Consider the following 71053-nt stretch of genomic DNA (forward strand, 5'->3'; position numbering starts at 1 on the left):
GACACCAATTAGCCAACCAACCAACCAAATACATTTCTGTGTCGCTTCCTTAGGTGCTGGCCTGCAGGTGCTCTTCCCTCAGCTTCTCTGGGAAAGCCAGACATCCTCCATCCGTTGTCTTTCTAAACTGGGACCCCTCCTCGTGTGGCCGTCACACCAGGCACCTTGTGCTCTTGGTTCCGAATCTGTTGCGGTTGGTCTGGTGGTGCTGTGTATTCGGATGCTAACTAGCTAACACTGGCCCCCAAGATCTCCTTGCACTCCAGATGAGTACATTATCACATATTCTCCGATTGGCTAAAATAAAGTTGCTGACAGCCAATTCCTGGGCAGAATGAAAAAAAGTAGGCGGAGCTTCAGTTCCGGGATGGCTCGGGGGTCTCAGGGAGGAACCACCAGGCCAGGAGGAAGAAGTGAGAGCAGGAAGAAGATGGAGAAAGAGGGCGTGGTTTTGATTGAGGGCTGGTTTTGATGCAGCAAGATCCAGCCCAGACAGGACGACATATTGGCATGCAACTTGGGGAATGCGGCTGGGAACTCGCCAGACTAGCTTAAAAATTAATTTAAATCGTACTTGTCCAGTTATTGTACTAAAGCTGTTGGAATAAATCTATAGAAGCCAAGCAGTGGTGGTGCACGCCTTTAATCCCAGCACTTGAGGCAGAGGCAGGCGGACCTCTGTGAGTTCCAGGCCACCCTGGTCTACAAAGTGAGTCTAGGACAGCCAGGGCTACACAAAGACACCTTGTCTTGAAAAAATAAAAAAAAAAAAAAAAACCCAAAAAAACAAAAAAAGAAGAAGAAGAAAAAAAAAGGGGGAGGAGGAAGAAGAGGACAAGAAAGGAGAAGAAGAGAAAGAAAGAAAGAGTGCCAGGAGATGGTGGCGCACACCTTTAGTACCAGCACTTGGGAGGCAGAAGAAGGCAGATCTCTGTGATTTCAAGGTCAGCCTGGTCTACAGAGTAAGTTCCAGGATAGCCAAGTGAAACACTATCTCAAAAAAACTTGGGAGCTGAAGAGATGGCTCAGTGGTTAAGAGCACTGACTGTTCTTCCAGAAGTCCTGAGTTCAATTCCCAGCACCTCATGGTAGCTTACAACCATCTGTAATGTGATCTAATGCTGTCTTCTGGCCTGCAGGTATACATGCAGAGAGAGCACTCACATACATAAAATAAGTCTTTTTTTTTTTTTTTTCCAAAAAAATCCTCAAAAACTTCAAAAAGAGGGTGAAAGTGTTTGCTGCCAAGCCTGAAGACCTGAGTTCAATCCCTGGACCCATCTGATGGAGGGCGAGAACTGACCTCATCTGTTGTCTTCTGAGCTCCACACTTGAATTCGTTACATGAGCGCGCGCGCGCGCGCGCGCGTGCACACACACATGCATACACACACATGTATGCATGTGCGCACACACTCCCAGCTGTCACCACATGACTGTGAACCTTCCCTCATGAACTGGAACTCACCCTCTGCTCCCTGCAGCCCAGACTTGGAGCGGAGAACTGAACCTCACAAATGCTCCCACTTAAAAGTGAGGCGATGGCACCTGCTTTAGTGTTCCTGTGACACTAGAAACCCTGCAGTTTGGGCAGCGACACATGCCAACGGTGGAAGTCAATCTTATTATCCTAAGGAAGCAGACTCAAAGACAGTGAAGAAAGCTGTCAGCTGATGATAGGGAGACCCAAGGCTCAGCTCTTCGGTCCCTTCCCCTCCTACCTCCCTGCCTTGGGCTATCTCTGTTCCTGTCTCCTAAGTGTTTGCCTCTATTTATTTATTTATTTTGATTTTTCAAGACAAGGTTTCTCTGTGTAGCCTTGCCTGTCCTAGACTCGCTTTGTAGACCAGGCTGGCCTCGAACTCACAGCAATCTGCCTGCCTCTTTAATCGCGAGCTCTGGGATTAAAGGCGTGCGCCACCACACTAAGTGTCAAAGTTCCTCTCCAAGCTTCTTCCTCTTCTTCCTCCTCCTCATCTTCTTCTTCCTCGTCTTCTTTTTGCCTGGCTCTCACTATGTAGCTAACCTAGAACTTGATATGTAGATTAGGCTGGCCTTGAGCTCACAGAGTTCTGCCGGTCTCTGCCTCCAGTGTCGTGATTAAAGAGGCTGCACCTTTGCTGTGCCATGGTGGCACACAGCTTTAACCCCAGCACTCCAAAGGCAGAGGCAGTCAGCTCTCTTGAGTTACAGGACAGTCAAGGCCACACAGAGAAATCCTGTCTCAAAAACAAAACAAGCGAACACAGAAAGATGTGCTCCAATGCACCCAAGCTTACTTCTTGCTTGTTTTTGAGCCAAGGTGTTACTATGTACCCCAGGCTGGCCTACAATCCCATATGCATGCACCCTGTAATTAGCAGGGATCTTCCTGCTTCTGCACTGAGTGTAGGTGTGGGCACCTGGCTGGGTGCCCTTCCATGTGGTAGGGCTCAGCGTTGGTTTGTAACTGCTCCTCATCTTTTTGTTGCACAGGCTTTCAGTTTCCTCCTGATTGAACCCGAGCTGGTTGCATTGCCTTGTTTGTCTCATTCAGCTGCGTTACCGACCCCTCTCATTCTTTTAGACACTCGCGTTCAGTTCTCTCCTTGCTAGTTCCAACTTGTGTCTTATTGAACTGGTCAAAAGTCAGACTCTTGCCTTTTCCCTACCAAAGTCCCAGCACTTGGTGTCAGCTAAGGTAAAAACACCATAGTTAGGAAGAACACAGGTCACACATCTCATGCTTTTGGCCTGAGGTCCCAGCAGCACTCCTGGAAAAGGCTCTCTTTGAAACAGGGAGGGGACAGCCTCTTGAGAAACAGCAGAGGTCCTGGGATTTCCAGGGGGAGATGAAACAAGAATGACATCCTGGCCGGGCGTGGTGGCGCACGCCTTTAATCCCAGAGCTCGCAATTAAAGAGGCAGGCAGATTGCTGTGAGTTCGAGGCCAGCCTGGTCTACAAAGCGAGTCCAGGACAGCCAAGGTTACACAGAGAAACCCTGTCTCGAAAAAAACAAACAAACAAACCAAAAAAAAAAAAACCTACAAAAAAACAAAAAAAAGAAAGACAGCCTGCAGCCAGGAGAGGGTCAGGCTGTCCCTCAAGGAGAACACCTCCAATCATTTGTACCAACAGCATTGTAACCCTGTCCCTCCCCGGAAGTTCCTCCCAGAGTCCCAGCCCCCCCCCCCCCCCCTCCCTCGCCCCAGCTTCCTTTTCCAGGCCACTCAGAGTCCTGCAGCAGCCCACAAGGTTAGACCTTGATTTTTGGCCACAGTTCAGACTCTGCTGAAAAGAAAACCTACCGAGATCCCTGAAGTTCTTGTGCTCCTGGGCAGTGGGCCACCTCGTGTCTCCCAGGCATTTCCTGCTGGCAGTGGCAGTGCGGCCTCAGGCATTGTCCTGTGAAGAAGGAAGGGCCTTGCCCGGGGCCTCCAGCCGGAGCTTTCCTTTTGGTGGGGGCTCAGTGCCGTGGCACTCGCTTTCCTGATAGCCTCTCACAAAAGTAAGGCCAGAGAGAGGAAGGGCTGTGGCTTGCAAACAGCCCTCTGCGAACAGTCAGGGCAAACCCAAAACACTCCGCACTAGTCTGTTCCCAGCTTGAGAGAAACCGGCCACTGGAAGCAATACACTTCCAGTGTTTCTACGTTGTCATTTTTCAGAGACAAGGACTTGAATTTGTGATCTTCCTGCCTCGATCTCCCGAGTGCTGGCATTGTAGAGTTGAGCCACTGAAGAACCAGCCTGGCTCCACCTTGGGCTTAAAAGCCATCTTATAGTAGAGGCAAATTAGGCATGTCCCTATTTATGATTAAACCTCTGTTTCTCAAGGTTGGGCTATGCCCTACTCGTAACTTTTACTACAGATTCTTCTGTCCCGTCTGTTCCAGGAAACAGCGATCACGTTTGTTTGTTTGTTTTTGTACGTGTCAGAAAGTTGTTTCTAACCATTTTGCACCCCTTCCGTTGCTTCAAACGGTTATATGACCACCTGTGACTACCTTGCTATACCCACCTTGCAGTCATGTTTTTGTTTCAGGGAAGACTAACTTGTTATGCTTAACGTTCTGCTCCCATAACTCCGTTTTGCCCCTAACTCCACCATTTGGAAACCCCCTACCCCTGAGCTATAAAAAGCCTTGTCTTCCTCACATCCAGTTCTGACCTCTTGAAGCCCGCCTTAGGGGTGAATGAAAACACTTGCTTTAATTAGTTTGGCCATAATGACATGGGTTCATGGTCTTTATCCTCCCATCTTTGAGATTAATACCACTACACTAGGCTTTCTGGTATAATTCTACTTTTAAAGATGGCTCCCGAGTTCGTCAGGCAATTTGCTATATCCTTTTATGTTTTCTCTCTTGTAGTAGGTGTAAACATGTTTTCGTTTTGATCCCCAATGTGGGAGGTGAAACAGATTCGTGTGAGGGCATGTAATGCTTTTCCCCTAGAGAGGGAACTGCCTCATGCTGGGGCATGGTCTTTGCCGGTTGCATCCTTTATGGACTGTGGGAGAGTATAAATAGTCCAAACAACAAAGATCAATTCTTTTTGCATAACTTCACATCGCTTGGCTGTTCATTGCGTCACTTTGAGACACTATTAGAATTATTCTGGCCTGCAGGTATACATGTATACATAATAATAAATAAATAAATCTTAAGAAAAGAAAACACAGCCGGGCGGCAGTGGCGCACGCCTTTAATCCCAGCACTCGGGAGGCAGAGGCAGGTGGATCGCTGTAAGTTCGAGGCCAGTCTGGTCTACAAAGTTAGTCCAGGACAGCCAAAGCTACACAGAGAAACCTTGTCTCGAAAAACCAAAAAAAAAAAAAAAAAAAAAAAAAAAAAAAACAACACTATATTTTTAAAAAAAAGAAAGAAAGAAAGAAAGAAAAAGAAAAATGCTTTCCAGAAACAATGTTCCAAGACATTTCTCTTGCCAATTCCTGTGGCTTCAACTTTTCAACTATTGTTTGGCTCTGGTTCTTTCTGAGAAGGCTTCAACAGAGCTACCTGTGTCCTGGAAAGAATGACAGTGTTCATACTTGACATGACTAGGGAAGAGCCAGCACGGCGACGCATGCCTGTAATCCCAAGCACCCAGGAGTTCAACTTGGGAGGATCATGAAGTGGGGGCCAGGCTGGGCTGCAGATGCTGCCTTAACAAAAATAGGAGCGAAATGTAAAGGAGGGAACGTGGTGAAGACAAGAGGCTGCGTGAGATTAGGAAAAGAAGGAAGGCAAAGGATATATTCCAGTCTCGCAGCATTCCCGAGTTGCCTTCTGGGACTGTAAGAAGTGACTCAAAAATGAATCGACCACTGTATCCCTGGCACAGGAGCGGGGCTAATACACAGAGCACCTCATACGATCTGCTTACACAGGCACAGGCTACAGTCAGAAAAGAGAGGAGACACTCAGAGCCATACTTTCACACACACACACACACACACACACACACACACACACACACACACACACACACACGGCCAGCCACCAGCAGTGAACACTATTAACAAAAGGAAAAGCTGGGCAGTGGTGGTGCACGCCTTTAATCCCAGCACTCAGGAGGCAGAGGCAGGTGGATCTATTCAAGTTTGAAGCCAGCTTGTTTTACAAATCGAGTCCAGGACAGACAGAGCTACACAGAGAAATTCTGTCTCGGACGCCCCCTACACACACACACACACACACACACACACACACACCTGCCAGCACCACCACCAAAACCAAAACAAACAAACACAAAAGGAAATGAAGATTTGCAAATATTTTCAGTTTAGTGCCCAGCCCACCCAGGCCACCTCAATTAAACAAAAATGCTAAACACCTGGGTGGATCTTCCCGCACTCAGAACCAGGCACTACTTCAGATCCAAGATTATCAGGGAGGGGAGGTCCCCGCTCATCAGAGACACCTGGTGGGCCACACGTCTGAACTATCCAGGCTCTACGACACAGTTTCAGGCCACGTGAAACGAACATGATGAAACTGGGGAGGTGGGCCAGGTGTGGTGGCGCACGCCTTTAATCCCAGCACTTGGGAGGCAGAGGCAGGTGGATCACTGTGAGTTCAAGGCCAGCCTGGTCTACAAAGTGAGTCTAGGACAGCCAGGGCTACACAGAGAAACCCTGTGTAACCAAAAAAAAAAAAAAAAAAAAAAAAAGAAAAGAAACTGGGGAGGTGTAGAGGTGTAGATACCATCCTTTTATTTCCTAGAGTCCTGCAGACGAGAAAAGAATGAAAGTTCAATTCCCTGTGTATCTTCTAATGCTGAATGGATGCCTGCCTCCTCACAGCTTTGCTGCTGATTGCACATGCCCACACAAAGGCAGACTATTTCCTTCAAGTCAGGGATGAGGACAATACTGGCTGTAGTGAATTCAATGCAAATGTCCCCCCTTAGGCTCATATCTTTGACTGCTTGGTCCCGAGTTGGTGGGAACTGTTTGGGAGCTATTAGGAGATGCAGCATTGCTGGAAGAGGCATATCACTGGGGGTGGGCTTGGAGGTCTCAAAAGCTTGTGCCATTCCCAGGATGCTCTCTGCCTCCTGTTTGCTGATAAAGAGGCACGCTTTCATCTGTTGCTGCGGCCATGCCTTTGCGCCGCCATCATGGACTCTCACCCTCTGAAACCATAAGCCTAATTAAATGTCTTCTTTTGTAAGTTGCCTTGGCTTGCTGTTTTGTCACAGTAATAGAAAAGTAGCTTAGACACTGGCTGATAAGTAGCCAGTGCCATATGTGGCTACTTTTACTGAATATATATATATATTCATACATATACATTCATATATATATGTACACATGCATGCATACACACACATACACACATCAGTTCCTCAGCCTCGCTAGTTGTGCTTCAAGTGCTGAATAGTCTCTCTGACTAGCAGCCTTGGCCAGCCCAGGTCATAGAGCATTTCCATTACAGCAGGAGCTTGAGTGGACAGCGCTATATCTCAATACCTATGACATGGCAAACCTGAGCCTGACCATGCACAAGGCAATAGAGCAGCAGCTTTCCACCTGTGGGTCAAGACCCCTTTCACAGGGCTCACATAGCAGACATCTGGTGCATCAGATATTTATATTGTGACTCATAACAGTAACAAAATGACAGTTTTGTTTGTTTGGGTTTTTTCCTTTCCTTTTTTTTTTTTTTTTTTGAGACAGGGCTGTCTTGGACTCACTTTGTAGACCAGGCTGGTCTTGAACTCACAGAGATCTGCCTGCCTCTGCCTCCCGAGTACTGGGATTAAAGGCGTGTGCCACCATGCCCAGCTCAAAATTACAGTTTTGAAGTAGCAAAAAAAAAAAAAAAAAAAAAAATTATGGTTGGGGGGTCACTACAACATGAGGGACTATATTAAAGGTCACAGGACTGGGATGGGTAAGAACTGCTGCTCTAGTGCAATGAGAACCAAAGGTCCAGTCATCACAGGCAATGTGGACGACTCCCATATTCACGGTGTTGAATTACAGAATCCAGACTCCCGAGAGTATATACTGTCGACCCTTTCTCTCTACAGTACAAAGGCAGGGGAAGGGTCAGACCTTGGTAAGTAGCTGCAAAGGAAGCACAAAGTGGAACCTGGGGAGAGGGTCAGTCTCAGCACTGTGAGCAGGGTGCTGTTTATCTCGGCACTGTGGCTTGCGAATTTTTTGTGGACACAGTACACTTCAGTAAAACATTAAAAATTTAGTTGGCCGGGCCTGGTGGTACGTGACTTTACTGCTAGCACTTGGGAGGCAGAGGCAAGCAAATCTCTGAGTTCCAGGACAGTCATAGAGAAACTCTGTAATGTTGTTTGTTCGTTTTTTGGGTTTTGGTTTTTTGAGAAGACAGGGTTTCTCTGTGTAGCCTTGGCTGTCCTGGACTCGCTTTATAGACCAGGCTGGCCTCGAACTCACAGTGATCCACCTGCCTCTGCCTTCCGAGTGCTGGGATTAAAGGCGTGCACCACCATGCCTGGCTAAGTGTTTTGGGATTTTTTTGTTGTTGTTGTTTGGTTGGTTGGTTTTGTTGTTGTTGTTTTAAGGTTTTTCAAGACAGGGTTTCTCTGCATAGCCTGGGCTATCCTAGACTCCTTTTGTACACCAGGCTGGCCTCAAATTCACAGTGACCCTCCTGCCTCTACCTCCCAAGTGCCGGGACTAAAGGTGTGCACCACCATGCCTGAGTAAACTCTTCCATTCTTAACTGGATATAACATGCTGAACACAACACATGCAAGTGGATATTGAGTGAATTTTTTTGAATGATTTACTTCACTTCTAAACCCCCCAAAAGAGGGAAACCTGATAAAGCAATGTATCCCTTAGTAGATATCTGGCTTGTTGACAATTTTCCCAGTTTATTCTCCCTCCCCCAAGGGGGGGGGGAATCATGTGTAACTAGTGGCTTCTTGGGAAGAACCTTAACTTTCTTTTAATTTCCTGAGAGTAAACAGATGACAGATGGATAGCGGATGACCATCCATAAAATGTTGGAACGTGATAACGATAACAACTGATCCGTAGAGCTATTTTATAAACCTCCACATGGACGGGCATCAGAGCATCCATTAAAAGTTAATGACACATTCAGCACAGAATCAAAGGTCAATGTGGGAATTCCCCTCTCAGGGTGCCCTAGTTCAGGCTCCTCAGACTCCAAGCAAAAAGGGCTTAAGCTCAGTTTCTCTACTGTTGGAGATAAGTACAAAAAGTAGAGGGGGTGGAGGAGGGTGATGGGAAAGGAGAAAAGCCTCAAAGGGTGACTAATGAGATGAACTCGCTCTGTAGACCAGGCTGGCCTTGAACTCACAGAGATCTGCCTGCCCATGCATCCCAAATGCTGGGACTAAAGGCATGCGCCACCACCGCCTGGCTCACTAGCAGGCTTTGAAGAACATGTAGAATGAACCCACTGTGTGACAGGGAAGCTGAGGTACCAGCCCTTAACCTTACCAACTTCCGTTTAGATGAAGTGCCCAGAACAGAAAACCCACATACAACGTAGATGGACTAGACTAATGGTTGCTTAAGGCAGGGAGGAGGGACCTGGGATGAGTAGCATCTTAGTCAGGGTTTCTCTTCTTTCTTTTTTAAGATTTATTTATGTATTATGTATACAGTGTTCTGCCTGCATGTACACTTGCATGACAGAAGAGGGCACCAGATCTTATTATAGATGGTTGTGAGCCACCATGTGGTTGCTGGGAATTGAACTCATGACCTTTGGAAGAGCAGATGGTGCTCTTAACTTCTGAGCCATCTCTCCAGTCCCTTAGTTAGGGTTTCTATTGCTGTCATAAAACACCAAAGCAACTTGAGAAGAAAAGATTTATTTCACTTACACTTCTGCATCCCATCCCATCATCAAAAGAAGTCAGGGCAGGAACCTGGAGGCAGGAACTGAAGCCTTGGAGGAGTGCTTCTTTTGTTTTCTTGTTTTTAGAGACAGGGTTTCTCTATGTTATCTTGGCCATCCTGGACTCACTTCGTAGACCAGGCTAGCCTCGAGCTCACAGCGATTTGCCTGCCTCTGCCTCCCGAGAAGAGTGCTTCTTATGTCTTGCTCAGCCTGCTATTTTTTTTTTTTTTTTCTTTTTCCCCCTTTTAAATAGCATCCAGGCCCACAGGCCAAGGGTGGCACTGAACCCAGTAACCCGGTTCCAAGAAAATGTACCACAGACTTGCCTAATCTGGTGGGGGCATTTTCTTAGTTGAGGTACTCTCTCCCAAAATGACTCTACTTGGTTGGTCAAGCTGACATAAAACTAACCCACCCAAGTAGGAGGAGAAAATGCTCTAAAACTCACTATAATCACACAACTCCAAATGCTGAACTCATGGGTTGTTTTGCCAGCCAACTGCATGGTGTAGAAGCCATGCTGTCATGGGCTTTGCCCATCAGTGTCAGTTTCTGTCCATCTTTCATCAGATGGCTTAGGCTTCTCCTGTCGGGCCTTGTTCCCTTTCTAAACAACAGACGGCTCTGGTGGCTTATGCGTGGGATCCCAGTACTCAGGAGGCCGAGGCAGGAGAATTGCTATGAATTTGAGGCCAACCAGGGTCTCTACACAGTGAGCACCAAGCCCGGCTAGAGAGTGGGACTGCCTCAAGTGGCATGTCCCTTCCTGCAGATGGACAGACACCACAGCTTTGGTGTGGACTGCATGGTTTAAGTCTACTTCAGCTTTGACGGGGATCAGAATCCATCACCCCAGCCTTCTGAGTGCTGGGATTGATTGCAGACACCTGATTTTCATTTACTTCTGAGTAGCTGAGATAGATACCTTGAGCTTCTGACCGTCCTGCCTCCATGTTCCGAGCGTGGATTACTATGCCCAGCTCTTCACTATTAAATGAAGAAGACCAGACGCTCCATCGCTCACTTATATAACACTTAATTTTCATACCTAGAATTTCTTCAGGATTTGGGGGCCCCGTGTGATCTGGCTATAGCCGGACTAGTGCTCGCTCCTGGTTATGGGGCCCTCTGAGTTTGGTTTCTTTATGGACTTCTTCCCTGCTACAAGGTGGCTGATTGATAAATATTTGCTTCTCGCTGGGTGTGGTGACTCACACCTGTCAAGCCAGGCCTTGGGAGACTGAGGTGAGGTTGCCTGAGTGTGAGGTATGTCCAGGGCACGTGACAGGGGCAGTGAGGGAGTGAAGAAATGACAGATACATCATAGACATACAGAAAAAGTGGGAGTTGGGTGGATGGAGAAACCACAGCACCCTGGAAGTACATCCAGGCAGCCTACTTCAAGGAACCGGCTTCAGCTGGCTGGGAGGAGTGGTCACTGTAAGGGAGCAGTCTTCAGACTATGAACTGTTCGGAGGGAGAAAGCTACTGCGGACATTTTCTACATCACTGTCCACCACACACAGACCAGAAGGGAAGCCTTTGCCGTTTCTTCAGGGCTTAGGAAAGGCTTTGAGGTCCTTGACATGGCTGTGTCCATCTAAACAGAATGCATGTCGCTCACTCTGGGCTTCCTCAGCTCCCTGGAGATGACCGAGTGGTGGTTTGAATGAGAAAAGCCCCCACGGGCTCATATATATAAATGCTAAGTCCCCAGTGGGTAGAACTGTTTAAGGAGGATCAGGTGTGGCCTTGTTAGAAGAAGCTGGCCACTGCAGGTGGGCTTGGAGGCTTCTAAAGCCCGCACCATTCCCAGTTCGCTCTCTCTGCCTGTGTGATCATCAGCTTAATGCGAGCTCTCAGCTTCAATTCCAGGGCCATGCCTGCGTGTGATGCTCACCCACTCACTCTCTCTTCCTTCTCTAAGCTGCCTTGCTCATGCTGTCTCTTCAAAGTAACCCAGACAATTTGTCTCCAAAAACCCAATTGTTTCCCCATAAAATAACATTTTTTCCTGGGTATGGTATTGTCGTTTTTGTTTGTTTGTTTGTTTTGTTTTTTGAGACAGTCTTGCTTTTTTGCCCTGGCTGCTAGCTCAGGCTGGCCTCAAACTCACAGCATTCCTGTGCCCCAGCCTCCCAAGTGTTTCATGGGTTGGTATTACTCTGCTTGATTAATATAAGCCATATGCTGCCTAAAGAGAGCACTGTGCGCTGACTCTTGTCTTTTTGTGAATATCAGATGGTTAAGCCAGCAATAGAGGGCGTCCTACAGGCTCATCACTGTAGTGGACTTTTGATTTAAATCTCATTACTAAGGTTAATATGGTCAGTTAAGGACAGCCTTAACTCATGAACTCATGGCCGAGAGAGGTGATAATGAATCCTAGTTTACAAAGCTAGGTGTTATGCTGGAATGCATATTTTTCTGTAGATGTTTCCCCTAAACATCTGTAACATTATCAAAAGCCCGTGCCTGAAATAAAGCCTAGCTGCTGGCCCACCTCCATTTTCATTCCTGAGTCTGTTCGGGTGGGAGCAGAAGCTTTCCCTATGGGGTGATGTCACTGTCGAAGGCAGTGCTCTCCAGTTCACTTTTTTCTTTTTTCTTTTTTTTTGGTAATTAGCGTGCATGCACGCCTCGCCTGTGTGCATGGGGTGGTTGGAGATCCTCTCACCTTTATACAGATTCTAGAGATCAAACTAAGGTTTGTGTGACAATACCTTCACTTGCTGAGCAGTGTTACCAGCCTAGCCCAGGAACTTCTACAAAACCACCCGTGCTGGCCCTCTGCCACACCTGGGATATGTTAGATATGTATCTGGAAAATTAATTCAAGTCCTAGTCATATTTTATTTTTAGTATCTTTCTCTTCATCTTTAAAACTGATGTGTATGGGTGTCTTGCCTGCATGTATGTCTGTGCACCACTTGTATGCCTGGTGTCCATCAAGGCCAGAAGAGATCATAGGATCCCCTAAAACTGGAGTTATAGATGGTTGTGGCTGCTATGCGGGTGCTGGGAATCACACCTAGGTCCTCTGGAAAGGCAACCAGTGCTCCTAACCCTGAGCTATCTCTTCAGGCATCCCTCCCTAGTCATATTTTGGCAAATTAAAATTATTCTAACAAAGTGTACGAATGGCAGCTTACCTAGTTAAGGCAATAAAATATCATTAGTCACAAATTTACTTTAATAACTTTTCAATAACTTAGAGTCAATATGCAGTTGTTGAATGTTTACACATAAATCCATCATCCTCCTGCAGGGGCACTACAGTGGGTGCTCCCAAAAGACTGTCTTGACGTCAAGACTTCTGGGTAAACTGTGCTCCACAGGAGCAAGGTCCACTGCAGCATGCCAGTGTCTGGAGAGCGCCACAGGCCCCAGCGGCTTTAGTTCTTGTCCACCTGCACAGCGCAGCTGCCATTGCTATCGAGCAAGTTCACATATCCAGGTGCTTGTAGAGCCTCCGACTCTTCTCTTTTTTATTTCTGTTGCCATGTTTTTTCCAGGGCTTCCCGGCCACATTCTCAGAGCTCCCAGCAGCCACAGTCACCAGGCCACTGCCAGGCTTGTACCCCATCACAGCCTGGACCCCTTTGGTCAGTGCTCTGACATTCTCCTGGAGAGGATACAGGAGACATGAGCAGGGCAAATCACTCAGCACCCGGCACTCCTCTGGCTCCTGTCGTGCCTCCCCCCCACAGGCTTCTCAGCACTCTCTCGTAGGTGTGTGGAGCCAGATGTGGTGATGCACATCTGTAGTCTCAGCACTAGGGAAGCTAAGGTCAGCTTGAGGCATAAAGCAAGACCCAAAAGTGGGGGTGGGGGGGGGGGTGGGAGCTGAGTTAGATCAGCTGTTACAGGGGACTCGCATTCAATTCCCAGCACCATGTGTGGCTCAGTCATCAGCTGTGAGTGTGTACACTACACAGGTGTCAGGGCCCATGAAGGCCAGAAGAAGGCATTAGATCCCTATACCTCAAGCCACCAGAGACTATGAACCCTGTGGTGTGGGGGCTGGGAGTCGAACTCAGGTCCTCTGGAAGATAAGTGAGTGCTTTTAACCACCAAGCCACCTCTCCAGTCTACTAGATGCTTAAAGTAGTAACTATTTTGATTTTCAAATGTATTGGATAAGAAGTTAAATACAGACTTTAAAAAACTCACCTGATGGAAAAAAATTTTGTCGACCACATTTTCAATCTGTTTGGCCTTTTGGGTTCTGCCTGGCTGTAGTCTCACTTCTTCACCTTTTGTTTTGTTCTCTAGAAGTTGCTGGTGTTGGTGCTGGAACGAAACGGGGTCTCTTCCAGGAGGAGAGTGGCAGTACAAAAGTTTACCCTACGGAGACAAGAGGAGCGCAGTGTAACTGTGTTATCTCAGGAGGGCAAAGGTCATTGAAAACCTGGCAGAAGCAGCTTTCTGGTGAGCTAGTTTCGGTCTGCAGTAACTTCACGGTCCTGGCTTTACACACCAGCCCCTCTAAGGACCCCGGAGTTTACCATGACTCTGCCCTCTGCTCCGGGGCCTTCTTTCACTTGCACGTCATTTCTCCTAAGTGTCCTCAGTGTTCTTACAGGACACAGTAACCCTGGGAATGCTAGGTTACAGTCTGAAATCAAGACTGTTTCCCAGGGCTGGGGCTGCAGCTCAGCAGTAGAGGACCTATCCCGCTTGTGTAAAGAAAGGCCCACAGGCCAATCCCTGGCACCACTAAAAACAATGTACCCCACCCGGCTATCAGCCCACCTCAGCGGAGAAGCGTCTCTGTCACAGGCTGCTGTTAGCTGAGCACAGTGGAGGAGAGAAAGCGTAGGCAAAGGCGGTCAGGGGCAGGACTTACCTTGACGTAGTCCTTTAGGATGTAACGTGCGGATCGAGGTTGGTCAGGTTGTCCGTGTGCTGTCATGAATCCTCGCATGCCTGTGAGAGGAACCAAGGGTGGGAAAGCTCCATCAGTAGTCAGCATCACAGGAATACTGAAGTGATATGAATTTGGTCCTCCCCCCAGACCCACAAAAAATTAATTACCTCTCGTCCTAGAACATATTTTATCATCAACATTTGCTAATGCAGAATAGACTGTGCAGCTTTATCTGATTCTTTTTGTTTGTTTTTTGAAACAGGGTTTTTCTGGGTAGCCTTGGCTGGCCTGGACTCTCTTTGTAGACCAGGCTGGCCTAGAACTCACAGAGACCCACCTGTCTCTGCCTCCTGAGTGCTGGGACTACAGGTGTGCGCCACCAGTCCATAGCTTTATCTAATATTTAACCACCACCTAGTACTATGACAGGCACTCTGAGCTCTCACTGGTAGTTATTTCTTCTAGCCCTTGATTTTAAGCATTTACTCATGGAGGCCAACAGCAGAAGAGTATTTTCTGCAAAACCAAAGGCAATAGTGAACATGCCCCAATGTAATAACTGCACCTGCTGCGGCTTCCCAAACATACCAACAAGACTGCTGTGATCCTCACTTAGTCAGCAGTGGGAGAGCACAGCTGTTTGGGCAGAAACGCTGGGTTCAAACCTCAGCCCCTGTCCCTTTGTTGTTATATGTGGCTAGTTTCTGTGTAATCCTCCCTACCACCCTTTCCATCTATGCTGACCTTCTCAATTTACAGGAAAATATTTAGAATCCTAATTCCCATCACACAAAAATAAAGTTGGATATATTAAAACCCCTAAATGTTGGCCAAAGATGGCTCAGTTGTTACAAGCATGAGCTGCTCTTGTAGAGGACCCAAGGTCAGGTCTCAGCCCCATGTCCAGTGGCTCAAAGCTGTCTTTGATTCCAGCTCCCAGGAATCCAGCCCCCTCCTGACCTCAGAGGGCAGGGGTTCATGTGTACAACCCCCACAGAAACATGCATACCCCCCCCCACAATTTAAAATAAAATCTTCCCCCCCCCCAAACAGGCTCTCTCTGTGTAGCCTTGGCTGTCCTGGACTCACTTTGTAGACCAGGCTGGCCTCGAACTCACAGCGATCTGCCTGCCTCGGCCTCCTGAGTGCTGGGATCAAAATAAAATCTTAAAAAGCAAAACAAATCCAAGTTTTCAAGTGAATGATACACAGGTACACTCTGACAACAAGGAACTGTCCCCACCCATCTGATCTGCCCTCCCCACCGCACACATAGAACATCAAGTTTAGGTTAGCTCCAAAGGAAAAATAGTACAGTGTAAGTGGTAACTATTATAATGCCCAAGAAACCAATATAAGCACAGAGTAAGGGTGGGTGGCAGGGAGGGTTACACAGAAACTAGCCACACACAACAACAAAAGCTTTACAAGGGGGTTGGACAGAGAGGACTCACTGGTCAAGAGCACTGGCTGCTCTTCCAGAGGACCTGGGTTCGATTCCCAGCACCCACATGGCAGCTCACAACTATCTGACTCCAGTTCCAGGGGATTTGACACTTTCACACAGACACACATGCAGGCAAAACACCAATGCACATAAAAAGAAATAAATCTTTTTTTTTTTTTTTGGTTTTTCGAGACAGGGTTTCTCTGTGTAGCCTTGGCCATCCTGGACGATCTGCCTGCCTCTGCCTCCCAAGTGCTGGGATTAAAGACGTGCGCCACCACACCCGGCTAAAAGAAATAAATCTTAAAAAAAAAAAAAAAAAAAAAAAAAAAGGCTTTATAGCTGGGCACAGAGGCCCGCACCTGTAATCGCAGCACTCAGGGAGGCAGAGGCAGGTAAATTTCTGTAAGTTTAAGGCCAGCCTGTTCTACAAAGTGAATTTAGGACAGCCAAGGCTATACAGGGGAAACCTTGTTTCAAAAAACCCCAAACAAACAAAAGACTCTTTGCTAATTAAAACAGAGACAATGCATAGGAAAACAAAACAAAACAAACCACCACCAGCAAAAATGTGATTTCTAAAAGCAATATAAAAGGCCAACAAACTGGAGGAAAATGTTCCAACTCCTCCAGCATGTAAAGATATTCCTAAGCAGGGCTGGAGAGACAGTTAAGAGCATTGTCTCCTCTTCCAGAGAACTAGAGTTCAATGCCCAGCACCCACATAGCGGCTCACAGCTATCTGCAATTCCTGTCCCAGCCTTCTGAGGCAAAGCACACACATGATAGGCAGACACACATGTAGGCAAAACAGTCATTCCCAGAAAACACAAGACAAAGCAGCTGAGTTTTACAGCATTCACCTTAAGTCTCGGCACTCGGGGCAAAAGCAAGTGATCTGTGAGTTCCAGGCTGAGGCTGGCCAGGGCTACACAGGGAGACCACCTCAAGCCAACACCCAGTGGCACTGGAGAAACGGCTCAGTAGTAAAGACCATGTCCTGCTATTGCAGAGACTCAGGATCTAAGTTTGATTCCCAGCCCCCATGCTGAGCAGTTCTCAACCATAGGTAACTGCAGTCTAAGGGGGACCTGGTACCTCTGACTGTCATGGGCACACAACCACACACATACATAACTTAAATAATACATCCTAAAGCTCCTCCTGGATTTGATGCTTGTGATTTACAGTGAGAGACAACTTACACCCATAAGCCGTCAGCAGCTCTTCTGAGGTGGGAGGTCGGTAGGGGTCTTCATCTTCTCTAGGCTTTATAATGTTAATACCATAGGTAGCTTCCAAAACTCGCCGTGGGGATATGCTGGCAAACGTACAGTCGTTAAGGAATCCTCTGGTGAGCTGTCTCCCATGCTGCCACAGCACGTAAAACATGTTACTTGACTGCTCTGACACACGTCCCCTAAGCACAGTGCACTCATTCATTTCAATTTTCTTACACACACAACCAGTGATCACCTTAAATGTATCCTTTAAAACAATAAGCCAGGCCAGGCATGGTGGCACACACCTGAAATCCCAGCACTCAGGAGGCAGAAGGATTTCTGTGAGTTTGAGGCCAGCCTGGTCTACAGAGTGAGTTCTAGGACAGCTAGGCAAGGCTACATAGAGAAACCCTGAAAAACTAACCCCCCCCCAACAAAAAACAAAATAACAACAAACAAACTGAACAACCCAAAACAAAAGAGAACCAAAAAAACCCAAACCAGATGGCTTATGCCTGTAATTTAGCACTAGGAAGGCTGAGAGGTGTCTGAGTTTAAGGCCAGTCTGGGCAACACAGTGAGTTCTGGGCTAGCCTGAGAAACATAGTGAGACCCAGTCTTTAAACATACATAAAACAATCATTAAAATATTATCTCTGGGGCTAGAAAGATGGTCCAGTGGTTAAGAACACTTGCTACTCTTGCAGAGGACTGGGGTTCAATTCCCAGCACCTACAAAGGAGCTTACAACTCTCTGTAAGTCTAGTTCAGGGACCCAACACTCTCTTCTGACCTTCAAGGATACGAGGCATGCAAGTAGTCCATAGACAGACATGCAGGCAAACACACAGACATGAAAAAAAAAAAAAAAAAAATATATATATATATATATATAAAATCTCTGATGCAGACCTTACCAATGTTACTTTAAGGGACAGTATTTATAAACAAGCTTTAACCCTGAGAGACTCCCAATGGAGATGTAGGCTCCTTCCTAATGCCTACAATGATACTGTCAGAAGGGAGTATGCAGCCCCCAACCACTGCAGCCTCACACACACTAGCAACCAGAAACAGAAAGGATATCAGTGACACGGGTGGGATGTGATCTCTCATCTGGTCAATCGGGAGGATCCCATTGCAGATCATCTCCGCTTTGGTGGACACGAAGGATGGCATCACCAGGCCCGGGCAGTCACACAGGCAGAGGCCAGGCTCCACGTACAGGGTCTGAAAGACACACAGCAGGTTATGACGCGCACAGAGCAAGTGGGAGGGAAGAGCAGTGCTTAGTGCCGTGGCAAAGAACTGGGACATACCTGGAAGTGCTTCGTGTGGCCTGGAGTGGCAGACACGGACACTTTCTTGTTGCCCATGATGGTGTTGATGGTTGAGCTCTTACCAACATTAGGGTAGCCCACCTAGGAGAGAATCAGAAGTCAGCTGCGTGGGAGAGATGCTGAGGGGGCGAGGGGCGCTGCATGTCTGTTCATTTCATGTTTCTTGGCTTCATATACTCAGACACATCTCTGACACGTGGTGCAGCCATGGGAATCTACTACAGATCTGGCTGTTGTCCCCACAGCAAACCTCAGGCCCTGGTGCCCAGCACGCTCCCTGATGAGGAACTTCACTGTCTCCACTGCATCTTCAATAAGCGGGTGACGCCAAAGCACCAAACACTAACGATGACTTGCGAGCACCTAAAACTGTGTGCTTTTAGTCAGGCCAGCAGAATGAGGTGGGTGACGGCAGAACAGCAAGGTAAGCTACTCTCCAGACACCCAGAGTTAAGAATTCAGAAAGTGAGGGAGGCTGTAAGACACAGGTAGAGCAACCAGGTTTTTTGATACACATGAAAATGAATTTGAGAGAATATAGCCTTAAATGTCATAGAAATTAAGAATTTTTCCATGTTCATTCCAGTCAGTCGAGTCTGGAATTAGGAATTACACTATACCCAGAGAGACCTTTAGCTAGTACACTACAACAAAGTGCCATTTTACTACAGCATTTTTAAAGAAATTATTTTTATTATGTGTATGGGGGTTATGCCTTCATTTCTGTGTTGCAAGACTGCGATTCTCCCTAATGGCACCCGAAACAGTGTAAGCTGGCAAGGGCCACAGGATGTCAACAGAACACCTCACTGAAGTCTGGCGACAACAGCAAAAACTTTCTTATTATCATCTCTCTGTAACTGATGGTGACAAAGATCTGAACTGAAGGAAACTGTAGAATACACTTAATATAAACATGTAAGGAGACAATATAAACCCTGAGGTGTCTCCTTCAAGCTGAAGCCTGCCCCTCACACACCCATGCCATGATGCCAGAAGCCTGACTGGGTCCATGTGTAGTTCTGGAAGGACAGAGAATCTTACCAGCCCAACAGTCACTTGTCCATCTTTCACCCTCTTTCCAGTGTGCAGCTTCTTCAAGAGCTCCAGGAATTCCTGCTTCGACACCAGGTGGCTACAATTGTTCACTTGCTCATTTTCTGTTTTTTTTCTGTTCTGAGTCTCAGGATTTGTGGTACAGTGTTCCTTGCAGTCCTGGTCACAGTCCTCCTCCTCAGGGGTGCTGTCTTCTTCCGAACACGTCTGCCAATCTTCCTCCTCCTCCTCCTGCTGGCAGTCCTCATACTCACTGTCACCTTCGTCACTTTCAGACCCCTCACTGAGAGAGAGCAAATCTCTGTGTGCAATTTCATCGTCACCCAAACTGGAGTGTTCAGACTCAGACTCAGGACTGTTTACTTGGTCCTGATAAAGTAACAGAGATCACAAAATGTCAGGCCTGTGCAACTGCACTTTACACACACACACACACACACACACACGGGCAGCACTCCAGCAGAGTGTCCCAAGGAAGGCAACAGAGGCAGACCTTCACTTCTGCTGCTGCTTGTGCTAAGGCTGAGCCCGGGGGCTTTTGCATATGAAGCAAGCACTCCACCACTGCCAACCTTGCCTTGCTTTTATAATTGCTGAGATAAGTCCAAAAGTACCACTGACTCCTGTGTGTGAAAGTTAGGGGATGCAAAAGCTCACTCTAGATTGGCTGTTATCATTACTATTATTATGATTATCCACTACCACAACAACAACAACACACCACCACAAGGGTCTCAGGATGAAGACCAGGCTGGCCTTGAACTCAGAGACTTGCCTGCCTCTGCCTTGCAACTCAAGGGAGCTCCTTCCGATGGGATTAAAGGCGTGCACCAAACCACCCAGCTGGCCTAGACAAGCACTTACTTGGGTCGCCATGCTTGAAGGCCAACACTTTACTCTCTGAGCTATCTTTCCAGCTCTAGAAACTTGGCTCTTGCTACATGTGCCCTAGCAGACAACATGTGGGATAAATGATGTGCTCACTTAGACTCCATTAATTTTAGTGGTAGAGCCAACAGAAACAGAGGAGAGCCCCAAAATGGTGTCTGTGAGATATCTTAAGGCAAAAAGTGAACAATTTGTACAGGAAGGAACCAAGAAGACAAAGAACAAATCCTCAGATCAAATAGTAGGGGACTAACTTAGCTTCACTGTGGTGAAGACCTTTCTGAATTTAGAGATTAAGTAAGAACGAGCTGCTTGGGTGGGAGAGATGGCTCACCGGCACTGGCTGTTCTTCCAAAGGTCCTGAGTTCAATTGCCAGCAACCAGATGGTGGCTCACAACCATCTGTAATAGGATTTGATGCCCTCTTCTGATGTGCATGAAGACAGCTTACTCATACACATTAAAATAAATAAATAAATCTTAAAAAAAAAATAAAAACAAACAAACAAAAAAACCGAGCTGCCTGGTGGTGAGGCCCTTGTCATTGCTGGAGATAGAACTTACGCATGCTCGGCAAACCCTGTACCCATGTTACACCCTCAGCTCTCATGAGACAGTGGAGAGAAAACGTGGCCACCTGACAGGGAACCAGAGGAAGGGAATTTCTTCTTTCAGTTGGAGCTCATAGCGCAGTAAATAACGAGCCCATCCAGGAGAAGGTGTTATAGTCACAGAACCCATCTTTTTTTTTTTAGTTTTTTTGAGACCAGGCTTGCCTTGAACTCACAGAGATCTGCCTCCCAAGTGCTGGAATTAAAGGCATGCGTCACCAAGTCCAGCTGAACTTATATATTTATTTATTTATTTTTTTTTGAGACAGTGTCTTTCTTTGTAGCCACGGCTGTCATGGAACTCTTTATATAGACCTGGAACTCAGAGAGGCCCTCCTGCCTCTGCTGGGATTAAAGGTGTTTTCCAAGCTGGGCACGAAGGTGCACACCTGTAATCCCAGCACTTAGGGAGGCAGAGGCAAGTGGATCTCTGTGAGTTTGAGGCCAGCCTGGTCTACAAAGTGAGTACAGGACAGCCAAGGCTACACAGAGAAGCAATGTCTCAAAAAAATGAAAAAAAAAAAAAAGCCGTTCTCCACCACGCCCAGCCTGCACAGCACCTACACCTACACTCACACCCATCAGAAAGCTAAAAGATGACTGGCACAGATGAGAGGGAGATATATTCCTTCCAAGTGTCTTCTAGATATCAAATATCCCACGACTAAATTTTTAACAGACTTGAATTGTTTTAGTAAAATTTGGGTTAAAGATAAAAGATATGGCATAATTTTTTTTGGGGGGGGGGGCACAGGGTTTCTTCCTGTAGACTTGGCTATTCTGGATTCACTTTGTAGACCAGGCTGGCCCTGAACTCACGAGATCCATCCGCCTGCCTCTGCCTCCTGAGTGCAAGGATCACAGGTTTGCGCCACTGTACCCGGCTAATATATCTTAATTCAAGTAAACCCAAAAAAGACACTATATCCTTCAGCTGTACCCCGTGTACTGCAAAATCATTCAGTGGTACTCTGTGAAGTTTCTCATAACCTTATGAAAGGCCCTACACAACTTTCTAAAGTTTAAAAAAGTTAAGGTCCCAGATGTGACACTGGACATGTCAGATTATATAAAATCACAAAGTATCTGCATGGTGGGATTAAAGATTCTAAATATTTTCTATAGGCTATCCTGCAATCACAGCACTGGGGGGAGGAGAAGCACCAAACACAAGTAATTCTTTTTTCTTTTTGAGACAGGGTTTCTCTGTGAAGTCCTGACCTCGATTTGTAGACCAGATCCACCTGCCTCTGCCTACAAAAGTAATTCTTACAAATTGCCAATATAAACAAAGCACATTAACCAGAACTCAAAGTAACCCTGAAACCCACTTTGAGGAAGGAGGCCCCCAGCGCACTTACCTTCGAATCACCATTTAGGTGAACAGTTTCTGCCAAAGCTGACCAGAAAATAACCTTCACACCTTCTTTTTCAAAGTGCGTGGCCCAGGCCAAACGCTGCTCAGCTGTCAACAAGTCTGCCTTGTTTATCAGAATCACGTTCTCCTTGGCAGCATCTATTTCTTTCACGTAGCATTCCTATAAAGACAAAGGCATTTCTAGTCTGATCACACAAATGTCGTTATCTATACTGCAGATTCCCAAGAAAAGCTTTTATTACCTTCTCATTTTAAATAACTTTTTTTGTTTTGTTTTGACTTTTCTGTGTAGACCTGGCTGTCCTAGAACTCACTCTATAGGTCAGGCTGGTCTCAAGCTCAGAGATCTGAGGTTGAAATTAAAGGCATGCACCACCACTACCACCAGGCGTAGGTCAAAGAAGGACTCTGAGGAGCAAATTCTCTCCGTCCACCTTTACATGGGTCCATGGGTCACACTCAGGTCAAAGCAGGCCCTTAAACGTCACTCCCTCCCAAGTGATCCTCTCTGTGAGCTCAGGAAAGAACTGTTTCCATGAGGAGTTTTGTTACTTGTGAGTTCAGAGAAAGAACTATGCTCTTCAAATGGAAATATGTACATCACATATATTTGGTGTTCGTGTTCAACTCGATTCCATCATATTAAGTAATCCTACACTACTGTTTTTTATTAGCTTAGTTTGTTTGAATAGTAGCATATGTGTAATACGGTGGGAGAGAGAACTTAGGGAGATGGATTGAACAGTGACAGGAATATACTAAATAAGAGCAATTGCCATTCTGACTCCATTCTGAGTTTTGTCTCCTGAAAACAAGAGACCAGCAAATGACTAGCAATAAAGTGCCTTCTAAGCCAGCAGCTAGAACACGGCATGCAGATGTCTGTGCTTCCTGCAGATGGAAACAACTGCTGGAGCAAAACTCTTGTCTGAACAGTGGCAGTATATAAGCTCCTGATCTCACAAAGGCAGGGCAGTCCAAGCCACACGCTAGAGAAGGCAGAAGGCTTGCCTCGTCACTGCTGAGGAAGGCTGCCCTTTCTAGACTGTTCCAAGGATCCAAGTCAAACTTTACTTACCAAATCCTCACATCTAAACAGGAGCGGGTTTCGAGCATCTACTATCTGGACCACAATATCACTGGGGGAAAAAAGTGAGACAATCCAGTTACTGTAAAGAAACCATTGACTGGCACGGTAGTTGGCACAAAAACTCCCAGCTGGTGAGAGTCCGCAGAGTAAGTGTCTGTGGAGTGCTCGCTCAGCCACAAGCGGGAAGTCTGCATCCCACATCCGTCCCTCAGGGTGCAGGGAACCCTGAGCAACACTGAAAAGCCAGGAGCTGAGGACCAGAGTGAAGCAGTGTCTTCTAGACACAGCAGGGCCAACGCACTCGTGAACTCCGCAGCCGTGGCCGCCCGCACAAGAGCCAAAAAGGGTCAGGTCTGTCAGCATTCCAGGCTGGGGTGGGAAAGTGCCGACACCTGAAGGCTTCCAGAGTTTCAGTTTTCCTTATGGTGTGGCCCCTGGTTCATCAACCACCCTGCTCCAGTGGAGGTCCCCACACCCCTGAGTATACAGGAAGCACAAATTGGACTCAGTGGGTTATAAAAAAAAAAAGACAGATGTATGCAATTCTCCAATTAGAAAAACATTAAAAAAGGAACCACTGCCACGTATTAATGGTAATAAGAAGAAATACTTTCTATACATTAAGCAGTTGACAGACCAATTCCTTAAGACATAATTATTCTCAGGTTTTATAGTATATATTACAGTTATATAATCCGCCTGCAGCTAATAAGTGATGAACTCAGAAAGGGTACTCACGCAGTCTGGAGCAGAGGCCCTGCACTCCAACATTTCCCCCTACCCGACCCCCAAATTCAGTTTAGAGGGCACAGATGACTTTTCATTGCTAAACCTTCCATGATGACTTTTGTTAGCTTCTGGTCAGAGAAGAGCACCCTATCTACCCCAAGGTGGAGTTTACTAAATATCCAGTCTTCGATATGAATTCATATTAAGGCCCCCATACTAACTATTTGTTAAGAGCTCCCATTATAAAAGCTTTTAAACCCAGGCTGCTGAAGAGGAGAGCTTATACCTAGCCAACAACCACCCACAAGTTCAGAGACGTGTTTAAACAATAAAAACATAACTAAGCGTGAGCTTACAGTGCCACAGACAAGCATGAATGCCAACTTGGATGTCTGTCACATGTACTATGGGACAGTCAGACAGCTTTCTGCAGCTGACAGCAAATGCCTCCAATCCAGCAAAATGTGGAGGAAACACACAGGCCTGCATGATATTGAACACCGTGGCATTTCCCTGCTCTCAGAGGCCTCCTCCCTTCCCTCAGCCTCTGTGGCTAGGGAGATGGTGAGGGCCCTGTGGCTACCATTGGAAAGAGATACCCTGCAGTCAACATCACTAAGAGCGCTCCCTCTAAACGTTAATTTGGTCAGCCAACTTTGTTTTTTGAGACAAGGTCTCTCTGTGTAGGCACCGAACTCACTATGCTGGTTTTTCTGTGTAGCCTTGGCTGTCCTGGAACTCTCTTTGTAGACCAGAGTGGCCTCAAACTCACAGAGATCCACCTGCCTCTACCTCCCTGAGTGCTGGGATTAAAGGTGTGCAGCACCACGCCCAGCTTTTTTTGTTTTAAACTTTTCTAAACTAGTTCCATTATTCCCTTCGTCGGGGCAATACTCACTTTCAAACCATTAAGGTAAAAACTGCAAAAGCTAGCAGCATAAGCCACAGCAAGGCAAATGAGCACTAGCTCTGTCTGCAGACACAGGGAAGGGACGAACAGTTTGGAATCAGCAGGAAGGGGCACCCTAGGCCAGCCGCGTAGAGTTAGGTAACAGAAACAGTGCCAACGCCTGACTTGAGCGCAATGTTCTTTGCCTCGCGCCTCAGCACTTCCCTGCAATTCCTCCGTGCTATATATAAAATCTTTTTGATAACTGCTGTTGAAATTAAAGAGACAGATGGCTTACTCAGCCAGTTAGCAAACAGAAGACATCTGCCACAGGGAAGACATCAATACACTATTTCCTATTAAAAATGAGGCAGTAGTCATTTCACTAATATTTCTGGATAACTCAGCTGCTTTTGTGTGATACAAACCATACTGTGTGATTGAAACACATTGTTACAATACAGAATGTCTTGGCAAGATGACTCAGGCAGTAAAGGTGCTTGCTGCCAAGTCTGATACCCCGAGTTTGACTCTGGAACCCACATGGTGAAGTACAGAACTAATTCTCCTAAGTTATTCTCTGACTTCTACAGTGGCAGTCCGTGTCCATCCCCACCATGTGTATGCTCATAAATAATTAAATATAATTTAGAATTTTTAAAGGAAATATAGTAGCAGCTCAGCAAGTAGTACTGTACTCCAACTGAGCCTACAATTTCCAGCCTGTACAGGCTCACTTTGGGGAACCCAGATGCTAATTTAGGGGCATTAAAAAGTAAATACAGTGCAACTCTGTCAGTCCTGGAAGACTGAACATGTATGGTTATTTTTGGCCCCTCTTAACAGTCTATAAGAGAAAAGTGACCTTCAGTAAAGAGCAAGAATGACAGCCACCAGACATGCCCCTGAGGGAGAACAAAGGCTGCTTATGGCCCAGGGGCCCATGTTCCATGTCTGTCTGAACAGTGAGTTCCCAGCTTGGCTTCGCCGTTCCAACTCAGCTACCCAACAGCATCCCTCCAGGCCAGCAGCAGAGGGCTGAGGCTCACTATGGGTAAGATGAGCCTGGGAGTTTCCAACTGAACTCAGGCACGGGACAAGATGGGGAAGGGAGGTGCTGTATGTAAGAGGAAGGAGAAACTGGTCTGCAAGGATGCTGGGCTCCTTCCTGTCACACACCCTGGAAATTCTGCCTTTCCCCCCCAATTTGTTGCGGCACATGTTTCGAGGTATTTTCTGAATTTCACTGCTATCTGTCATAACAGTTCCCCCTTTGCCTCTGATTTTATTACAGTCTTCTCTGTCATTCGGCTTGGCAAAAAATTTGTCCATCTTTACCATTTCCAGAGAATCAACTATTTCATTGATTTTTTTTTTCCTGTTTCCATTTTATTAATTTTGGCCTTGTTCTTATTTCCATTATTTCTATCTACTGATTTGGGGTTTAATTTACTCTTTAAAAAAAAAATGTTTTAGAGGAGTTTATTAACTGAGCATGGGGTAGGGGAGGGGAGAGGAGGAAAAAGGGAAGGGGTACCCGAGAAGGGGGGGGAGTAAATAGAGAGATGAAGTGGGGGGAGGAGGAAGTAGAGAGGGGGAGAGAGAGGAGGGAAGTGGAGGGGTAGAGAGCTAGTTCACTCTTTTTTTCCTAAAGCTATGCGGTATATATATATTTTTTCTAAGTGTTTTAGACATCTGTATTTATATAAACCACATGTATTCCTGGTGCCCATGGAGATTAGAAGAGGGTGACAGATTCCCTGGAACTAGAGTTATATAGATGGCTGTGTGCCGACATGTGGGTGGTGCTGGGAATTGAACCTGGGTCCTCTGCAAGAGCAATTAGTGCTCCTAACCACTGAGGCATCTCTCTAGTCCCCAACTTTGTGGGGGTTTTTTGTTTGTTTTTTTCTTCGTCTTCTGAGGCAGGGCGTGAAGGTGCTATGTGGCTAGGGATGAGCCTAAATCCTTCTGGAAAGGTTTTAAGGCTGTGCATGTTGGTATGGGTCTTTACTATCAGGGCTTGGGAGACTGAGGCAGGCAGATTTCTGTGACTTCAAGTCCAGCCTGGTCTACAGAATTCAGTTCTAGGCCATCTAGGGCTACAGAGAGACACCCTCTCTCAAAACAAGTAGGGAAAAATTAAGACTTTTATGTTATGTATTTTGTGTGTGCTTATGTATGTGTGCATGCCACAGCACACAAGTGCCAAGAGGATAGGCAGGCACCACCATGTAGGGCGGTGCGAATGAGAACAGCCCCATAGACTCATATATTTGAATGCTTGGTTATCTGAGTGCCATCTGAGTAGCACTACTAGTGAGGAATTAGGACGTGTGGCCTTGTTGACAGAAATGCCACTTGAGGTGGACTTTGGGTTTTCAAAGCCCAAGCCAGACCCAATGTCTCCCTCTGCTGCCCGTGGGACCAGACGTAGAGCAAGCAGCAATCTCTCTAACACCATGTCTGCCTGTGTGCTGCCATGTTCCCCACCATGACGCTGGAGTTTTCCTAGTGGTAAACCTCTCTGTAGGGAAACTGGGCAGGGATCAGCTGTGTTTGTTTGGAATACTCCAAGATCCTTGTATCTTTGTCTTCCTTCCTTGCCTCCCTCCCTCCCTCTGATTTTTCAAGGCAGGGTTTCTCTGTGTAGCCCTGGCTGTCCCAGAACTCATAAAGATCCACCTGCCTCTGCCTTCTGAGTGCTGAGATTAAAGGTGTGTGCCACCACACCTGGCAAGTTTTTCATTTTTTATTTAATTCTGCTCTCTGAAATTTTCACCTGTGCACATAATGCACCGTGATCACTCTCTCTCCCTCTCTCAGCTCCAGCCCAGCCCTATGCACACTTCCCCCTTCTTACTAGTTACTCCTCCTGCCACATTCAGACTCTGGTTTAGTCTTATGATCTGCTATAGTTAGTCAGGGCCACTCTCTGTCTCGCTGTGTAACTTAGTCCCCCTCCCACTGATCCAGCAGCTAGAGCGTACACATGTCAGCATCAGGTCCAGTGACAACACTGCAGTGACCTCATTAAACAAAGAAAACATTACTCACCTTCTCTCAATGACCCTCCAGAGCTGGCGCCAAAAGTCCAAATTTCGTTCAAAGGGAGTCAATATCAACTTTTGTTCCTCTTCTAGCCTGGTTTTTAGAACGAGAAGGTTACATCTCTGCCTGATCATAATAGTTTTAAAGAATTATGAATACTCACCTTCATTACATTTAAAAAGATACATACACAAATACTGTAAGTTATTATCATTGCTTATGGTACTGGGGATTATACCTAAGGTTTTGTGCAGGCCAAACAAGTGTTCTATTGCTCAACTACATTCCAGCCCTCTTTTCACTTTTTGTATAGCGCAGCAAGGGCTTGAGAACTGCCATCTTCCTGTCTCAGCCTTCTGAGAAGCTGTGATTATAGGCCAGCACCATCAGGCTGGCTCTGTCCAATTTATTTTAATATACCTATTGTTGAGTTGATATAAGAATAAAACTTGAGCTGGGCGTGGTGGCGCACGCCTTTAATCCCAGCACTCGGGAAGCAGAGGCAGGAGGATTGCTGTGGGTTCCAGGCCAGCCTGGTCTACAAAGTGAGTCCAGGACAGCCAAGGCTACACAGAGAAACTTTGTCTCAAAAAACAAAACAACAACAAAAAAAGAATAAAACTTAGTCACATTTATTATAGCCCACCAAAGTCACATTTTATCCTTAAGCCCTAGGAGGTTCTCTCACAACTCTTACTCGAAGCATGCTCAGTGGAGCACCTCTGGGCCACAGGACGGAACTAGGATAGAAAAGACTGGGCACTGCCTGTTCTTGCAGAGCACCCACATGGCAGCTTACAAGCACTTGGAACTCCAGTTCCAGGGGATCTGATGCCCTTTTCTGACCTCTGCTGGCACTGTGTAACATAGTGCACGCACACACGCTTAGGCAAACACACACACACACACACACACACACACACACACACACACACACACACGTGAAATAAATAGGAAGAAAAATGGAACAGAAAACTCACTAAGCGCCTTTGTGCACAGCTGCAGGCAGCAATGCTGTCTGTATACACCATAATGCACTTGGAAATACTACCCGCCTTCCCTCCACTTGCATTTTACTTATTTTGTGTGGATGTTTAGAGACAGTGGAATATTTGCAGGAGCTAGTCTCTCCTATCATTTGAGTCCTAAAAACTCAACTCAGATCAAGCTCAGCAGCAGGTGCTTCTACCAGCTGAGCTTTCTTGCTAGCCCCGGTATTTCCTTTTTAATGGAATCAAAACCTTAAGAGGCAAATGGCAGTGCAAGCAGAGATGGCCAAACCCACGGCTTCCAGGCAAGCCTTAAAGTCCAATACTCACCGGACAAGCTGGCGTCTCCATGTTAGGAAGTTATCCTTCTCTGCCTGTTTCAGGTCTTCTGGGCTAGTTTTTTTGTCCCATTTTGGTCTGAAACAATCATAGAGAGGAAGAAATTTGTTACATAAGCTACCAAAATAAGAAAGTCTGAATATAAATGGCAGCTAAGAAGGCAGCAGGAAAATTATGAATAGCTAAGAATATAGTCAGTGGTTATGTCTGCTTTAAATTTTTGGTTTTTCAAGACAAGGTTTCTCTGTGTAGCCTTGGCTGTACTGGACTCACTTTGTAGACCAGCCTGGCCTCGAACTCTGCTTCTCGAGTGCTGGGATTACAGATGTGCGCCACCATGCCTGGCCCTAAATTTTTAAAAATGAATTTAGTATTTTAAGCGTATGACTGTTTTTGACGGCATTTGTGTGCACTGTGGGCATGCCTGGTGCCTGTGGAGGCTGGAAGAGGGCATCAGATGCCCCAGAAATGGAATTACAGACAGCTGTGAGCTGCCACAGGTGCTGGGCACTGAATACAGTTCTTTGGAAGAGCGGCCAGTGTGCTTAGGCACTCTTAATCCAGCCTGGTTCTATCGTCTAATGATCTTAAATCCTTGCTCAACTTACCTCCTTGGTATACACAAGAACTGCTTGTTTTCTTCATGGAGTTTCTTAATTCTCTGGCTCTCCTCAGAAGACAGCAGTCCAGTTCTAGCCTCAGGGAGCACAAACTTAATATTAAGCTTCTCTGTTCACAGAAAAGAAAAGCACTATTAGTTAAGATGCAATTTAGAGGCTGAGGGTGTGCCTTAGCTGCTACAGGGCCTGCCTGGTGAGCATAAGTACAAGCTCCATCCCTAGGGTTTAGTGGTACACACCTGTCACCCCAGCACTTGGGAGTGGAGACAGGAGGATCACAGGAGTTCAGGAATTCAAATAGGGTTTGAGTCTGAGATACATAAAATTCTGACTCAAAACCCTAAAAAGGTATAACTTAAAGTAGTCAATGTTGATCATTTTGACAAGCCTGAATATCAAGTACTTCCTAAAACAGAATTTAAGCCTTGGGTTAATTTTTAAATCAACTTTTCTATGGAGGTAACTGCAAGACAGATCTTCACTATCTCACTAAAATTCCCAAAACACTAGGACTCCTTCCGGCGCTATGTCACAAAGTTCTATATGATAACTATACTTCATGGAAACAGAAGCAGAGGCAAGGATTTAGTACAAGATGTGTTCTATTTAGAGCCACTCAATTACTATAGTTATAATTTATACAAGAAATGTATTAATGGTCACCATTAGTGGCTATATCAAAATCAGCACCCCTGAGTGGCCGTCTCCTGTCCTATTACCTGGGCGTCACCGAATCTTCTGTCAGACAGAAGCCATTAGGAGCGTCACCTTTTGTGGCCTGCTGTTTTTTTTACAGACTGCTTTCAAAACATATAAAAGAATATTTTAAGTAAATAAAATGTATCTTTTAACATGATTCTATGAGTAGCCAGCACAAGGTCTGGGAGTAACTGGTGCTCAATAAAGGCATTTTGAACAAATGAATGAATGACTTGCTAAGCAGCATGGCATTTATAAGTCAGAGAAAGACTTTATTGTGCCACCTGTCAGGTACCCTTCCTAAGTGCTTAGAGCACAGGCACACACAGCAGTGACTGAACACAAGGTGCCTGGCAGCAGCAAGGATGTGTTGAAATTGCTATGATAAGGCACAATCTGAAGGGGTCCTGTTCTGTGTTTGAGCCAGGGTCTTGCCGTGTAACCGTGGTTGGCCTGGAATTCATACAGAGCCATCTGCTTCTGCCTCTGGAGTGCTGGGACTAAAGGCATGTGCCATCATCCCTGGCATCTGAGGTGCTCTTTAGAGATGAGTTTAAAAATTAAAGACAACAGTGTGGACCTTCTTTTATACCCACACTGCTCTTGGACTGATGACAGCCTACTTGTACGAGGTGACAAGGATGGACATGTAACCAGTGTCACAGGCACTAGGTCACAGACAACTTACCAGCTACGAACTCGGTCCCTGCAAGCTCTGCCGTTGCGAGGAAGTCCTCGAGGGAGCTCTGTTCTGTCACTGACTGAAGATTAAGACGACCCCAGTCATAGCCGTCATTGAGTTCACTCGTGTGCAACTATGAATAAAACACAGCGGGAAGAGTAAGGCAGAGCTCTGCTGCTCCTGGTCTATGCTCCCAAGGTGGCCTGACTCCTGTAGAATGTAGACTACCAACAACTAACTAACCCTAGCTAGGCTGGGGCACAGCTCAGCAGAATACTCGCCCAGAGCCGGCAATGCAAACCCCAAGACCAAATATTTAAACGAGCACGTGCTTTGCTCTGCAAGGGCACTTCCCTATCGTCATTTAATTTCATTTTCAGACTCCTCTGAAGTGAATTTTATTGAATCCTCACTTTACTGTATAAGAAACTGAGGTTTGGGCTGGAGAGATGGCTCAGAGGTTAAGAGCACCGGCTGCTCTTCCAAAGGTCCTGAGTTCAATTCCCAGCAACCACATGGTGGCTCACAAGCATCTATAATGAGATCTAGTGCCCTCTTCAGGAGTGCAGACATACACGCAAGCAAAACACTGTTTAGTTTATAAATAAATAAGAAACTGAGGTTTAAAGAGGTTAAAATAATTTGCTTGTAGTTGCAAACTAAGCAGAGAGGTAGAACTAGAGCCCAGGCTGTCCCGACTCTGCCAGCCAGTTAAGCAAACAATTTTTCATAAGGACCTATGAGAAGGAATGTTTTAAAGTCAGGCATGGTATGCCTGCTGTGATCACAGGAACAGGGGGCATGGGGGCTACAGGGCTAAGGGATACCCTGAACTGTGTACAGATCTGCTCCCATTTCCCCTTAGCTTTCCCTGCCCAAAATCCCAAGGGCCAGAAGACTGTCTTGCCTGGGATGATCATTAAAAAAAAAGAGCTAGTGCCCGGCAGTGGTGGCCCACGCCTTTAATCCCAGCATTTGGGAGGCAGAGGCAGGCCGATCTCTTGTGAGTTTGAGGCCAGCCTGGTCTATAAAACAAATCAGGAAAGTCTAGACCAAACAGAGAAATCCCTGTGGAGAGAGAAAGAGAGGGGGTGGGGGGGGGGAGAGAGAGAAAGGAACTAGCTGCAAATCCTGGTAAGCTGATTTTCTCATACAATCTAGAGTTTGAGATAAACCATCCTAAGTTCTATGCTTACTATAGATACAAACACTGTTTTTAAAAACAAAAGGTCAAGAAGCTTAAAATTAGTAAAAATCGGCATTCAGATTAATCAAATGTCCAGACCAGAATACCAGAAGCATGTGTTCCCCTCAGACTACCCAGTTGGGAAATGGGATGGTGCGGCAGACAAGCCGTCAAATATCAGCACCAGGTTCAGTGTCATCGCAAGATCTTAAGGAGAACCCAGGATGGTCTCAAATACTCTTGAGAAAGTAACAACTAGAATAAGCACAAAGCAAACCATTTCATTCACTTTTTCAGTTGCCATGTTGGGCTTTTCATTCATTCTTCTTACTGAGCTGGCCTCAAACGCACAGATATGCTTACCTCTGCCTACTGCGTGCTATGATAAAAGTAATTTCTATACTTCCTTTTTAAAAAAGGTTCCTACTATGTCCCCTAAGCTTCTAGAGACAGTGTTAACTAACTCTTTAAGCTAAAACCCGAGGGGCCAGCACTCAAGCCAGAGGCTAGAGGTTGAGGCCAGCCTGGTCTACAAGGAGAATCCAGGACAGCCAGAACTACAGGAGAAACCCAGTTTCGGAAAAAAACAAAACAAACAAACAAACAAAAACAAACCAAAAGGGGGAGCAGGCGGTGGCGGATGGCCTTTAATCCCAGCACTCCAGACGGAGGCAGAGGCAGGCTGATCTCTGAGTTCAAGGCCAGCCTGGTCTACAGAGCGAGTTTCAGGATAGCCAAGGCTACACAGGGAATTCCTGTCTCGAAAAACAAACAAACAAACAAACACCCAAGGGGGTAACACAAGGGAAAGCAGGGATCGGGAGTTATTTGTTTTTCTGATGGATCCACTTCTAGAAGATCGATTCTCTGGATAATTAAAGTCGGAAAGCTGAAAGAGCCAATTGTAGTGGCCAGGACGAAGGCCGCCCTGGGCCAACCTTGGCTGCATACAGAGACTCTGTTTCAAAATTTTTAGATAACAAGTTTATTTTCTTTTGAGAAATTTCCAAGAGCACCCATTGGCTTCTAGAGCAAAGATCAAACACAGACAACCCTTCCGACATGAAGGTCCCACTTCATCCCACAGTTAGTCCCGTTTTAAAGCCTCTCTCTCTCTCTGTGTGTGTGTGCCCTGAGCCTTGCTGGGGCCCGCTTCGAAATCCTGTCCAGACAAGACTTTAGGCTCTAACTTTTGTAGCATGGCGGCCCTCAGAACGAGACGCAAAGAATACGGATGCGGTACGGATTTACTCACCCAGGAATCAGTGTGACGGTTGCTGCGGCTTCGCTGAGTCTGATGGCGGAGAAGCACCCGGCCCAGAGACCCACCACCCGGCGCTCTCCTCCGGCCCATGGCCGCACGCTGACGACTCGAGCCTCCTCCACTCAATGTGAGACTTCCGCCTTCCCTGCTTTTTATAGCAGGAAGTGAGTGACGTAATGGACGAGCCCAAGTCGTGCACGCCCGAGGTATAGCCGGGGAAACGGAATGATTTATTTCAGAATGACTTTGGTAGATTTCTAGTTTGACAATATTATAGATAGGAAATGTAAAAATTGTCCTGGCCGTCATTACGTCTGTTCCCATGACTGTTTCAATTTTGATAGACGGGCCGGCTTAATAGAATGGTACATTCCAGATCTGTACGCCAGTGTTTCAAATCCGGCAGGAAATTGGGACAACTAGAAAAATATGACCGCCCATGTTCACAGAACTAACTCCACCTTCCCCTCTGCTTTCGTCAGGAGGAGGAGGAGGGGACTCGGGTGAAGGTTGCTTCGTTGGCTCTAGGTGGCAGGATGTTCCTGATGCTGGTCTTCGGTTTTTGTATTCCTAGTACTCCCTAGTTGCGAAGCGGGGAGAAAAATTCCCTTACGGGTGAGAATCTGGAATCTTCTTGAACTTGAAAGATGAAAATGAAAGGCATCACCATTCTGCTTTATGTAAAGTGGGGGGAGGGGGCGGGCGGGTAAAAGCTTACCCATCCCAGTGAGCATTGTATCAACATTTTCTTTCTTTTCTTTTCTTTCTTTTTTTTTTTTTTTTTTGGTTTTTCGAGACAAGGCTTCTTTGTGTAGTCTTGGCTGTCCTGGACTAACTTTGTAGACCGGGCTGGCCTCGAACTTACTGTGATCCGCCTGCCTCTGCCTCCCGAGTGCTGGGATTAAAGGCGTGCGCCACCACCGCCCGGCTTCAACATTTTCTTATAATTAAAATTAAAGCGAAAATAGTGAGCTGGCTCCATTAATAGGTATTTAGTGGCTCCCTCCAACCGTCAGCTTTACTTGCAATGTGTATACAAAAAGTCAGTTTAAGCCTGGTGTGGTGAGAATGGCAGATCTCCACTCACCAAGGTCCAGGACAGGCATGGCTACACAGTGAAACCTGTCTAAAAGAAAAAAAAAAAAAAAGAAAAAAAAATCAGTTTTAATCATGCATGTACTTAACAACTTTTGTTTTGTTTTTCGAGACAGGGTTTCTCTGTGTAGCCTTGGCTGTCCTTTGTAGACCAGGCTGGCCTTGAACTCATAGTGATCCACCAGCCTCTGCCTCCCAAGTGCTGGGATTAAAGGCGTGTGCTACCACGCTCGGCTGAACAACATTCTCATTACTGGGGAGACCACTGAAATACACTGCTCAGACACTGTTTGCACCAGCTATAGATCAAAGTTATGCAGTGTCAGGAATCAAAATCAAGTCTTGTTACTCTTCTAAACATTACTGAGAAGACGGGGGGGGGGGGGGGGGGGGGGGGGGGGGGGGGCCGGGTTGACATGTATTTAGAATTAATACAAAAAAAAGTCATACGATCAAAATAACTCACCATGTTAGCTTGTTTGATTAGTCTATGTATAACATTAAAATATTGTAGCTATGTGACACACTATACATACACACACACACAGTTTTTACTTGTCAGTTAAAATAATAAGAAAAATCAGTAAACCACCTAGTCTAGTATTTTTCCACATTTAATGTGCACAGAAATCTCTTAGGAATATTGTAGATGAACGGTAATTCAGAACATGGCTGTTCTGGCAAGAGATCACATCCAAAGACCTGGGTCTGTGTGATCCAGCTGGCAAAAGATCACATCCAAAGATCTTCTAGGTCTGTGTGATCTGGCTGGAATACAATCATGCCTTTAATCCAGGAGACAGAGGCAAGAGGATCTGAGTTGAAGGCCAGCCTGGTACAGAGCAAGTATCAGGTAAAGAAAAGCTTAGGCCCAGACATAGTGATACATGCCTTAATCCCAAATGAAGGAAAGTTAGTTCATAGAAGGAAGCACCCATGTTTGAAAACGATGTCTAATTGAGGGGCAGAGACAGTGACAAATCATAGAAGATTTGACAGACAGAATAGGATACACACAGCTCTCAGGAGAAGAGAGGAAATGGATACTACTTAAGAGGCAATTTTACAAAGAGAGGAGGCAGTTTTGCCAGGACAGTAATAGAGAGATGGGTTGCAGAGAGAGAACTCGGGTGAAGATGGAACAAGCCAGAAAACGATTAGTGTTACAGGATCTTTGATCCCACTGTGATCCCTGAGATTGTGAAGTCTAAAAACTTTTCTTTGATCCCACTGTGATCCCTGAGATTGAGCTGTAAATTCCTGTTTTCAGTGGTTGAGCCCAAGACACCTTTAATCCAAGAACTTTCTGTTTATTGTAAACAGGTGCTTAAAGTGTAGTTCAGCCAGCCTTACACACACCTTTAATCCAAGAGCTATCTGTACCCAGGATTTAATAAGTTAACCCTAGGTCAAGAGGAGGAGTGAAAAATCAGTTGCCAGGGATTGAAAAGTAATAGGGACTTTGACTTGAGGGGTATTTAAGACAGTGTGTAGAAGCAGAAGGGCTCTTTGGCACGTTAGCTCTTTAGACTGGGATTTTAGCTTAGCTCTCTAGCTCTTCACCTGAGTTCTCTCTCTGCAACCCATCTCTCTATTACTGTCCTGGCAAAACTGCCTCCTCTCTTTGTAAAATTGCCTCTTAAGTGGCTTCCATTTCCTCTTTTCTCCTGAGAGTTGTGTGTATCCTATTCTGTCAAATCTTCTATGGTTTGTCACTGTCTCTGCCCCTCAATTAGACATCGTTTTCAAACATGGGCGCTTCCTTCTACAAACTAACTTTACCTCAGCTCCTTGGCCTTTTGGCTTTTTGGGCCTTGGCCTAGCAAGCATTTGGCCTTGGGCTTTTGGCCTTTACCTCCTGGGATATCAGTTGAGCTAGTGAGCCTTTGGGGCCTTCTCCATTGGAATGTGAGCTGAGTAAGAAGGTCAACTGGGTGCTTTCTCTCTCTCTCTCTGAGGTAGCAGGTTTCTCACCACAACATCTGGCTCCTGAGTCTTTACTGGTAAAGTAGAACAATCTGGAATTTTTTTCATTAAAACAGCAGATTAGAGCAGTTGCTGAGTTAGTTTGAGGCCAAGCAGAGCAATTCCGAGCCGAGAGAGAAGTCAGATTAAATTAGGAGAAGAGTTCGAGCCAGAACGAGGCCTACCTTAGATTGTATGGAGGCTAGAAGCTTCCAAGAGTAGACCTAGGTTAGCAGAAGAAAGCAGTAAGCCTCCCAGACAACAATTGAAACAGGAGAATAAAAGTTACTTTTACAGAATTTCTTTAATGGATTAACTGATTCATAAGATCTGGGTAGGGGGTCTCTCTTTCTGAAAAGTTTCCAGGTAACAAGGATGTGAAAGGCTCATGGGCCATGCTTTAAGTAGTTGGTTCTTTCCTGGTGCAGATGCAGACGCTGCAGTGAACTAGCCAGGGGTCAGTCAGAGCAAGAATCGGAACCACACCCCTACTCGTTTCTGGTTCTTTATCATATCCTTTTTGCGTGCTGCCCCTCCACTAGTCTCTTGCTTAATCAGGGTGAACTTTGGGAAGCTCCCAAAGGATTGCTGACAAAGTCAGTAGTGGTTGAAAAGTTTTGGAAAGGCTGTGCTCACAGACCAGAGAAGGAATGCTCGAGAACACAGTTTCTCCTTTTCCCAACTTGGAAGCATGACTATGAAATTTCTGAACACAACCTCCATTAGATGGATGGGGAGCAGACACACAGAATTAGAGAGAGCTTCCAGCATTGGTTTTTTTTTTGTTTGTTTTTGTTTTTTTAAGATTTATTTATTACTATGTATACAGTGCTCTGCCTACATATACACCTACAGACCAGAAGAGGGCACCAGATCTCATTATAGATGGTTGTGAGCCACCATGTGGTTCCTGGGAATTGAGCTCAGGACCTCTGGTAGAGTAGTAAGTGCTCTTAACCACTGAGCCATCTCTCCAACCCCCACTTCCAGAGTTGTTACAGAGAACCCTAACTCAGGGAAACTTAAAGGACTATGTATTTTAATGAAGGCAATGATAATAGACAGTGTAGAGAAAAAAACCAGCAATCTCGTTCCTAGAGTTCAACCAAGAACTCAAGGTTTTATCTTAGTTTCCTTTGCCAGAGCTTTTGAAAAAGCAAACATTCTCGGTTTCTTGTTTGTTTTAAGACAGACTCATACTTTTTTCTAAGACAGGGTTTCTCTGTATAGTTCTGGCTGTCCTGGAACTCACCCCATAGACCAGGCTGGCCTCATACTCAGAGAGATTCATCCACCTGCCTAAACCTCCTGAGTGCTGGGACAGAAGACATGAGTCACGACCGCCCTGCCCAAAGTGAAATTTTAATCAAGATAGTTTGAGGAGTATCAAAAGAGCACCCATGTCATAATATTAATTAGCAGCAACTATCCCAAGCTAACGAGTAAATAAAGCACGGCCTGTTTTAAGATTTTTCCCCACCAGGCGGTGGTGGCGCACGCCTTTAATCCCAGCACTTGGCAAGGAGAGGCAGGCGGATCACTGTGAGTTCCAGGCCAGCCTGGTTTACAAAGTGAGTCCAGGACAGTCAAGGCTACACAAGAAACCCTGTGTGTTGGGGGGGGGGGAGATTTTCCCCAATACAGTACTCAAAGAAGTGGGTCTCAGGTTTTGTTTGTTTGTTTAGTTTGGTTTGGGTTGGGTTTTTTTTTTTTTTTTTTTTCCTTTCTGTTTTTCAAGACAGAGTTTCTCTTGTAGTCTTGGCTGTCCTGGACTTGCTTTATAGATCTGGCTTTCCTTGCACTCACAGAGATCTGCCTGACTCTGCCTCCCAAGTGCTAGGATTAAAGGTATGCACCACCACACTTGGCTGAGTCACAGTTTTTTTATCTGGTTAATAAAAATAAAAACGATTATCATGCCCCCCCCCTTTTCTTTTTCCCGAGACAGGGTTTTTCTGTGTTGCCCTAGCTGTCCTGGACTCACTTTGTAGACCAGGCTAGCCTTGAACTCAGGCCACTTGCCTCTGCCTCCCCAACTGCTGTAACTAAAGGTGTGTGCCTGGCTCATCAATGCCTTTAATCTGGTGCACGCCTTTTAATCCCAGTATTCTGGAGGCCAAGAAAGGCCATCTCAGTGAGTTCGAGGCCAGCCTGCATAGAGAACCCCAGGCCAATTAGGGCTACATCATAACACCCTGTTTCAAACCAAACCGAATGATCATCATAATTTCTCATCTCACAAATGTAACAAATAAAGTAATTCTGCAAGATCATTGCCCAGTAGTTTGTGGAGATACCAGTTTGGCACAGCTGAATACACCACCTACCCTCTCCGACATACACCGGAACTGAGTAATCTACGTGAGAACCCAGCTAGATAATTGTTCAGGGAGAGAGAAGGGCAAAGAGGCAAGCAATTGAGGATGCTGATGAGGCAAGAGCATAGGAGCTGGATTCAAAAGGGTGAAGTGTAAGTGATGACAGTAGTGATGATGGTGGTGATGAAGGACTAAGTATGGTTCTGGGTGCTGCAGGAAGGAGGGGCTGGCAGTGGTGAATCAGCCAGGTCCCTGCCTTCTGACTGCAGGAGCCATTCCACCCATACGCTGTAGGGAATAACGCGGCCCAGGCAAGCTCCCACCATTGCTTTGTCATGGCATCGGAAATGCTCGCCTACCAGACTTCCATCTGAAGGCTTGTGAGATCCTTCCAATTCCCAGAGCTAAGCCCTTCCATGGAAACCGGCGTTTCCTCAGAAGCTGATTTCTGCCTGGGGAAGGCTGCGTTGACTTGGGCCTTGGAAGCCTGTATCTGCCTTGCTCCTCCTCATTCGTGGCATTGCGTAATAGGTGATTTACCTTGTCTGCACAGATGTAGTCACAAGCCCACACACAGGACCAAATTTTGGAATAGTTTTCAGGAATCCAGCTCCACACCGCTGAGTTCCAGGGTCTCTCTCACCTCTGTTGGGGGGGGGGGAAGAGGAAAAGTAGATTGGCTTCTATTTTGGCATTATCACCCCTTTTGAAAAAAAAGAAAAAGAAAGAAAGTGTCAGCGACTGACATTCTCTCGAGGTAAGCTTCTGTCTCTCACTTTCCACACACTTTACTCGGGGACAGCAGAGCAGTTTGCATAAGCCTGAGAGTTGTGAAAATTAAAGTCATTGGGTCACCTTTGTGAAGTGTCAATGAATCAGTAGGGGAACTCCCTCCTATTGTCTGTTGTTCTCAGCTTATCTTTGTTGGAAGTGGGTGGGACCTCGCATGCCTGTGAGTTTAAATAATTTTGCAGACATTTATTGGTGGTTATTATAAATGATTGTTTCATTGCAAATAAACGTTGGTTGTCTGAGTAAGTTGTATATGCAGGAAAAAGTTTCAAGGGACTTTTGTTTTAATTATATCTGCTATACTATATATAGGCTATAGTACATATAGCATATATAATATTCTATGTGATACACACACACACACACACACACACACACACACACATATATATATACCTATGCATTTAAAAATAACTTAAAACATTTATGGGTTGCGTGTGCACATGTGTGGCCATGGCACTCCTATAAAGAGTGGAGGACAACTTTGTGGGGTAGGTTTTTCCTTTTCCCTTTTACAAAGGTTCTGAGGATGGAACTCAGGTCACCAGGTTTGTGCAGCAAGTGACTTTACCCTTGAGCCATCTTGCTGGTCCCTACATCTATAGATTAAAAAAAAAAATCAGCTCTTATGTGTGATGGATCTATGGTCTTATCACAAATGACCTTAAAATTAATTTCCCCCGAGCTGGGTGGTGGTGGTGCATGCCTTTAATCCCAGCACTCGGGAGGCAGAGGCAGGTGGATCTCTGTGAGTTCGAGGCCAGCCTGGTCTACAAAGTGAGTCCAGGACAGCCAAGGCTACACAGAGAAACCCTGTCTCAAAAAAAAGGTGTGCGCCACCACACCCAGCTCAGAATTTTTCATTTTGTTTATTTTGTTGGCAGCGCTGACAAGAAGTATGTTTCCTTTCTGCTGGCTTCTTTCTAGTAGCCCTGGCTTTGTGCCTGGCCTTTACCATTCCAAGCAAACAGCCCCAGGAAAGAAGAGGCTCCCCAGAAAGGGACATGGGGATGTAGAGCAAGAAGGTACCTCTGGAGTTTGCGGACAGCTGCCTGTAGTCCTCAGTTGTTCCGCTATTACTGCTTACATTTCCAGCCGTGGCCTCTTGTGCTGGGTAATTTTTATGTCATTTTGACACACACTAGAGTCATTCAAGAGGAGGGAACTTCAATTGAAAAAAATCCCAGCGCTTGGGAGGCAGAGGCAGGCGGATCACTGTAAGTTCGAGGCCAGCCTGGTCTACAAAAGTGAGTCCAGGACAGCCAGGACTGTTACACAGAGAAACCCTGTCTCAAAAAACCTAAAAAAGAAAAAAAAGAAAAAAAAAAAGAAAGAAAGGAAAGGAAAAAATGCCTCCAAACTGGGCATAGTGGCGCATGTAGAGGCAGGCAGTCTCTGGGAGATTGAGGCCAGCCTAGTCTACAAAGCAAGTCTAGGACAGCCAAGGCGACACAGAGAAACCTTGTCTTGAAAAACAGAGAGAGAGAGAGAGAGAGAGAGAGAGAGAGAGAGAGAGAGAGAAGAGGCTAAAGTTATGAAGATGACATTCACAGGCAGTGGCGATTAGGGCTATGGGATCTCTCTCGCTTTCCTGTGATTATATCTCCAAAAACATTTTTTCCAGGTAAGATCATGAGCACAGGTGCTGCGGATGGGACTTGCCTGAGATGGCCAAAGTCGGTGCTTTCTTGTGTTTAAGTTGAGCCAGAGTTTGCCTACTGGGGACCTTGAATGTGCCAGATGGAGGCCTCTCCCATCTAGGTGTTACCAGAGGCAATGAACCAGGGAAATGTCATGAGTGCTCGGAGACATTCCTGACACAGTGCCGGTCCCAGGGCAAGCTGTTCTCAACCCCTTCAAATCTGCCCTTCCTCTGTGTGAACTCGAGGGACCCATGCAGCCCACACAACACTTTTTGTTTGTTTTTTGTTTTTGTTTTTCAAGACAGGGTTTCTCTGTGTAGCCTTGGATGTCCTAGACTCACTTTATAGACCAGGCTGGCCTCGAACTCACAGTGATCTGCCTGCCTCTTTCTCCTAAGTGCTGGGATTAAAGGTGTGCACCACTCCACCCCGGCTCCACTCAACACTCTTAGGAAGAGAAAAACATTTGGAAGGGTCTAAAGCATTTGGCTGTGTCAGACGAGGAAAGGTGCTCAGTACACTCAAGGTCTCTGCCTTCGTGTCTGTCATTTAGTGCTCTGCATAAACCACCTTTTCAACATGAGTCATTTTCTCCCTCTGGACTCTTCCTGTCTCTGTAGCAACCTGCCCATCCTTCAGCGCTTGGCAGGAACTGCCCTGTCCTGCCCCTGCTCCAAGACAAGGTTTCATGAAAGAGATGCCAGCCTCTTCAACGCTCACTAGAAGTTCACCAGAGTTCCCAGAGCAACCCGTGTGCTCTCCACTCATCACCTCAGACCACACACTGGCATGTGTGCTTCATCCCCTAGACATATTAAAAAGCCACGTCTTCAAGCCCTCCCCAAAGCTGTGAGAACGGGATGGTGAACTCCTGAAGAGTAAGATCACATACACCTCCCAGTGTCAAGTGTGTAGAAGCCAGTGCGAATTGATCTTCACATCGAGTAGCTGATAGACTGGTAGATCTTGGCATGACCTAGCTAAAGGTGTGCCAAGGCTACAAGCAATAGAGAAGCTACGAAAACAAACAGCAACAACAAAACAAAGTAAAACACAGGCTCAGTCACCTTCTCCGCTCTCAGTTTGAAAACCTTCAAGTGTCGCTATATACTTAACCTCATTTTTACTTTATCACATTTTCTGAGAAGCGGAACTATGCAAGGATTGGTTGGTTGTTTGCTTGCTTGCTTTCCGAGACAGGGTTTCTCTGTGTAGCCTTGGCTGTCCTGGACTCACATTGTAGACCAGGCTGGCCTCGAACTCACAATGATCCGCCTGCCTCTGCCTCCCCAGCACTGGGATTAAAGGCGTGTGCCGTCGCCGCCGCCACCACCACCTGGGGGCTTCTGCCTAGCACGGCCCTTAGGTTAGCTTCCAACACAGAAGAAGAGGAGGAGGTGGGAGAGAGGAAGGGAAGGACTGGGGAGAGGGAGGAGGGTGGTGGAGGTGGTAGTGGAGGACAGACAAGCTAGGAAGCAGCCAGGGGAAGTGACAGAAGCCATTTCAATTAGATGGCGCCATGTAAGTGTGGAAGGAACAGAAAAAGGCAGTCTTAAGAGCCTGAGGGGAAGCCAGGTCATCCTTCGTCGCTTAGCACAGCGCAGGTTATGATGCCAGGAAAGGCGAAGGAGTCTGTGCAGCTAGGTGGTGGTGGTGGTGGTGGTGGTGGGGCTAACATCAGAATGCTTGTGTGTCCTACTGAGGGGGCGGGGCCTGCCGTTGGTGGGAAGCCACTACAGGGTTAAAACCAGGAAGGGGCACAAGGCCAGGCCCCTGATATGGTAACTATACAGAGTAGCTTTGAGGGAGACAGGCTCAAAAGAAGAGAGACTTCTGAGCTATGGCGAAAGAGTAGGCATGGGTGTGGATGTACTGTTTGTAATTAGTTGGGCTGGGACATGAGTTGAGGTCTCTTTAACTGCCGCACTTTTGTTGGGGGAAGTACCAGCTCAGCTCTGGTTGTCACTACGGGGACAACTGTATGTGGAGGGACATCTCCCAAGAGGATTGGCTATATTAAGCTGTTTCCCATCGCTACAACAAAGCACACCAAGTTAGCTACTGACAAAGAAAATTGGTTTTCTTGAGTCCAAAGTTTAGGAAGTCTAAGACCTAAACAACATGGCACTGGCTCTACCAAGAGCCCCTTGGCAGCACCGTATCATGGCAGATGGTGTTATGTGAGAGCCTGTACGTGACACAGAAATCACATAGTGAGATGTGAAGCTGGAAAAGATGCCGGGGCCAGCCTTGCTCTTTCATAGTAATACTCCCTGGTGGAAATTAACTGGGGTCCCACACAAACTGTGGGAGCCTGTTTTAAGGACGGCACCTGCAGTGACTCAGCGGCCTCTAATTAATGCTAGAGTAGGTGGCAGCAACACTGAGAAGGTTGAAAAGGGACATGGCAGGAGTCAAGGGCAAAAGAGACCTGGGAGGGCACGAAGTTAAGACCATGGAGTGGGACAAAGAAGCTTGAAAGTCCTTGAGCCGGTTTAGCTTACTACAAAACCTAGAGGCCAGCCAAGGAGGAGGCTGGAGGCCGGCGGATTTCTGTGAGTTCGAGGCCAACCTAGTCTACAAAGCGAGTCCAGGACAGCCAGGGCTCTTGTTACCCAGAGAAACCGGGTCTCGAAAAACAAAAGCAAAACAACAAATAAACAAACAAACAAAACCTAAAGGCCTTCACATTGGCTGTGCCTTTGGTTTGGGGCCACACTGCCCGCACGTGTAATCCTAAAGCCATGTTAAAGAAGAAAAGGGGGAACAGGTAGAACTAATTCCGGTGCAATGCATTGGAGCTAACTCACTGTAGCCTAGATATTGTCATTCGGCACGGAATTCACATGAAGTTATTACAACTTTTTGTCTTCCTAAGTCATCAAAAGCAGACTTGTGGCATATTTCAGCTTGAGCTAAGTACCTCTGGGTGCTCAGCATGCCACACATGCCAACTTTACTGGCCGCTGCAGGCCAGTGAGTGCCTGGCTCCCTCGGGTGCTCAGTATTTGGCGCTATCCCCGAGAAGCAGCTTTCTGCTTGGAAATCAGCTGCCTTCATGCCTCTGGCATTTTATTCTGGAGCAGTTGGTTATCCCAGGAAAGTAGAAACCCCAACTTCTGTACTGCTCTGTCCCCAGAAACATCTTCACGACAGCGATCCCTTAACTAATATTTTTCAAAGGACTTGAAGATTCCAGATTCACCATTGTCACCATTGAAGTCAATATCCATCTAGTGGGACATCAGCAGAGGAGGATAGAGACGGAGAAACATTCTGCAAAACACACGGTGGCAGAAAGCCAGTCCAGAAGTCCCATAGAGATAAAAGGCTGGTTCTCGGATGGCAAGCGAGAGGCTGGCACTCCTACTGGCAGCCTTTCCTTTCAGCTGTGACTTGACGGTGTTGATTCAATCACAGGCTTGCCCAGAAACCACCTCACCAAGTGGCACTTCTGTCTGCCACCAGTAGATGGAGCAGTGTCATTAAAAGTACACTCAGTGTCTAAGCAGTTTCTCAGTGGACCCTGCTGAGAAGTTCTCTTAGAAGGGCCTGTCACCTGCTCCTCCCTCTCACCGAAGAACTGAGGCCACAGTTGCCCTGGGTGCTTCCAGCCAGGGTGGTCAGATTCTGGAGAAGGCAAAGTAGGCCTACCCCAAAGGCTGGCCCAGGTCTAGGCCTGGAGGAGATAGGCAGGTTTCCCTCCTGGGTCTTAGAGCACAAGGCTAGGACATGACTCACACTTGGGGTGTTCACATCCACCTAGAACCTTTCTGCTCTTCCAAGATCGAAACAAGCTCATTAAATAGGTTGTTAGGCGTGACACGGCCTGCACATCTGAGACTGGCAATCCGGCTGCCACGGAAGAGCTGTGGTAGCCAGGGGATATTTCCTTCTCAACTGTTCCTCTTTGGTTCTTCAGTCACCATGTGTAGCTAGCTAGCTCATGGCTATGTCACCAGTGGAGGTGAGACTAGCCTTGGTCCCCTTCTGGCCCTCAGACATCCCAGTCACCTCTTGAATATGGGATCTATTTTAGAATTCAAAATTTGGGAGTATAGGCCAGGAAAAGGTCGTTCAGCTGGGGCTCAGTTGGTACGCTTCCTCCAGAATATTCTGTTCTTTGGATTATAAGTTGTCACGGAAAAAAAAAAAAAAGTCACGATTGGCATTTCATAATCCAGTCCAGTCATCTCAGCAGAAAAGAAAAATAATTATTGGCATGAAGGTTTTTATAATTCTAGCTCATTCCATCACGGTGTCTGGTGTCACACCCCCTCCCCAACTAACCCATCCACACAGCTGGCAAGTAGGACACTAAGACCCTAGTTAAGGGCTCCATAGGCCCAGCCAGCCATGAAAGGCCATTCCTTCTTTCAGAGTGCTGGGATTAAAGGCATGCGCCACCATGCCCAGTTGAGTAGGAGGGGTTTAAATCTATTTTCAGGAAAGGTCTTTGATGGGGGAAGATTTCTTCATTGTTATCATCATTTTCTATTGTATCTTATACACATGTCCGCATTTTCATTCTGTTAATTTTGCCATCCTCTATGCTCAGACTGCCCTCCAATTCCCCTCCTATTTGGGGAAATCATCTTTCAAATGTTACCCCCTTCATGGGTCTTTTTTATTTTTTTAGCCACAGTAAACCCTTTCTTCTCCCAGATTCTTATAGGACTTTGGTTTTTTTTTTTTTTGGTCTATTTGTTTGTTTTTCTGGCTGAATTTAGCTCAGCAAAACAACAAACAAACAAAAAACAAAACAAAACAAAACAAACCACTACCATCACCACCAACAAAACATTTCTGTTCCCTGGGATGTTTCACTCAGCTTTTCCTGAGGGGTCTCTAGTATCAGGAAAGTTTGTTTCAAGGGCCCACAAGTGACTTATTAGCAGAGGGACGAGCAGGTGAGCCACTAAAAGTATCTTTTCCAGAGCCAGACATGGAGGTGCACCTCTGTAATTCTGTAAACAGAGACAAGAGGAACTGAATTTGAGGCTAGCCTGATCTAGATAGCAAGATCCTATCTCAAAAGAGGGGAGAAAAGTAGAGAAAAAGGGGGCAAACCCCAATTATTGAGTTAGAGCATGAAAAATGTCATTTAATTGTTGAGTTTTTACCAAGAATTCTCACTCAACGTGCATTAGTGACATTATAAAACTGATAGGTCCACAAATAGCCACACAGCCTTATTTAGACATTTCTTATATCTCAAAAAAGTACCTTACTCTGAGGGTCTGAGGCAGGAGAGAGTGTTATTGGGGGCGGGGAAAGAAGTGGGGTACTGGGTGCCCATAACTTACTGACCAATATTGTGTTGTTCACTCCAGTCATCTTTTGTTGTTGTTTGTTTTTTCAAGACAGGGTTTTTCAGGCAGGGGTGGTGGCCCACACTTTTAATCCCAGCACTGGGGAGGGAGAGGCAGGGGCAGGCAGATCTCTGTGAGTTTTAGGCCAGCCTGGTCTACGGAGCGAGTTCCAGGATAACCAGGACTAGACAGAGAAACCCTGTCTGTCTCGAAAAAAAAAAAAAAAAAAAAAAAAAAAAGAAAAAGAAAAGAAAAGAAAAAGAAAAAAAAGAAAAGAAAAAGAAAAAGAAAAAAAAGAGGTTTTTTTTTTTTTTTTTTTTTGGTTGTCCTGGAACTCACTCCATAGACCAGGCTGGCCTGGCCTTGAACTCATAGAGTTGCCTGCCTTTGCCTCCCAAATTCTGGGATTAAAGGCGTGTGCCACCACCACCTGGCCACTTCCACCATTTTACCACTCACTTTTTAGGACATGCGGTTCACCAGTGGATAAATAGTACCAAGACACTAATAAGTAAGTCTTTGGCTCTCTTGTATTTTCTTTCTTTCTTTTTTTAAAATTTTCTTTCATAAATGATTATTAAAAGAACAGTAGTAAACAGAGCCTGCAACTTCTCTTGAAATTCTCACAGAAAAAACATAACAACAACAAATACGATACGATTTCCCCAACCTTTTTGTACAGGAAATGAGAGTCTACAATCTCATCTTCTACCACCTCCTCCAGAAGTTTCGATCTAGACCTAGATTTATTCAGTTGAGTTGCAATTTAGCGTAGGGTGGAGTGTCAAACTTTTAAGTTCCTTTTGCCACCGGGTAACTCTAGGTCTTTTGGGTTTCTATTTTAAAAAAGAGGTGCTGGCAAATTAGGGACGTGGTTGCCTAATTGGACCAGTCTAACCCTTCCCTCGACCAGTGCCGGCAACTGGGTCCCTTTAAGAGACCAGAAACGGCGTCCGGCGTCGCAGCCCTAAAGGGATCCTCTCCTGTGCTCCTCCCCTGTCCGCGCGGCGAATGGTTCGCGCCGGCCTATATTAACCCGAGATCTTCCTCCCGGACGGCAATGATGTGAGGCGGGCAAGTCGGCCATCGCTCGCACGACCACAGAGGGCGCGCTGCAGTTCGCCGTGAACCCCGAAACGGAGCCGGACAACCCGGGGAGGGAAGCAATGAGGTAGCGGCAGTCCCGGAGCGGACGATGTGCGCGTCCTGCCCTCGGAGCCCGCTGCTACCCTGGCCGAGGCGGCCGAGCGCGAGTCCGCCGCGTCCCCTCGGAGCGAGGATGCAGTGAGCTACGGGACTGCTGTGCCTGGCCCGCCGCGGCCAGCCGGACCCCTCGGACCGCACTTGGGGCAAACTGCTCATTCCAGGACCAGCCCAGCCGAGGGGCTCGCCCTCTCCCGCACCCACTGGGGGGTGGGGAGCATCGGCCCCTGGGCGCACTGCTGTAGTTTCCGCGGCTCCTGGCCCTGGACCAAGACTTGTGTGTGTGTGTCACGTTCGCTGAAGAAGAGTTCCTGCTTATTCTGTCACCATCCCGGGTGCTTTGGCCGACCCTCCTCCCCTTCTATTTATTTGTAGGCATTAGTCTGCCTTTTTTTTCCCCCTAAATTTTTTGCCCCCGCTCCGCTCTTTCTCATCTTGTTGCTCGTCTGAGACTTTTATCCTGGTCCTTCTTATTTAGGCTTCTGTAATATCATATTCTCTCTCTCTCCCTCTCCCTCTCCCCCTCCCCTCGCGTGTGTGTCTGTATTTCTGTGTGTGTGTGTGTGTGTGTGTGTGTGTGTGTGTGTGTGTGTATACCTCTCCTTTACATACTCGAAGCATACATATATATTATTTTTCTTCCATTCTAAGATTCTGTCCTACGCCCTGCGGGGTTCTCAAGCACTATCTGGCCTCTCCTGCCTCCATCTCCCTGTCCCGGCCGTGTTCCCAGCTGGAGTTTTATTTTCCGGGCTTGCCCGGGCCAAGCGCAGGCGGGGCTGGTGGCCCTGCGGGGCTTTCACCCCGCGCTCGGCCGCCGCCGCCCAGTCGCTCCCGGGCGTCCTCCGGAGATGCTGCCGTGGAAGAAGCACAAGTTCGAGCTGCTGGCCGAGGCGCCGCCGCGGCAGGCGTCCAAGCCTAAGGGCTACGCTGTAAGCCTGCATTACTCTGCGCTCAGCTCCTTGGCGAGGGCCTGCCCGGAAGGCGCGCTCAGCCGGGTGGGCAGCATGTTCCGCTCCAAGCGCAAGAAGCTGCACATCACCAGTGAGGACCCCACTTACACAGTGCTCTACCTGGGTAATGCCACCACCATCCAGGCGCGCGGCGACGGTTGCACTGACCTAGCGGTGGGCAAGATCTGGAGCAAGAGTGAGGCAGGCCGTCAAGGCACTAAGATGAAGCTGACTGTGAGTGCACAAGGCATCCGCATGGTGCACGCCGAGGAGCGAGCGCTGCGGCGTCCAGGCCACCTCTACCTGCTGCACCGCGTCACCTACTGTGTGGCCGACGCGCGGTTGCCCAAAGTCTTCGCGTGGGTGTACCGGCACGAGCTGAAGCACAAGGCAGTGATGCTACGCTGCCACGCGGTGCTGGTGTCCAAGCCGGAGAAGGCTCAGGCCATGGCGCTGCTGCTCTACCAGACGTCGGCCAACGCTCTGGCAGAGTTTAAACGTCTCAAGAGGCGGGACGATGCGCGTCACCAGCAGCAGGAGTTGGTGGGCGCACACACTATCCCCCTAGTGCCGCTGCGCAAGCTGCTTTTGCATGGACCTTGCTGCTACAAGCCGCCAGTGGAGCGCAGCCGCAGCGCTCCCAAACTAGGCTCGATCACGGAGGACCTGCTTGGGGAACAGCAGGAGGAGGAGGAGCTGCAGGAAGAAGAAGAGGAGCACCTCGAGGGCTGCCTGGAGGAGGAGGAAGAGGAAGAAGAGGATCATGTGGGGGATGGGGATCCAGCAGAGGAAGAGGCTGAAGCGCAGAGGGCGCTGGTGGTGGCTATGCACTTGGAATGTGAGGACTTGCAGGGCCCGCTGGAGAATGGCTACGGGGAGGTGTTGGGGGACAGCAGGGTCTCACTGGGCCCCAGCTCTGGGACATCGCCTCCTCTGCCAGGCTGTGCCTCCGACATGAAGGCCCAACTGTCGCAGCTTATTAGTGACCTGGGCAATCTTAGCTTTGGCAATGATGTGAGCACCCTGGAGTCCGATTTAAGGGTGACGCGCCTGCTGTCGGGCGAGAGCACCGGCAGTGAGAGCTCCATCGAGGGCGGAGGCCTGGATGCCACCTCTGTCACCTCTGGCAACTCATCCGGCCCAGCTGACAGCGCTGGCTTAAATGAGCCCTACTCAACCTAGCTACCAGAAGACTTCTCCATGCGTCTGGCACCCCACAGTGGCTCCCCAACAGTAGTTCCGTTCCCCCTAACCTCCAGGAAAGGGACAATTAGGCACCTAAGGTCCAGACCGGAGTTTGGAGTTTCCTGGGGCTCACTCTTTGTGAGCAGGGAGAGAAGCACTACAAAGGAAAGGGACAGGCTGTCTGGGGTTGGCGAGGATGTGGGAGACTGGCTGAAGTCGGAAAAGGCCAAGGGCGGGCTGGAGGTGCCCAGCAGCCAGTTTCCTGTTTGTGAGGCAGCTGGGGCTTGGGAGGGAGGGGTTCACTTCCTCTCCAGGCCCCCCTCTGACTGGAAGGCCTCTCTCTTGTCATCAATCTCTCATTAACAAAGTCACTCTGGTAATGTTGGAGGCTCTAATGCCACTTACCTGCCCCGGTTCTTTGGGATATGAGAGTTTGAGCTGTTTATCTCAGACCCAAGCTCTTGAAAGAATGCCAAATTTCTCAAATAACTCGTGTGTGTGGGGGGGGGGGGATGGGGCAGGCTATGAAAGTTGTGTTTTGTTTACAGTTAAAGACATCTAATATGTTTTTTTAATTATTATTAAAGGAATTTTCCTTTAGAAATACACCTTCCTCCTGCCCCAAAGCTCCTACGCCATGATGCTGTGTAAAATACTTTTACACTGTTGTGAAGTATTTTTGACTGGTGTGTGTGTGTGTGTGTGTGTGTGTGTGTGTACACACATAGCTGTGTTCTCAAAGTTGAATGTCTATATATCTTTTGCTGTGCAGAAGATACCTGTAAAATGTTCAGTTGTATATACGGATATGTGTATAAAACATTTTGTTATTATTATTATTTTTTTGAGCAGTATTGTTTGCTTCTGTTTGCATGTCAGCGGGGAGAGAATAAAGAGGAAACGCTGTCAGAACAGGGGAACCTCTGGAAGTGCTGCCCAAGATGGTTGGCGGTGGGGATGGGGTGGAGGTGGGGTGGGGGTGGGGTGCCTCCAACCTTAGAGGGGTCCTGCAGGCCTTGGAGAGAGCTGGAGACGGTGAAACCTTACAGCCCATTTTCTAGAGGTGGTTTTTTTTTGGTTGGTTGGTTGGTTTTTCGAGACAGGGTTTCTTGGTGTAACAGCTCAGGCTGTCCTGGACTCCCTTTGTAGACCAGGCTGGCCTTGAACTCACAGCAATCCGCCTGCCTCTGCCTCCTGCGTGCTGGGATCAAAGGCGAGCGCCGCCATGCCCTGCTCCAGAGTTTCTTGAGTCAGACAACTTGGGGTATTGTGTCTGCCTATTTCGTATTCTCTGTTGTATGTGCGTGGTTTTGCTTGCTTGTCGCTTTTGAGACAGACTCGTTATGTAGCTCTGACTGGCCTGGAACTGGCTTTGGACTCATGAGATGTACTTGCCTCTCTGCTTCCCACGTGTTGGGTATCAAAGATGTGAGCCACTATACCTGGCATATGGATGCCACCCCCCCCACCCCCCACCCCCGTTCAAGTTAATTTTGCAGAGGTCAGAGTAAACGCAATTGCCCACGCTCTTTAGATGTGTATGGCTGTTTACTGAGTGACTGGCCATCTGCTGAGTTTTTGCCACCTCCGGTGGGTCCACCTAATGATCAAGTGCAAGCCTACTATATAAACTTTTCCCTCTGCAAATTGCCACGGCGCTTTGAAGACTGACTAGCACCCTATAGGGGACTCTGTGGAGTGTGGCCTGCTTTGTTTTTCCTCTGAGAGAAAAAGCAAATAGAAAAGTTGTAGGCTCCAGACACCCCGGGAGTGACTCATGGCACAGGTGGGGTTGGGGGGGAGGTGGAGGGGAGACGGTTTAAACAGCCTGTTTCCTTCCCTCACAGCCCAGCCTGGCCCAGTGAAACCATCCAGAGAGCAAGACAGAGGAGCTGTTGGCTTGGTGTGGGTGTGTGTGCTTTTGGGTGTTCGTGTTTTCTGTGTTTGTTTCTGTTGTGAACTCCAACCAGATGTCTCTAGTTGGGCTACACCCGAATCAGCTGGACGTGGTAATATGAAGCTGCCCAAACTGCCTCCTGCCAACCATTCTTCCACTTGTCCGTTTGGGCCTCTTTCCCTGCGTTTCAGAAATGACTCTACTCCGGGGCCTTCCCCAGTGTCCTGAGGCTACTTCGCTTTGTTTTCTTCTTAAGTATGTTCCGAACAGCTAGGCCCAAGGATCCTAAGGAGGCTGGAATGCACTGGGATTAGAGAGGAAGGGAGGGTAAAATTTTCTTCCTAATTAGTGGGAGTGGTTCAACAATAAACTTATCCTTTTAAAGAAAAGCAAGGGGGGGTGGGTTTTTTTTTTTTTTTAAATACTTAGTATCTTCTTAAGGGCATAGGCCACACTTTTTAATCTTCTGTTTTGATTTGGAAGAGTCCTCAGCCCTCTCCCAGCACATATCAGCAGTATATCGTCGGATGACGTTTTAAAATGTTTAGGTAGAGATCAGGAAGGATGAATCCTACCCTGCTGTGGCCTTCCATGTCAATGCTCCCAGCAGATAGCTGTGTGGGCCATTGTTTTCCCGTACCACAGGGTGTTCACATTTCTAATTATTTTCACACTGCCAACCCCCCCCCCCCCCCCCCCCCGCGCGCCAACCAAACAAAACTGATAAGGGGGCAAGACAGGGACGGTGATAAGGCTGCTACTTGGGAGAAGGGCCTTCACTGTTGGCCAGACAATGTGCCAAGTTTGGCTTTCATCAGCGATGGATGTAGATACGACAGTGACATGTAATCCAATGCCAATAACTACAAGCCATTATCTCTTTACAGTTTTTTTCTTCTTCTTTGATTTATGGGTATCAGGGAGTAAAAAGGAAATGCAGAAGGGAAAAGAGCCAACCCCCCTCCCTCCCCCTTCCTGGCTGGGTCCTCACCTTGCTCTTTCTCCCCTTTGCTCTTTGGCATTTGTCACTGCACCTCGGGACTCTCGGCTGATGTAATTCTAGAAGAGATGAGAGAGTGAAACAGGATTCACGTCCTGTCACATCTCCCTCTTCCAGGGATGATATCACGAGAGAAAGGAGAAGTGCCTCGAATGAAAACAAAACAAAATCTTAGTTGCTTCTGGGACCTGGGGGTGCCAGTCAGTTCAGGCTATTGGGTGAAAAATATATCCCAGAAAGGCCTGAATTCTGGTTTACTCATCAAATGGACTTCCTCCTTGCAAGGTGAAGTGTGTGTTTCTCCTTCAAGTATGTTTTGTTTTGTGTTTGTTTGTTTGTTTCGGTGTTTCAAGACAGGGTTTCTCTGTGTAGCCTTGGCTGTCTGTCCTGAACTCTATTTGTAGATCAGGCTGGCCTCGAACTCACAGAGATCCGCCTGCCTCTGCCTCCCAGCGCGCTGGGATCAAAGGCGTGCGCCACCATGCCCAGCACCCGGCAATGTTTTAAGTGCAGCAAGACAGTGCCCATTCTTTTGAAGTCTAAGTAACCCCTCCAAGTCCAACAGTGCGGCAGAGAGTGTGTGAAACTCAGGTGACTTCCAGTGTCAGGAGGGTTTGTTGCAGAGGTGGCAGCTGAGCCCCTGGAGCAGGCATTTGTCAACGTCAACACAAACATCCCTTGTTGGTACCTGTAATGTGTTGTGTATGTTGAGGGAGACTGGAGGAGGAGTAGGGTGATATAAAGTAAACGGCAGCATGACGGAGCCTCTCAGCTATGATAGTTTCAGAGAACACCCACCCCGCCCCCACCCACCCACCCATCCCCCCCTCATGCGCCTCCTGAAAGAAGCATCTCTCAGGGCACTCCCACCCCCACTCCAGAAGCACAGAGGCTCTTAAGCAAATTAGAAAGGCTCTGTTGTTGTACTGAGAGAGAGGAGAGAGAGAGTAAGGGAGAGAGAGAGAGAGAGAGAGAGAGAGAGAGAGAGAGAGAGGGAGAGAGAGCAGATTTCCTTCCCAGGGGACACAACTGTGTTTGAGAATTCTGCTGGTGAAAGAAAATGAACTGTTGGAACCGTTGGGAGGAATCCACCTTCGGCACCACACTGGAGGTTTCAAAATCTCACAGGAGCCATCAAAGATCACGAGAAACATAAAAATCCTATTAGGAGCGAGCCGCCCTGTTTTCTAACAGGATTTGGTAATTTAATCAGCAGGCCTCTTCCTTCTGTGTGGCATGCATCAGTAGTCTGAGCAAACTGCTGCCGGGGGATGCGTGACAGAGCTAGAGAGATGGTGAGTGTGGACCACAGGAGCCCCCGTGCCACATTGGATGCCCGGGAAACTCCTCCCAGCTGAGAGCCGGGTGGGAGTCAGGGCTTGCTGTGGCCACAGCTGTATCTGGTTTTATTATTAGTTGGAGCCTTTCCTGTTCCTGATAGCTCCCCTCTGTTCATAGCCCAAAGGTTTCTGCCACCACATCTTTCTGCAAGCTCTGAGGTGAACCAACTTGAGCAGCCATGTCTAGTCATCATTTTGGTGGTTTGAACAGCTAAGGTGGCAGCTGTTCTGTCCTCTGCTTTGGGGTGTTGAGTAGCACTAATGAGAGTCCCTATTTCTAACTCTCTCGTGGACAGTGGCTCTTCCAACAGACTCCATTTCTGTCCCCCTCTTCACCTCTACAGTTCCTCTTCCTTTTTGTTTTTGTTTTTCAAGACAGGGTCTCTCTGTGTAGCCTTGGCTGTCCTGGACTCACTTTGTAGACCAGGCTGGCCTTGAACTCACAGAGATCCGCCTGCCTCTGCCTCCCGAGTGCTGGGATTAAAGGCGTGTGCCACCCACCGCCCGGCCTCCTCTTCCTTCTGTTAATACAGTATTCCCACCTCACACTCATTGCTTCAACCCGCAACCAGTCCTGGCTCCATTTCCCAAGTTTCCACCAGTGCGTTCAGAAATTCAGGTCCCCAAAAGCAAAATAAAACCTTCAGATGTTAAAGGGAAAATGTCAAAGGGGGAAAAGCCAACCAAGCCAACCAAGCATGTTGCTGTCAATCATCGCCACTCCTGAAGTTTCAAGGCACTCTCTGACCCTGCCCCCACACTGAAGAGCCAGATGAAGAAACTGGAGCGGAAAGGGTTTGTCCTTGGCAAAGCCACACAGGAAAGCCCCAGGGTCCAAGTCCGAAGTCGAAGCTGCTTTCACCTCTGGATAGCAGGAGCGGGGAGTTGAGGTTTTCTTTTGTGTCCCTCACCCTTCATGCATGGTAGACACTGCCCTAATAAATGCTAACGACGTCGTTGGCTTGCATACCCTCCCCCTGTATTCGAACGAATATGAACAAGATGCACAGTGCTGGAGGTGAGAGAGGTTGAGTGTCTGTCATCCTGAGAAGAGTATTGCTGGTGGGTGGGCGGGCATGTGGGTGGCAGGTGGCGCTCAGAGCAACTTCATCTGCTCATCCACCCTTGAGATCTGGTCTAGCCAGCCAGACCTCGCCCTCGAAGAGCAGGTCTAAGTCGAGAGCGGGGAGTCCTCTCCATTGCATCACGGTTATTAGTCATCTGCATCCATCCTGCTAGGCTGTAGCATGTGTCCTAGGCATCTCTGATTCACACTATGGAGCGCTGAGGTTTGCATATAGTAAGTACTCAGAAAACACTCTGAGAAGCCGGGCGGTGCTGGCGCAAGCCTTTAATCCCAGTACTCGGGAGGCAGAGGCGGGTGGATCGCTGTGAGTTCGAGGCCAGCCTGGTCTACAAAGCACGTCCAGGATAGCCAAGGCTACACAGACAGACCCTGTCTTGAAACAAACAAACAAAAGAAAAGAAAGGAAAACACTCGAAGGAAGGGGAGAAATAAGCCCACTCAGGCTAGAAGGGGGAGTCTGAGAGATCACAAACAAAGCCGCCACCCAGATGGAGGAATCGGGGTTTGAGGGAGCTGTATTGGGTGAGGTGGGAAGTTGCTTCAAGTTCTCACTTCTGCATGAACTTCAGCTCCCAAAGCTTAGTAGATGTCCTAGATTCTAATCTATTTTCCTTTTTTCTTTCTTTCTTTCTTTTTCTTTTTTCTTTTTTTTTTTTTTTTTTTGTTGTTGTTGTTTTGAGATAGGGTTTCTCTGTGTAGCCTTGGCTGTCCTGGACTCGCTTTGTAGACCAGGCTGGCCTCGAACTCACAGCGATCCACCTGCCTCTGCGTCCCGAGTGCTGGGATTAAAGGCGTGTGCCACCATCGCCCTGCTAAACCACCAGTCTTGCAGTTGAATTCCTACCCAGAGAAAGAGAAAGTGATATTTCCAAGGTCACGTGGGCTTAAGGAAGGAGGGTGGGTAGGCCCACCAGGTCCTGCATCAGCAAACTCTCAGTTCTGTGTTCTAGATCAGTGCTTGCAAATGATTCCCAGACACCACCCACAGACCCAGAAAAACACCCACATGTAGCCAGGGCAGCTAATGGCCTCTCCCAAGACTTCCCCGAAGACAAACTAATCCTTTGTAGGCCAATTTTTCTCTGGGGACCTAAATCCCAGGGACAACCTGTTACCAGTGCCTGTCATCTGATTTCCAGTTGAGGAACACAACTCTTTGGAAGAGCCTCTGCTTGTGTGGAAGAGATTTACTGACACGCCACCTCATGTGAGGCCCAACCGTGTTTTCTCACACCTGAGGTAGCTGGTCAGCAAAGGAACTGGCAGCGTCCTCGTCCAGTCAGTCCCTTTACACGTGTTTGCACCAATGAGATTACAGGATTTTATTTATTTACTTATGGTTTTTCAAGACAGGATTTCTATGTGTAGCCTTGGCTGTCCTGGACTTGCTTTGTAGACCAGGTTGGTCTTGGACTCACCTGCCTCTGCCTCCCGGATGCTGGGATCACAGGCGTGCGCCACCATGCCCAGCTTCCAGATCACAGGATTTTAGTCATTCTCCCTAAATCTTCTATTCCATTCCTTTGACCCAGACCCTAGCCACCACATGTGGGACTGAGAGACTGGAGTGGGTGAGGGGAGTGTTCCTGTGGGCAAAGCTGAAGTGGAAATGAGTTTTTCTTCTACTTCTAGCACTGGTTTTACACGTAGCAGTTCCTGGCCACTTTCCTTCCTGGGCAGCTCTTTCTGGGGAACAGAAATACTAACATCCAAGAGCAAGGCTCTCTTGGTTGCCTTTGGGGTCAGAACCAACCAGTGGACGAGTAAAGGCTGGATAGGTTGGCCCAAGAGTCTCCGTGGGGCTCCCACATGCCACATGTATCCATGGACAGGGACATTTAAACGCATGAGCAGGAGGACACGATGAATTAAGAGTAGGAAAGTATTTTTAAAAAGGAAGTTTATGGGCTACCATCCCTACCAAGTTGTTAGGTGTCCACATGCGTTCTGTGCCGTCTCCACACCAGTCTCTCCTGTCAGCTGTGGCATAGGAGTGTAGCACTGCCCTGGGTTCTCTGGATAGATTTGTACTTGTTGCATGTAATGGGGTGCATTATGTCAACATTTCATTATTTCAGTATTGATCAATACTGCTGGTGCGATTAGTGCTCTACACACACACACACACACACACACACACACACACACACACACACACAAACACACCTTCTATAAATATTTTCCTCTTAAACAGAAGTTTCTGAAATGTGCACAGATTCTCTTAAAGTAATTCTGCAAAGAGAGATGGTGTTTTAGAAGCCTGGAGGGTCTGAGGGTTTTCTCAGAGACATTATATATGGAAAAGAGCACACACGGGCCCTCTTAGGATCCTTATGTGAAGACAAAACAGTGGTGTGTGTGTGTGTGTGTGTGTGTGTGTGTGTGTGTGTGTGTGTGTGTGTGCGCGCGCCTGTGCACTTGTGCATGCCCTGTGGGTGGGCATAACTGGGACTATGCTTAGAACACCAGCCGTGCTGCACACTCCAGCTGTTGTGATTTGCTTCGGTGTGACATGAACGGTGAGAATTCAGGCCAGTGAGAGCACCCTGCTGATCCTCCAAGATTTCTGCCAAGAAAAACTTCAAATCCCATCACCCTTCCTTTCTGTTATGCTCTCAGTTTCTCAGTTTCTTTGTTTTTAATATTAAGGGGCACTTGAGCTAATAAAATACTCACCAGTTCCCTTCGACTTTATAGTACCGAAGACCATGATCCAAAGAAGCATTGGATTGTTGGACTGCTGCAGATTACAGCTTGCTCAAGGCGGCCCTGGTGTATTCATTAACAAATTCCTCACATACGTACAGTGAAAGCACTGCTGGGCGTGGTGGTGCATACCTTTAATCCCAGCACTTGGGAGGCAAAGGCAGGTGGATCACTGTGAGTTCGAGGTCAGCCTGGTCTACAAAGCAAATCCAGGACAGCCAAGGCTACATAGAGAAACCCTGTATTTGAAAAACAAACAAACAAACAAACAAACAAACAAAGCACCTTCCATTCTCAAAATGATACTACTGCCCACCTGCAACCTGGGCAGCTTTCATCTTTCTTTCTTTCTTTCTTCCTTTTTAGCTTTTTGAGACAGGGTTTCTCTGTGTTGCCTTGGCTGTCCTGGACTTGTTTTGTAGATCAGGCTGGCCTTGAACTCACAGAGATCCACTCACCTCTGCCTCCAGAGTGCTGAGATTACAGGCATGCACCACCACACCCGGCTGGCAGTTTTCATCTTAAAGTATGCAGGCCTTTATTCTATTTGGTTCTTTCCTCTCAGAAAGCACCATTGTAGCCAGGAGTGGTGGTGCGTGCCTTTATTCCCAGCAATCCGGAGGCAGGTGGGTCTCTGTGAGTTCGAGGCCAGCCTGGTCTTCAAACTGAGTCAGGAAAGCCAGGACTGCAAGAGAAATGCTGTCTCAAAAAAAAACTAGGGGAAAAAAATGAAAGCACCCTTTCAATGTGCCAAGCATAGGATATGACTAGGTATTACCAAGGACTGGGGTCAGAGGAGAGGCAGAGATGTTCTAGCTCTGACCATAAAGACACTTGCTGCCAAACCTGGCTACCTGAGGGGTTTTTGTGTCTTTGTTTTGTTTTTAGACAGAGTATTACAAATCTCAGGCTGTGGTTGAAGATGACCTTGAAGTTCTGTCCCTCTTAGCTCTACCTCTGAAGTGTTGGAGTTATAGGCATGGTTTACGCTGTGGTACCGACTGAACCCAGGGCTTTGTGCAAGCCTGGTCCGCACAGTACCACTGAAGAATATAGATCTCTAGCTAAAGTATTGAGAAAAAAGAATCTGCCTGAGCGGTGGTGGCGCACGTCTTTAATCCCAGCACTTGAGAGGCAGAGGCAGGTGGATCTCTGTGAGTTCAAGGGCCAGCCTGGTCTACAGAGTGAGTTCCAGGACAGCCAAGGCTACACACAGAAACCCTGTCTCAAAAAAAAAAAAAAAGAAAAAAGAAAAAGAAAAAAAGAAAAAAAAAAAAGAAAAAAAGAATCTGAGACAGAATTTTACGTAGTTTAGGTTAGTCTCAAACTCACTATGTAGTTTGTGATGACTCTGAACTTGCGAACTTCAGGTCTCCACTTCTGAGTGCTGTAATAACAGGCATGGACCACCATGCCAAGTTGACGCAGTGCTGGGGATCAAACAGGGGTGCATACTACGCAGGTTCTCTGCTAACTTAGTTACATTTTTGACCCTCTAGTGCTATCCTGTTAAGGTCTTCCTCAGAAAAGTGTTTAGGTTCTCTCCCTTCACTTTGGCATACTCTTTCACCCACACACTTGCCATCTACAAAGAGATAGAATGGTGGGCCGAGTGAAATAGGATAAAGAATATTAATTAGACTAACAAATCTCATACATTTACTGGCTTGATAGCATGAAGATTTACGTATTTGGGTGATATTGAAGATGAAGAGTTCTGGTTGTTGGGGGGTTGGCCATTCAGGAATCCAGACTCCTTCTACACTGTGGCTCTGCCTTTCCTAGGCCACGGGTCTTGCTTTTGTATATGAAATTTTAATAAAATATAGTCACACCCGCTCATCTGTATATTGCCTATTTTTGCTTGGGCTTCATGATAGTGCTGTCTAAGATACTCTGTCCTTGGTATCTAAGGGGACTTGGTTCCAGGATTCTCTTTCTACTCTCTCACAGATGATGCTTAAACACTTTGTGTAAATGATCTTCGCTTGCCATATAACTTAGGCAGGTTCTCTAGTATACTTTAAATCATATCTGTAGTATAGTAACTATTTAAAAAGTAAATTCCGAACTGGGCATAGTGGCGCATGCCTTTATTCCAAGCCCTTAGGAGGCAGAGGCAGGCGGATCATTGTGAGTTCGAGCCCAGCCTGGTCTACAGAGTGAGTCCAGGCCAGCCAGGGTTATTACACAGAGAAACCCTGTCTCGAAAAAGAAAAAAAAGAAGTAAATTATGCAATACTTGATATACTCTTGTTTTTATTTGCATTTTAGTCATTGCATTATGATGATGGGTGTGGTGCTGAATTTACAGGCCTTTTAACTATATCTCTTAAAGGGTTCCCTAAAGCTTTATACGTGGACCTTTGGGAGATACTTACCCAAATCATAGCAACAGTGTTGCAATTACGATTGGTCCTTTTTATCTTAAAGCTTCACATCTGTAAATTCAATCTGCCATGGAAAAAACTAACATCATCACCACCATCATCACCACCACCACCATCATCATCATCACCACGAACTCACAGTGATTTGCCTGCCTCAGGGACAGAGCCACAGAGGGGATTGTGACCTCTAGAACTCTTCCCTTCTCTTTGCCTCCCCATTAAGGAGGTGAGTGTTTTTTCTCTGCCACGTCCCCCTGTCACAATGGCTGCCTTATGACAGGCCTAGGGTGAGGAGTTCAATCTGCTACAGATTGAACTCTCCAAAATTGCGAAGGTCCTACAGTGCTCCCGGCCACTTACGGGGCATTAATAGCTCGTTTGAAAGGGATGCATGTCACTTCCACCCACATTTCCTTGGCCTGAATCCAGAATGGAGTTGTCCCTGCTCCTGTCACTGCAAGGAAAGCTCAGTAAAGTAGTCTGTGTTCTTCAGAAGAAGAGGGGAAGTGGCTTGGTTGGGTTTTTCTACTGTTCTGATCAAAACCATGACAAAAGCAACTTGGGCATAGAGTTAATTTCCTATTATACTTCAGTTTGTAATGAAAGGAAGGCTGATCAGGAACTCAGAGCAGGGATCTGGAGGCAGGAACTGAAGCAGAGGCCCTGGGAACTGTGTTTTACTGTTTGCTCTTCATGGCTGGCTCAGCCTGCTTTCCTATACAGCCCAGGGTCATCTGTCCAGGAGCTGCACCACAGACGTAAGGGTCCTCCCTTATCAATCGTTAATGAAGAAAGCACCTCACAGACCTGATGGAGGGTTGTCTCAATGAAGAGAGTATTAGATTACTCTGGCTTGTGTCAAGTTGACTACAACATACTGAGAGCATGGCTGGTCATTCCAAGTCTGTTCATATGCTGCTTATTTAAATCCTGAAAGATGTGACTTTAATCAGCCCGAGTATTTAAAAAACACTCTTCCTTGGGCCGAGGAGACGGCTCATTTGGTAAAGTCCTGCTATGCGAACATGAGGCCCTGGTTTTGGATCATCCTCCATGCCTATGTAAAAAGCTCGGTGTGGTCTCACATCTGTAATCCCAGCACAGTATGGGGGTATGAAGGAGGGAAGAAGTGGAGAAAAGCAGATCTCTGGAGCTCACTGGTCAGCCAGACTAGCCATCGGTGAGTGGCAGGTTCAGTAAGTGACCTTATCTCCAAAGATAAGGTAGCCGGCATGGCTGTACAGGCTTTAACCCCAGCCCTGGGGAGGCAGAGGCAGGCAGAGCTCTGCAAGTTGAAGCCAATCTCATCTGCTTACTGAGTTCCTTGCAAGCCTGAACTACATAGTGAGACTCGGTCTTACAAAAAGGTGGAGGGTGGCCCAGAAATACACCTGACATTGATCTCTGGCCTCCCTATGCACACTCTCACTCTCACATATGCACCCACATACACAAGTGTATATAACACACACACACACACACACACACTCCACTTAAAAGTTACAAACTTGTTTTCTCCTCCCACCATGTAGGTCCCAGGAATCGAACTCAGGCCGTCAGGCTTGGCAGCAAGCTCTTTTCCCAGCTGAGCCATCTATCTCATAGCCCACATTATCCACTCTTTTGTCTTCTCTTCATTTTATGACCACTAGCCCAGGTTTTTAATAGCTAAGATCATGGGAAATCCACTATTTATGGTTTCTGAAGCCACCCATCATTTAGTCAGCACTTATCCTACAGGCTCCTTTGAACAGCTTAGGGCCTGGTGCCCAAGAATTTTCCCCAGAGGGAGCTGAAAACACTAGCTCAGAGCTGGGAAGGACTGTTTGAGGCAGAATGTCTCCCGCCAGGGGAACCTCTAAATGCTGGATGCCCCTAGGTGTCTTTAGCTGAGGTTCAGGGGAAGTTTTCCCGAACTCTGTCACCACCCTGTGACCTACTGCACAGATCCTCTTCTTGCCATGCAAGACTGCAAGAAATAGCCTGGCTGGTTTTTCCTGGACCTCTCCCCTAATGGAGGTACCTGTGATCTTTCCCTCTATGAAGCCCAGACCCAAAGACAGAGGGAAGACTCCACCTTCCAGATGAGAGAGGCCTGGACAGATAAGTGAGTGGTTACAACATGCTCTTGGAAGGCCCCCAAGACAGTGGTTCTCAACCTGTGGGTCATGACCCCCTTGGGAAACTTCTCTCTCCAAACATATTTACATTGGAATCTATAACAGTAACAAAAATTACAGTTATGAAATAGCGATGAAAATAATGTCATGGTTGGGAGTCACCAACCAACCAGAGGAACTGTATTAAAGGGTTGCGTCATTGGGAAGGTTGAGAACCACTGCCCTAAGTAAATTCCAGGCCCTGGCACAACCCAACACTTTGTCTGGGAAAAGTCTTATCACTAAGCTGTGGCTGTAGTTCAGGGTTAGAGTGTTTGCCGAGGACCCTCCATGTTCAGTCTCCCACACTGTGGGGCTTACCACCTTCTGTCAAACATGTCTCTACTGACCAGTTGAACTCTCCAAGCTGGCCTGGAGGGCCCACAGGACTTTTGTTTTGCATAGTTATATACCACTTCATGGTGGCATTAGGAGAATTTTGTCATTGTGTGAACATCATAGAACAGACTGACACAAACCCAAGTGGCTATAGTGTCACCGTTGTTGTACATGTGCCTGGGCACTGAGCAACATCATTGTCTGGCTCGTTTGACTGTACTCTGCCATATTGGTTGGATTTGGAGTTTGTTATTAGCATATAATATATCAATTTAAAAATAGAACACATGATATGCTTTAGGGGTACTTCGATTTAGCAAGGCATTTTTCAATATGTTCATGGCTCCTAAAATGTCACCTGGGAAATTGACTAACGATGGGATTTTCATTATTATCTTTTGATAGCTTTCGTGGTGAATTTGTAAGTAGTTGAAATTAAGGTGTCATTACCAAGAAAAAGGATAGAAAGAAAGGGAGAAAAGACTAAAGAAAGCCAAGTAAACCAGCTGGGTGAACACACTACCCAGAGGGGAAGCACTGGCAGGTTCAGAGGCTGTTGGTGGCCCCCTTTGCAAGTCCCTGGCGGCATGCAGTGGCACAATTCTGAGGTCTCCAACTCTCATTTATTTATCTGTTTGTTTGTTGTTTGTTTCCCCCCCCCCCCAGACAGGGTTTCTCAGTGTAGCCTTGACTGTCCTGGACTCACTTTGTAGACTACGCTGGCCCAGGAACCCACATTGATCCGCCTGCCTCTGCCTCCTGAGTGCTGGTATTAAAGGCGTGCGCCACCACGCCTGGCCTCCAACTCTCGTTTGTAAATAGGAATAAACGTGGCATTGTTAGTTTGAAGGAAACCATGTACAGGAGCCATATCTCATGGAAGAGCTGGGCTAAGGCTGCGTCTGAGCACGGTGGAAGGTAGGGGAGGATGCCAGAGAGCGATTCCAGCCACTGCTGCCTTCTTTGTTCCTTCCAATTCCCGCTTCAACTACAACATCCCAAGACAAAGTACCTCCTCAGGAATTGTATATTAAAAGCTAGATCCTGTGGCTGGGCACGCGGTGGCGCACGCCTCTAATCCCAGCACTTGGGGAGGCAGAGGCAGGCAGATCTCTGTGAGTTCGAGGTCAGCCTGGTCTACAAAGTGAGTCCAGGACAGCCAGGGCTACACAGAGAAACCCTGTCTTGGCGGGGGGGGGGGGGCGGGGGACAGGGTAGATCCTGTTGTCAGTGGTCCTCACATTCATGCCCCAGCCTGAGGAAATCACATTTCTGTGTGCATGGCATATTTGACTTTATAGACAGTTCCTACCTGATGCCCATAGCCCTCTAGTGTGTCACAGAGGCAGGCCAGTATAAGTAACTGAACAGCTCAGCTTTTAGGTAAGAGACCTAGGGAGGAAGAAGAGGAAAGCAACCAAAAGGCCAAGATAGCATAGACTGCACATGGCAAAGTACCGGTGACTTCAGACACGAGTATATCTGACTGGAAACCATGGCAGAGCCAGGCGTGGCATCCAAGACTCCTGATTCCGAGGATTCAGTGAGGACAGGGCAGAGGGGATGGCTGAGGAGCACTGGGGAAGATGGGAAAGGCATGGAAAAGAGTAACTCGGAGGACGGCAGCTGGCAGGAGCAAGGCTGTGGGTGGGGTCGGGACCATCGCTTCTATTATGTGACTGTCATCAAAGTGCCCAAATAAATAAAGGCTTGCAATTACAGGGAGAAGTGGGTTTGGGACTCTCCCAGCGGCAGGGCCCAGATGTTAATTAAATCTCGGATAGGTCATTATCTCTCTGCACCGGACTGAGCCGAGGGACGTGGATGCCGACAGCAGGTTGAGAGCTTGCCCGTATAGCTGTTAGGTGTTATTATTTCTGGGTTTTAAGAGGCACCTAACCTGGGGCTTTGGGTCCAGCCAAGGGGAAAGAGGCCACACTAAGTGTTAGTCAGAGAGGATATTTCCTACTCCTCCCTCAGGGTTAATATAAGGCCTGCTTAGGCTCTGGGCACTGACTCTGTAGCTATGCTGAAACTACAAGACTCTTGTCTTGTTCTAGGGTTCCTTCTAGCCATATCCAGCTGTCCAACTGTGGCCAGCAAAGACCACATGACCAGCTGCATGCAAGTGGCTCAGTATATAAAATGACAATGACAGCCAAGTATTAGGCACCAATGGGTGTGAGCATCCCTAATCTAAACAATCATTGTCCCAAATAGGGGCCTGGCTTAGTCACCTGGTTAGCTAAAGTGTCACCTCTTCAGTAGCTAGGTCATGGACACTTGTGAATGTAAAAGGGGAAGAGTTCACAGAGAGACATGGTAGCCTGGTGACACTATGGGGACACTTGGGCTGGTGGCTGTTTCCTAACAGATATGGAATAATCCAATATTACGCTAATTAGAAAGGCTGTCCTAGGAGATGCCAGACAAGAGAAGTGCACTTCTTTATCTATAAATTAATTTAGAAACATCAAGGACTTTGTGTTGGATATTATTATTGTTAATGAGATTTAGTTCACAGGAAGACTGTGGGCTTCGCTTTCATACCATTTCCCAGCAGGCTGTGTTCCAGACACAAAGAGGTTGCTGGTCTGCTGCTGGTCAGTGGGTGCCTGGGCTAACTCTGTGTCAGGGGTGGGGAGAAAAGCAAGCCCTGCTTTTTTATCCTGGGCCTTCCACTAACAGAAAATTCCAGGTCACTATAAGAGAGATACATGGCCCGTGTACGGCCACCTGCCCGTCTGCTCCATCCACCTGCGTAGGTAGGTAGATCAATGCTTGAATTGCTTAGGGATTGATTTTGCTTTCTAAGCGTCAAATGGCATTCCTGGAAGACAAACCACACCTCCCCAATCACCCATCAAAGCTGCCCTGATAATTTGGTTCGTCACTGGGTCCGTATGAAGCAAGGCAAAGTGGAACTCATCTCATAGCTTTAGTGTAGAGTAGTAGCGGACAGTCTCTTTTTAGGCAAAAGCTACGCGGTGACTTGGTCGTGCTGTCTCTGGTGTCAGCCACTCTGGGGATAGTGATTCTGAAGGACACTATAGCCGTTTCCTAATCGTGTTTTGATTGTGCTTGGAGACACAGGAAAAAGAGCTCTGGGCAGAATGCGTCCGTGATCTTGAAGATCAAAGCGGCACCCGTCTGACTTCTGAATCTTGACCTTGCTTTTGAATAGCTGAGCAAGAGCAACAAGAAAGAGACTTTGAAACACTACGGTGGCCTAGTTATGTTCTACCTGGAGAAGGCAAGCAGGCATGAGTGACTTTAACTCCCTTCAGCACATTTGTCAGCAGGCTGACTGAGCATTCGGGACAGACCTTAGAATAAACACGCACGCCTGCCTGTGAAAGGCCGATCCTTAGTATAGAACTCGGGGAAGGAAAGACGGAATCAGAGAGCTGTAGGTCAGGCTTGTCGTGTCTGTCCATAGCTTGCTCAGGAAAGGGTTAACTCCTGATGCGGACTGTTGGGGACAAGGCCTTACTGTTCAACCCAGGCTGGCTTTGAACTCCCTATTCAGCTCTGGCTCCACATCTTCTTCGTGTCTCAGCCTCCGTGGCATTAAGATGTGTGCCACCACACCTGGATTTTGATTCCTGAGTACCCATAAAAAGAGTACCCACTTCAGAGGACATGGCCTTTGGCATATATTCTTGCTTCTCTCTTAAATTAACATTCACCAAGGTGTGTATAGTCATGTTACAATGGACGTAGAACACCTGGGAATATTTATAAATAGTTTTAGTACACTAAATTTTATTTACAGGACTAATAATGCAGAGTTATAGCTTACCATGGCATTTCTATTCCCATTTATATCTTTTATATATTTAGATCCCATTTGATTATAGACAGATTTTTTTTTTCCAAGACAGGGTTTCTCTGTGTAGGGTTGGCTGTCCTGGACTCACTTTGTAGACCAGGCTGGCCTGGAACTCACAGTGATCCACTGGCTTCTGCCTCCGAAGTGCTGGCATTAAAGGCATGTGCTACCATGCCTGGCTTGTAGGAAGACTTTTGAAGTGGGTAGAATTTAATTTTAAACTATTATTATAATTACTAACACCACCACCATCATGGTCGTCATTATTTTGACACAAGGGCTTGCTATGAAGGCCAGGGTGGACTTGAATTTTTGGCAATCTTTCTGCCTCTGCCTCTGCCTACTGTTCAGAATACAGCCATGAGCCACCGTGCCCGGCTTTGGACAGAGATAATTATTCTTATTTACAGATTAGGAAATTAAGTTCAGAGAAGTGCTATTGACTTAGAGTCACAGTGTCTGAGGTAGTGGTGATGTTCTGGTCACAGACTTTCTTTCTGATGAGGAAACTAGCTGGAACAAGAAGGCTTGCTCAGTCCTTGATGAGTGGACCAGAACTAACACTGCCAAAGGCATTTTTATACAGTTGAAATTCAAACCATGGTCCATTTAATCAGTGACTTAAGCTTTGATGTTACCGGGGAGAGAGAACTGACTGTCCCCCACCCTCTGGGTCTGTCCCAGAGTTTTTATTTTTAACAAGAGGTTGTTTTAAGTCCACAATTACCCAATTTAAAGCAATACAAAAAGGCAAAATTTTAATTACTGGGGAGATGGTGGTGGCCCTAGGGGTCCCAGTCATGGCAGAAGGATCTAGATGGGCTCTTGTTCCTTAGTGTCCCCCTTTTGTACTCCCATCTCAGCCACCTGCATCTCTCTCCACCTTCCTAGGCAGGAGAGAACTTTGGGTACCTCATCTCCTTGACCTCATGCCAGTGACCTCCTCTCACACAACTGTGCCCTCCCTAGATCCAAGTAGGCTCTGCCATTACCAGGGCAAGGTGATAGGTGTGGAAGGTTAGGAGGAGACTCATCAAAGAGTCCTGCCTGCCCAGAAGGGCCAGTGGCTTTGGAAAGGGAGAGAAAACAAGATGTGTTCAGAACCGGCCAGGATTCCCCGTGGTAAGTAGTCCATCAATAAAACTGAGCCTCCTGCACATCATTAAACAAGGAGACAGAGGACCTGGGGGGAAGTGATTGATACTTTGCAGAGAGAAGAGAGATTTGTGGCTGGGAATAAGGCATTTTCAGCCATAGGAATGTCATGGGACCATAAGCTGAAACATGGCTGAACAGAGAAATGTGCTGGGATTAAATGTGTAGGGTGTGTGTGTGTGTGTGTGGTGTATGAGAAAAGCGTACAGGGGTCAGGTCTTCAAGAGCGTGTATATCCAATAACTTATAGATTCATTGGCTGACATGGACTTAGATAGTTCTCAAAACGGATGGTACTGTGCCGTGAGGTGACGGCAGAGTATGGGCCCATGGCAGTGTGGGAGAAAGATGGTGGTGAAGAGGATGTGGAGAGAAGGAGAGCCTCTTGCGATGGTCCAGGCAGAGATGAGGAAGGTTGGAGCTGAAGGATAGACACTGTGGGTGAGGAGATACATCCCAAGGATATTTCACAATAGTCAAGCGGATTAGAGGAAGAGAGACGTGTCGGAACAGACCACGCTTCTTTCTCCGTTCTGCATTCTGGGACATGAGGGTGGTAACTGATCAAATCACTGGTGATGGAAGTAGGAAAAACCCAGAAATAAAGATTTCTCCCCTTGCTGGTAGCTTTATGTCAACTCGACAGAGGCTAGAGTCATTTTGAAAGTGGTGGCCTCAACTGAGAAAAGACTCCCATCAGATTGGTCTGTGGGAAAGCCTGTGGTGCATTTTCTTGATTGGTGGTTGATGTGGGTGCTGTCAACCCTGGGATGGTGGTCCTGGGTGCTATAGGAAAGCAGACTGATTAAACTATGAAGAACATCCCAGTAAGCAGCACCCCTTCATGGCTTCTTCATCAACTCCTGCTTCCGGGTTCCTGAGTTCCTGCCTTCGTTTCCCTCAGTGATGGACTGTGACATAGAACTTTAAGCTGAAATAAACCCCTTCCTTCCCAAGTTGCTTATGCCATGGTTTACAACGTAACCATGAAAGCCCTGACTAAGATAGCCCCTTATAGAGAGCTGTTAATAAGCCTTTAACAGCACACCTCTGCCAGCTACCCCTGAAGCTGCTCCTACCGGGTTGTTTAGAGGGTGAGTCTTGATGTTTCAGAGGCATGGGACAAGGGTGACATGAACGAAGAAGATGGGATGGGGTGCAAGAGAGAAAGGCATTACTAATGAACTAGTCAGTGTATGCAAAAGCACCCCCCCTCTCTCTCCCACTCTCTCAGGGAACATGAACGATACTCAACAACCATTGGGGGCTGTTGTTACCAGGGACCTAAATTTGGTTCTTGTTACCTGATAGGCTACATGCACAAATGAGGTACTCCTTAGATGCTTACGTGGCCCAGGGGCATCACGGAAGAGCCACCATGAAGCAGGAGTTCATTGTTATTCATGGCAGTCTGTGAACCCAGCTGTAATGGTTTATCAGTTACTTTGAGATTGACTCTCAAGTAGACCTGGATTGGCATTTGGGGGGGGGGGCGGGAGATGCACTGAGTTCCTGAGAGTGTGTTGAAGGTTTTCTGAAGATTGCACTCTCAGTTAGAGACCTAGGTCATTTGTTGAGGTAGGGACTTGGGTATTATTTGTAGCCAGCTGTATGGTCAATTTTCTCCCATTTAAAAAAAAAAAAGCTAAAAAATATTCGAGTGATTAAGAAATTATCTATTGTCTAGATATTTACTCTTTCGTGACTATGTGAGTCAGAAATTCAGAAATTACTTGTCCAGGTGGACATGGTTTGGGATTGTTGAAGTTATTTTAGTAATACAGTGTTTGTTTCTCTTAGTTCCTTTCTTAACCCGGATATCGCACAAATAATTAAGACTCCCTTATATTTGTTTAAAAATAAGCTTTACAACACAGTCTTGAGCAATTTAAGTCTGGTCTTAACTTTCTATGTTATCCTGACTCCATCTTTGCCATAATCTCTAAGATACTTGCTTTTTAGTTCTTCTTCTTCTTTTTTTCCCCCCTGAGACAGGGTTTCTCTATATAGCCTTGGCTGTCCTGAACTCACTCTATAGACCAGGCTAGCTTTGAACTCACAGCGATCACTTGTCTCTGCCTCCCAGGTGCTGGGATTAAGACATGTGTCACCACGCCTGGCTTGCTTCTTAGTTGTTTTATTGCTCCAGCTAAATCTTCTTCCTGATCTTTCTTCGACCTCTGTCTGTGGCTGAATCCCAGACATCGTCTTCTAACTCCTCCTCCCCTGGCTGGCAGGAAGTCCAGCCCTATTCTCTGTCCTGCTCTTCTATTGGCTGCTTACATAACACCGAGACAAAAATGAGCATTTAAAGTACACAGTAACCTTATGCCTATATGAGATCTTCATGGACTTGCAGTTCAAGTGTCATCCAGGGCCATGATCATCTGACTGAGGGTGGTAGGCTTGTTTCCAATGGAGCTTGCTCGCAATTGGTGCTCCCTGTGGATGTTGGCCAGCATGCACTCACTCACTCTGGGGAGTTGCTGGAGTGTCCTCATGACTTGGCCCCTGGCTCCCCACCAGTGGCCATCCAGGAGAGAGGAGAACAGACAGAAGCTTCCATGCCTTTCCCGGTCTAGCTTCAGGAGACACTTATCAGCATTTCCATGGCGTCAACATGGTTACTCAAGAGTCTCAGTTGGTGCAGGCGGAAAAAGTATAAAAGGCAGAGATCCTTGGGCACCATCTTCAGTAGTAGTTCTCACACGGCCCCGAGAGAGGAAGGTGAATTAACATGAGGTGGCTCCTGAAGCCAGTGGCCATGGCTCTGCTCTTTGGTAGGTAGAGACCCCGTGAAAGGCTCAGCTGTCCCATCTGTGAAGCTGAGCTGTATCCGTTGCCTGATTGGCTGTAGTGGCTGGTGGTGAAGAGTCAGCCACAAAGCACAGTGTAGTGAGCACTCGGACCAGCAACCCCACCCAGGAAGACAGCCAATCATAAACTGAAAAAAAAATCAGAAAAATATCTGTGCCCAGATATTAAACA

At 47.1% G+C, this 71053-nt stretch overlaps 2 protein-coding genes across 2 annotated transcripts; one reads left to right on the top strand and one right to left on the bottom strand.

The window, feature by feature from the left end:
• Window positions 1-12671: 12671 nt before the first annotated feature.
• Lsg1 (large 60S subunit nuclear export GTPase 1) lies at window positions 12672-33809 on the bottom strand. The gene is made up of 14 exons (XM_051150821.1): window positions 33686-33809; window positions 31251-31377; window positions 29852-29972; window positions 29235-29321; window positions 27922-28008; window positions 23235-23295; window positions 22140-22316; window positions 19268-19648; window positions 18203-18304; window positions 17959-18113; window positions 16866-16981; window positions 14193-14272; window positions 13517-13690; window positions 12672-12968 (listed from the first exon to the last, which is right to left on the bottom strand). The coding sequence occupies exons 1-14, from the start codon at window positions 33782-33784 to the stop codon at window positions 12789-12791; spliced, it is 1947 nt and encodes a 648-aa protein (XP_051006778.1). The 5' UTR covers window positions 33785-33809; the 3' UTR covers window positions 12672-12788.
• A 14855-nt stretch (window positions 33810-48664) lies between these two features.
• On the top strand, window positions 48665-50364 carry Fam43a (family with sequence similarity 43 member A). The gene has a single exon (XM_051150822.1). It carries the CDS (start codon window positions 48874-48876, stop codon window positions 50155-50157), a length of 1284 nt encoding a protein of 427 aa, XP_051006779.1. The 5' UTR covers window positions 48665-48873; the 3' UTR covers window positions 50158-50364.
• The last annotated feature ends 20689 nt before the right edge of the window (window positions 50365-71053 follow it).

The sequence above is a fragment of the Acomys russatus genome, chromosome 8 (genome assembly GCF_903995435.1).
Source record: "Acomys russatus chromosome 8, mAcoRus1.1, whole genome shotgun sequence".
NCBI classification, from domain to species: domain Eukaryota; kingdom Metazoa; phylum Chordata; class Mammalia; order Rodentia; family Muridae; genus Acomys; species Acomys russatus.

Bases quoted from the DNA above. Each gene is read 5' to 3' on its own strand.
- Lsg1 (XM_051150821.1), bottom strand. From the start codon at position 33,784: ATGGGCCGGAGGAGAGCGCCGGGTGGTGGGTCTCTGGGCCGGGTGCTT. The intron at 18,305-19,267 runs GTAAGATTCTCT...ATTCTCTCCTAG, and splicing joins GACAAGTGACTGTTGGGCTG to GTGGGCTACCCTAATGTTGG. The intron at 16,982-17,958 runs GTTTCTGGTTGC...TACGTTTGCCAG, and splicing joins GTGTCACTGATATCCTTTCT to CATATCCCCACGGCGAGTTT.
- Fam43a (XM_051150822.1), top strand. From the start codon at position 48,874: ATGCTGCCGTGGAAGAAGCACAAGTTCGAGCTGCTGGCCGAGGCGCCG.